Source organism: Rhinopithecus bieti, unplaced genomic scaffold (assembly GCF_001698545.2).
Source record: "Rhinopithecus bieti isolate Rb0 unplaced genomic scaffold, ASM169854v2 scaffold_77291, whole genome shotgun sequence".
NCBI lineage: Eukaryota > Metazoa > Chordata > Mammalia > Primates > Cercopithecidae > Rhinopithecus > Rhinopithecus bieti.
In genome coordinates this window covers 914,228-975,191 of record NW_016829743.1, presented here as the reverse complement: position 1 = coordinate 975,191, position 60,964 = coordinate 914,228, and the positions used below count along the sequence as shown (strand labels likewise).

The 60,964-nt window shown below is 43.6% G+C and overlaps 1 pseudogene; it reads right to left on the bottom strand.

Moving 5' to 3' along the window:
- Nucleotides 1-14,633: 14,633 nt before the first annotated feature.
- On the bottom strand, nt 14,634-24,133 carry LOC108524021 (Fc receptor-like protein 6; annotated as a pseudogene).
- Nucleotides 24,134-60,964: the final 36,831 nt, after the last annotated feature.

Genomic DNA, 60,964 nt, shown 5'->3' with positions numbered 1-60,964 from the left:
AAAAAAAAAAAAAAAAAAAAAAGCAGTTTGGCTGGGCACAGTGGCTCACATTTGTAATCCTAGCACTTTGGGAGGCCAAGGCAGGCAAATCGCCTGAGGTCAGGAGTTTGAGACCAGCCTGGCCAACATGATGAAACCCCGTCTTTACTAAAAATACAAAAATTAGCTGGGCATCGTGGTGTGCGCCTGTATTCCAGCTACTCAGGAGGCTGAGGCAAAAGAATCACTTGAACAGGAGGCAGAGGTTGCAGTGAGCTGAGATTGTGCCACTGCACTCCAGCCTGGGTGACAGAGCAAGACTGTCTCAAAAACAAAAAAAAAAAGGAAAAGAAAAAAACAAGTAGTTTGGACAGAGTTGATCTATGTTGTTTATATTATGAAAAGACTTTAAATTATTTTGTGAGAATACGATGTTGATCAAACCTACATGAAATCAGATTCAGGAAGAGACTGCAGAGGATCAGGTTACTAAACAGCTTCCTGACAGTCAAAGCTGTTCTGAATGCAATGGGTTGCCTTAGAAAGCAGCTTCTGTCCTAGTATTCAAGCTAAGAGGACAATCACTTGCTTGGATTATCTGCAACATCTCTGGCATCTCAGGCTGGATAATCTTTAAGTTTCTTCTAATAATCAATTTTATGAGTCCGTGCTGTGATAAGGAAGTAAGAGTGGTGTCTCAAGACCAAGGGATCAATAGAGGAAGATGTATTCAGTTTTGGTCTTGTGCCAACATTTCACAATTTTAGGTTAGCAAAGTCAGAAATCTGTTAAATGTCTATTGAGTAGCTTCTATGGTCCACACACTGTCTTAAGTGCTGGGAAATTAACAGTGACCAACAATTTTAGATTGTGACTTAGTGGAGCTCATATGCTAACAATTGACATTGGACAAGTAACTACAAGTTTGATGAGTCTTATCAAATGAACAATTGAAGGAGTCTATAACAAGGAGATTTGGCAAAGCTGGAGTCAGGAGGGTTGGGGAAAAGCTATCGAGGAGAGATATTTAAGATGAGACCTCAGTTCTTCAAAGATTGGTAGAATCTGCTTAGTGAAGAAGATAATGAAGTGAGTAGTTCATAAAGTTCAATTTATGAGTATAAAACCTGAGGGATTATAATTTTTTCTTAAAGGTGAACCAGATTTCAGTCTGAGTATAAAACTTTTTATGTAATAAATCTGTTTAACATATAAAATTAGAGCCAGCAATCCCACTATTGGGTTTATATCCAAAGGAAATGAAATCAGTATGTTAATGAGGTATCTGAACTCCACACTTATTGCAGCACTGTTCACTACAGCCAACATATGGAATCAACCTAAGTGTCTATCAATGGATGAATGTGTAAAGAAACTGTAGATATATACACAATGGAATACTATCCATCCTTAAACAAAGAAGGAGGCTGGGCAAGGGGGCTCATGCCTATAATCCTAGTGCTTTGGGAGGCGAGGGCAGGAAGATCCCTTGAGGCCAGGAATTTTAGACCAGCCTAGGCAACACAGAAAGATCCCATGTCTACAAAAATTTTTTTAAACATTATCAGGGCATGGTGATGCATGCCTGCAGTCCTTGCTATTTGTGAGGCTGAGGTGGGAGGATTGTTGAGCCCGGGAGTTTGAGGGTGCAGTGAGTTATGATCATGCCACTGTACTCCAGCAGAGACCACCCAGAATAGAGATGCATCCATTCCCAGCCAGGGATAAGAGAGAGGGAACTAGCGAAACTTGACCAGCAAAACTGCCCTTAACAGAAAATAGTGCATCCTAGCCATCCTCCAGGCCCACAGAATGCAAAGCCACTCAGCTAGGTAAGAGTTTTGGCACCTCCCCATCCTCCTGGAGTGAGGAAACCTGAGTAGGGGGTGGTGAGTTGAGAGGGAGCAAAACAAAACCCAAACAAAAAAACAACAACAAAAAGAAGGAAATGCTACCATTTACAACAACATGGATGAAACTGGAGGACATTATGTTTAGTGAAATAAGCCAGACACAGAAAGACAAATACCACATAAGTTCACTTACATGTGGAATCTATAAAAAAGTTGAACTATAAGTAGAGAGTAGAATGGTGGTTACCATTAGAAGCTGTGGCAGGGGCGGGGATTGGAGAAATGTTGGTCAAAAGATTTCAACAGTCAGTCAGATAGAAGGAGTAAGTTCAAGAGATCTATTATACCATATGGTGACTATAGTTAATAGCAACGTATTGTATTCTTAAAAACTGCTAAGACAGGCCAGGTATGGTGGCTCACACCTGTAATCCCAGCACTTTGGGAGGCCAAGGCAGGCAGATCACGAGGTCAAGAGATTGAGACCATCCTGGCCAACATGGTGAAACCCTGTTCCTACTAAAAATACCAAAATTAGCTGGGTGTGGTGGCACACACCTGTAGTCCCAACTACTGGTGAGGCTGAGGCAGGATAATTGCTTGAACCCGGGAGGCGGAGAGTGCAGTGAGCCGAGATCGCACCACTGCACTCCAGCCTGGTGACAGAGCGAGACTCCGTCTAAAAAAAATTGCTAAGACAGTAGATTTTCAGTGTTCTCACCACAAAAAAAGATAGTGGTGTAAGACAACACTTAACATTAATTAGCTCGATTTAGCCATTTCACAATGCATTCATATTTTAAAACAACATGTTTTACACCATAAATAGGTATAATTTTGTGAATTAAAAAATAGAAATAAAATAAAAGCAAGGAAAGAAAAGAAAACAGGGTCATGAGTATAATGCTCAAAGCTTAAAGGATGAGCATATCAGTTAGATTCTCTGCGAAGCAGAAGCTGGAGTTTGGAGCAAAAGAGGTTTTTGTTTGTTTGTTTTGTTCGTTTGTTTTTTGAGACGGAGTCTCGCTCTGTCGCCCAGGCTGGAGTGCAGTGGCGCAATCTCAGCTCACTGCAAGCTCTGCCTCCCAGGTTCATGCCATTCTCCTGCCTCAGCCTCCCAAGTAGCTGGGACTACAGGTGCCCACCACCACGCCCGGCTAATTATTTGCATTTTTAGTAGAGAGGGGGCTTCACCGTGTTAGCCAGGAGGGTCTCTATCTCCTGACCTCGTGATCCACCCGCCTCAGCCTCCCAAAGTGCTGGAATTATAGGCGTGACCCACCGCGCCCGATGGAGCAAAAGAGTTTTAATGTGGGTAAAGGCCTGGAAAAGATAAATGGAGAAGGAAGCAGCGTGGAGCCAGAAGGGCTTCAGACGTTGATGCATGTCTCACAGTCTCAGCTGACTTAGCAGGGAGCTCTGGCACCGACTGCCCGTTAGAGAAGGCTCGTGGTGGGCAGGCATGTCCAGGCACTGGGACTCTAGCTGTGCAGAATGTCCTGGTGCCAGGACCCTTGCTGTACACAGCCAAGGGGTGGGGCTGCCAGGAAGAGCATAGATCCCAGAGGTGCTGCAGCTAGAGCCTGTCGGTTAACTGCACTTCTTGCAGCCAAAACTGTGTTTACTCTTGAAGGAGGAGCTGAGGCTGCTACAGTGAGTATGCTGATAGCCAGAAGGTAACTGTTCAGATTTATTAAACCTGTCATCATAAGTAGGCATAAACAGTCCATGATGCTTACTGAGGAGAGGAAAATAATTTCCACCCCACTGAGCTCTCCAAGTCCAGTGCGGAGAAAGTCACTTCTGAGAGCATGATTGTCAAGTCTAATTTTCATTTCTTTACTTTTTTTTTTTTAAGTGACAGGGTCCTACTCTGTCACCCAGGCTGGAGTGCAGTGGTGTAATCATGGCTCACTGCAGCCTCAGCCTCCCGGGCTCAAGTGATCTTCCCATCTCAGCCTCCCAGCTAGCTGGAACTAAGGTAACCACCATACCCAGCTACGTTTTTTAATTTTTTTTTTTTTTTTTTTTTTTTTTTGTAGAGATGGGATGTGGCTATGTTGCCTGGGCTGGTCTTAAACTCCTGGCCTCAAGGGATGGATCCTCCCGCCTCAGCTACCCAAAGAGCTGCGATTACAGGTGTGAGCCACAGTGCCTGGCCAAGTGTAATTTTCATTCTTGCTCATGGATTGTGATTCAAATAGAACTTCAATTTTTTTCTCTCATTGCTCTTTTAATCTTATTCAGTGGGGTAGTCTTCTCTGCCTCAGATGAGAACTCTGGCTGAGGTCTCAGTCCAGAAATGAGTACTGGTCTCGGTTCAGAAATGAGTACTTCAGGCCGGGCGCGGTGGCTCAAGCCTGTAATCCCAGCACTTTGGGAGGCCGAGACGGGCGGATCACGAGGTCAAGAGATCGAGACCATCCTGGCTAACATGGTGAAACCCCGTCTCTACTAAAAAATACAAAAAACTAGCCGGGCGAGGTGGCGGGCGCCTGTAGTCCCAGCTACTCGGAGGCTGAGGCAGGAGAATGGCGTAAACCCGGTAGGCGGAGCTTGCAGTGAGCTGAGACCCAGCCACCGCACTCCAGCCCGGGTGACAGAGCGAGACTCCGTCTCAAAAAAAAAAAAAAAAAAAAAAAAAAAAAAAAAAAAAATGAGTACTTCCTGTCCCATGTAATATGCAAAATTCCAAACTTACTTTATTATCAAATAATCTCCCTTATCCTGGCTTAGGTCTTCCAGGCTAGAGGCCGGCAGCTGGGGAGGGAGCAGTCTCTGCTCTCTACTATGCTCAGCTTGCCTCTCCCAGTCTGTTCTCCTCACCAGTGCTCCCCCTCAACTGTCCTCCCCCGACTCAAGTTTCCCCACTCCAAGAGGATGGGGAGGGTGGGGAGGTGTTAAAACTATTCTTACCTCGCTGAGTGGCTTTGCACTCTGTGAGCCTCACAGATGGCTAAGATGAACTATTTTCTGTTAAGGGCAGTTTTGCTGGTTAACTTTTGCTGGTTCCCTCTCTCTTACCCTTGACCAGGGTGAATGCTTCTCTATTCTGGGTGGTCCTTTGCAACTCCTTCCTCAGCCCCTGGACATCTGGCCACACATCTCATCTCCTCCTCCCCAGAAGCCTGTCCAAATGCCCCTATCGTATAGCACCCAGGACAATCAAGCAGGCTGTGTCTCATGGGTGGCCCTCAGCTACCCATCACAAACATTCCTTGGCCCGACAGATCCTAGGATCTACAACATGGCACCATACTCCTGGCTCCCTCGTGGGAGCGCATTACCAGTTTTAACTCTTCCAGACCTGTCATAGGTGCTTGTGGCCTCTGACTCTCACCTGCAGGGCCACATTCCAAAGCTCCCTAAGCCCTCCCCTTGAAGTCTCCTTTACTTGGCTTGTGATCAGAGGTAACATCACTATACCTTGGGGAAGAGGTGTGGACTCACAATAAAGTTCTTTCCAAAGAAGTCTCTTTCTCTATCTCCCTTTCTCAGCCCTCCATCCGTACATGAGGGGGTTCCCAAGGCAGTGACACCAGTTCTCGACTCCCATTGTATATTCTTCAAGGGCAGATCTCCCTCACATTGCCTTTGATCTCCTGATACCCATCACACTGTCAGCATAACTAAGGCAGGAAGAGATCCATTCTAACATCTTGCTTGTAGCAGACACTTAGGGTTCCCTGTAGCACAACCTGTTTACCCACCTGACTTCTACCCTGCTGTGTGGACAGTTTCATGATGGAGTACCCCATGAAGTTTGCATCTGGGCAGTCTGTTTTGCTGCTTCCAGGCTTTCTCTGATTATCTTTTTTTTTTTTTTGATACGGAGTCTCAATCTGTTGCCAAGGCTTCAGTGCAGTGGCACCATCTCTGTTCACTGCAACCTCCACCTCCCAGGTTCAAGCGATTCTTCCGCCTCAGCCTCCTGAGTAGCTGGGATTACAGGCGCATGCGACTACACCTGGCCAATTTTTATATTTGTGTAGAGATGGAGTTTCACCATGTTGGCCAGGCTGGTCTTGAACTCCTGACCTCGTGATCCACTTACCTCAGCCTCCCAAAGTGCTGGGATTACAGACATGAGTCACCGCCCCCGGCTGCTTCCAGGCTTTCCATATGACAGTGGAAGGCCACTCAACCCAGAAACTGGGAAGTATGCAGGTTTGGTGGGTCCAGCTAAGGGAGTGCCATGTTGGTGGGTAAATGTGGATAAATGTTCCAGCCTCCCTGCCCTATTCCATGAGCAATTCTGAGGCGTGTTCTCCCTGGTTCCTCAGAGGGATTGGGTCCCAGTTGTCCACAACAGTAATCAACTATTAACACCCCTTTTTTTTTTTTTTTTTTTTTTGGCTTTCCTCCCTTCCTTGTCGCATTTTCCTCATTCTTTCTTCTTGGATTATCTCCCAGAAAGACTTCCTCCACCCAAGTTTTTATCTAAGGGTGTGCTTTGGAGAGAGACCAAACTATGACATTATTATATATAATAAAGTAGTTGCACCAGCAATGTTTAGACTCTGTCTTCTTCCTGGATCTTTGGGAGCAATTAAGCCCATGAGAAATCAGACACCCACCCCAATTCTGATGTAACAGCCTTGGGAAAGAGGTTGCAGTGAAAAGCTGGTCCTGCTGTGGTGGAGAGAATGGAGAAAAGATAATAAAAGGCCAAACCTTTGCTCAAACTTTCTCCTCAGCTTCTCTTTGGATCTGGAAAGCTGGGGACCCACAGGGCAGAGCCATGGTACTGGAGGAGCCATTAACAAGTAAGTTCCAAATAAATCACCTCCCGCCCGAGGCAACACGTGTTGAGATCTGCATGTGTCTTCTATCCTTCTATTCTGAGGCTGGCCTGTGCACTTGATATATGGTTTCTTTTCCTTTCTTTTCTTTTTCTTTTTTAAGTGTCAGTGTTAAAAAGGTGATTATTCAATTGAACCATGAAGGTGGATGGAGAGAACTGTAAGAGTCTGCAAATTGTTGAAGTGCACCCAAAGGAGCCATTGTGAAACAGAGGAGAAAAGAGCGTTCCTCACAGAGGGAGCAGCCTGTGCAGGATCCTTGGGGTGGGGGAGACAGCTGCGCACACTGAAGCACAGAGAGAAGCCCACACAGGTGGGGCTGAGAAGAGAAGCAGAGAAGAGTGGAGATGAGGCTACAAAGATGGACTGCAGGCAGCTCACTGGGGGAGTATAGACCTGCTGAGTTTATAAGTTATGCACTCAAGAAGTTTACCTTGGCTGAGCGCGGCTCACGCCTATAATCCCAGCACTTTGGGAGGCCGAAAGCGAGGTCAAGAGTTCGAGACCAGCCCAGCCAACATGGTGAAACCCCTGTCTCTACTAAGAATACAAAAATTAGCCAAGCGTGGTGGCGCATGCCTGTAATCCCAGGTACTTGGGAGGCTGAGGCAGGAGAATTGCTTGAACCCAGGAAGTAGAGGTTGCAGTGAGCCAAGATAGCATCACTGTACTCCAGACTGGGTGACAGAGCAAGACTCCATCTCAAAAAAAAAAAAAAATTTACCTTTGACGGCAAGGGGAAATAGAGGATGGGAGGCAAAGGGAAAACATGGGGTAGAGGGATAGTTTTATTGCCAATGATTTCGTTTTAAGCGTGGAGATGAGGCTACAAAGATGGACTGCAGGCAGCTCACCGGGGGTGTATAGACCTGCTGAGTTTATAAGTTATGCACTCAAGAAGTTTACCTTTGGCTGGGCGCGGTGGCTCATGCCTATAATCCCAGCACTTTGGAAGGCCGAGGCAGGCCGTGGAGATTTGAACATATTTAAATGCTGACGAGCAGAACCAGGAGGGGGAGGGGTTGAAGATTTGGGGAAAAGGTGATGATAATGGAGCAAGGCCTCTCCCTGACCCCACACCACCCCACACACACCCAGAAGACAGGAGGGAGCTGAGATTCAGAGCCAAGGGAAAAGAACTGACCTTGGATTACAAGATGGGCCTCGGCTATAATGAGAAGAAAATGGGCAGAGATGCAGATAGGTTTGTATGTGACAAGCAGTTAAGGGAAGGCCTGAACAGTGGTTTTGATTTTCTCTGAAGTGGAGTCAAAGTTATCTGCTAAAACTGAAGGTTTACGTGAAAAGCAGGCATTTCAAGAGAATGAACACAGTTTGAAGCAGGTGAGGTAACTGTGTGTTAAGGTTTCTTAAGAAGGTCGTCATGTAAGCCTGTTATCTTGCCCTAATTATTAATAGTGCCCCCTTTCACTCTCAGAAAGTGCTCTAGTTTGGAGGATAAGTTATGGTTACCCTAGAGCAGAAGCAAAATCTTACTAAAGGAATCATACCGAAACAGCTAAACTTTAAGAGTTCAAGGTTGCCCTTACCTTTTTCAGTCAACAAATTGCACTAAAGATTTAGAAGGAGATGGTGGGTGGGCAGTGTGGAAGAGCATGCCTCTGGAACCAAACTACTTGGGTTCCTTTGTCTGCAGGATGGGACACTCACAATACCCGCTTTATAGGGTGGTTGTGAAAATCAGATGAACTAATGACAGAAAGCATTCGGTGTGGAGTTGGCTCATGGTAAGGGTTCAATGAATGTGAGTCATGGTTATTACTGAAGGTTGGTTAAGCATAAAGACAGTGGGCTTTGGCATTAGGAAGACCTGGGGCCCCTTGGTAATTGGCCAGGGTCTGTGATTATTGAAGAGAATACACAGGAAGTCTTAACATAAGACACGTGAATAGGTTTTATTCAAGAATGTTAGCTGGCAGCACCAATCAGCCCATAGTCTAAAGAGACTGCAAGCATTGCTGTTGGGAGGTACAACGCAGCTCGGTGTTTTCCGTGCCAGCCGCCCTTTCCCCAGATCAGCCTGTTACATATGCAGCGATGGAACACACCGGGCTGATCCCCTTAACCACACTGCAAGGGCAACCCACTCCTTGTCTCTCAGGCTTGACATATCTCAGATTCGTTCATGCACACACATACCCTTCCCTCAACTTACCTCTTAAGTACAATATGTCTGCCCTTCTTTCCTAAAATGGACTAGGCTCATGTTCTTCTCAATTGCATGTCCTGTGACTCCCTGATGCTTATTGCTCTCAAAATGTAGGTTTCATACCACCTGTATCACAATCAAGCTGAGAGCTAGTTAAAACACTTACTCAGGCCAGGCGTGGTGTCTCACACCTGTAATCCCAACACTTTGGGAGGCCAAGGAGGGCAGATCACGAGGTCAGGAGTTCAAGACCAACCTGGCCAACATAGTGAAAACCCGTCTCTACTAAATATACAAAAAATTAGCCGGGCATGGTGGCAAGTGCCCGTAATCCCAGCTACTCGTGAGGCTGAGGCAGGAGAATCACTCGAACCCAGGAGGCAGAGGTTGCAGTGAGCAGAGATCGCACCACTGCACTCCAGCCTGGGTGACAGTGCAAGATTCTGTCTCAAAAAACAAACAAAAATGCTGATTCGGACTCACTGAGTCACGATGGGGGAAAGCAGAGTGTGGCCTGTGAATCCACCTGCTTATCAAGGTCCCCGGGTGATGCTACTCTAAGCTAAAGTTTGGGAATCCCTACACTTCACCTACTCTTCTGTTCTGTTGGAGCAGAGAGGAAGTTCCCCAGCCAGTGATATATTTTGTTTCCAATCACAAAGGGTTTCTTCCCCCTGAGTAAAGCCATGAAACAACACTCTGCTTCATTCTTGGTCTGGCCTTTGGAGAACATGAGAGGGGCTCCGGGAGCTTTTAATCTGTTCTCCTGGGCTTTCTGAGGAGCTGTCTCAAGGATTGCCGCAGGGAAGCAGGTGCAGGCCAGGGAGCTTCAACCACAGACAGGGTGCTTTTATCTTTTCACATAGGGAGTTCTGATGAAGAACTTGTTTGAAAATAGGGTGCTGTTGCTAAAAGAAAAAAGTTTAGAATCTATGGATCTTGTCCAACCCTTTATTTCACAAATTAAAAACTAAAAGCAAACAAACAAACAAACAAAAACCAGAGGTTCGGAGTGGTGGAGAGACTTCCTCAAGGTCACAGTTTAACAGCAAACCTGGGGCCAAAACTCCTGGTGTCTTGTTGGTCTCCTGGTGCCTTGTTGGCAGGATTTTACTTGATTAAACTAATTTGAGAAGTAACAAAACTATGCCTGGCATATAGAAAGCCCTCAGTGTTATTATTATTGCTGATGTCATCAGTGATTTGTATTTGTATTCCTTTGCTGTTATAATTTGTATTTGAGACTGGAGGCACACGAAGAAACCACAAAGGAAACAGAGGGGAGTGGCTTGAGGGAAGCCGTGGGCCACCCAGACAAGTCTGCCCATGATGCCATTTTTCTTAGTTCAGCACTTTTCACAATACAGGCTCAAACTCTAACTCATCAATGTCCCAGAGTTGATCAGAATCTGGAATGCTGCCTCATTTTGTCAGAGATGTCATCAAACTGACATATAAAATTAGCCATTCATCCTACAATTATTTATCAAGCTTCAATTAAATGCCAGGCAGTGTTCTAGGTGTGGGACACAGCAGTGAACAGGAAAACTTGAAGCTTACATTATCGTCAGAGTCAAGGTTGGGGGAGGGTAAGCAACACGCAACAAACAGATTTGTAACATCAGGCGATAAAGTACCGTGAGGAAAAACAAGGCAGGATAAAGGAACACCAAGGGATGGGGACAAGCAGCCTTCTTTGGTCAGAGTGTTCTGATCAAATAGGCCAGTTGCAGCTCCATCACCCTGACATTCCCTCCCAGTACTCAGTCAGTATGGGGAGTTGTCAACAGAAGGCTGCCTAGGGAACATGGTGCTAGAGGAAAGGAGATGAGCTAAGATTCAACACTCTGATGACAGTCTATGGTGTCCATCTCCAGTGAGGCTCCTTCTGTGAGGTTGCCTGGATACTGCGTCTGGCTGACAGAGTCCCTAGACAGAACTTGAATAGGCACTGTCAGGGTGTATACTTCTATGACTCTCCTTTTGCAATGTGTCCACACCACTCATCTCATTTTTCTAATAATGTACACACCTTCATTTGATTATTTGTTTCGTTCAGGATAATTTGCATACCTCATCTTTGATCCACTAAGTATTGTCTTAATATTTTGGAACTCAGAAGGCAATCTCATTTCCTCCTTTTCCAGAGCTATTCACTTTCCTTGCCCCCACATTACAATGTTTCTTTTTAAAAAGATATAAATTATGCTTAATTAACAAATCATAATTATATTACATTTACATAGTACAATGTGATGTTTTGATATATGTCTACAATTCAGTGATTAAATCAAGCTAATTAACATATCCATCACTTCACTTCCTTGATATTTTTGTGGTGATACATTTGAAATTACTCTCTTAGTTATTTTGAAATATACAACATATTGTTATTGATTACAGTCATCCTGCTGTGCAGTAGATCTCAAAACTTATTCCTCTTGTTTAGCTGAAACTTTGTACCCTCGGACCAGTAATTCCCCATTCCTTCACACCTCCTCTGCCCACTGCCTCTGGGAACCATTATTCTTCTAGGAATTCAACTTTTTTTATATTCCACATCTAAATGAGATCATGCAGTATTTATCTTTCTGTGCCTGGCTTATTTCACTTAGCACAGTATCCTCTAGAGTCATTTGTGTTGTCCAAAATGACAGAATTTCATTCTTTTTAAAGGCTGATTAGTATTCCATTGTGTGTATACACCTCATTTTCTTTATCTGTTTATCCATTGATGGACATTTAGATTGAGTCCACATCTTAGCTATTGTACATAATGCTACAATAAACATGGGAGTTCATGTTAAAGGGATACCCTTCAACACAGTCATTTTAATTCCTTTGGATATATTCTCAGAAGTGGGATAGTTGGATCAAGTGGAAGTTACATTTTTAGTTTTTTGAGGAACCTCCATACTGTTTTCCACAACAGCCGTACTAATTTACATTCTTACTAACAGTGTAAAAGTGTTCCCTTTTTTCTGTGTCTTCATCAACACATGTTATCTTTTATCATTGTGATAAAAGCCAGTCTAACAGGTGTGAGGTGATACCTCATTGTGGTTTTAATTTGCATTTCTTAGTGATTAGTGATGCTGAGCATTTTTTAATGAACCTGTTAGCCATTTGTATGTCTTCCTTTGAGAAGTGTCTGTTCAAGTCATTTGCCCTTTTTTTTTTTTTGAGACAGAGTCTCGCTCTGCCCCCAGGCTGGAGTGCAGTGGCCAGATCTCAGCTCACTGCAAGCTCCGCCTCCCGGGTTCACGCCATTCTCCTGCCTCAGCCTCCCGAGTAGCTGGGACTACAGGCGCCCACCACCTCGCCCAGCTAATTTTTTTGTATTTTAGTAGAGACGGGGTTTCACCATGTTAGCCAGGATGGTTTCGATCTCCTGACCTCGTGATTCGCCTGTCTCGGCCTCCCAAAGTGCTGGGATTACAGGCTTGAGCCACCGCGCCCGGCCGTCCATTTTTTAATCAAGTTACTTGTTTTCTTGCTAATGAGTTGTTTGGATTCCTTATATATTTTGGATTTTAACTCCTTATCAGATGTACAGTTTGAAAATATTTTTTCACATTCTGTGGGTCTCTGCACTTTGTTGTTTTTGTTTTGCTATGCATAAACTTTTTAGTTTTATGCAATCCCATTTGTTTATTTTTGCTTTTGTTACCTGAGCTGTCAGAGTCAAATCCAAAAAATTCTTGTCCAGACCAATGTAACGAGGGTTTCCCCTTATGCTTTCTTCTAGTAGTTTTACAGTGCCAAGTCTTGCATTAAAGTCTTTCCCATTTTGAGGTTTTTTTACTATTATTATTAGGTTTGCTGCACCCATCAACTTGTCATTTACATTAGTTATTTCTCCTAATGCTATCCCTCCCTTGAGTTGATTTTTATGCATACTGTAAGATAAAGATCTAATTTCATTCTTCTGCATGTGGATAACCAGTTTTCCCACACCATTTATTGAATAGATTGTCCTTTCCTCATTGTAGGCTTTTGGAACCTTTGTCAAAAATCAATCAACTATAAATGCATTGGTTTATTTCTGTTCCACTGGTTGGTGGATTTGTTTTTATGCCACTACTATGTTGTTTTGATTACAACTGCTTATAATATACTTTACAGTCAGGTCGTGTGATGTCTCCAGCTTTATTATTTTTGCTCAAAATTGTTTTGGCCATTTGTGTTTTTGTTGTTCCCTACGAATTTAAGGATTTTTTTTCTATTTCTGTTTAGAGTGACATTGGAATTTTAATAGAGATTGCATTGAATCTGTAGATTGTTTGGGGTTAATATGGACATTATAACAGTATTAACTTTTCCAATCCATGAACATGGAATATCTTGCCGTTTATGTGTGTTTTCATCCATTTCTTTCACTAGTGTTTTATAGCTTTCAGTATATAAGTCTTTCACCTCCTTAGTTAAATTTACATCTCACTATTTTATTTTATCTTTTGTTGCTATTGTAAATGGGATCATTCTTAATTTTCTTTTTGGATAGCTTGTTATTAGCATACAGAAATGCCACTAATTTGTGCATGTATTTTGTATCCTGCAACTTTATGGAATTTTTTAAATCAGTTCTAAGGGTTTTTGATTTTTAGGGTTTTATATATATATAAGATCATTTCATCAGAAAATGAAGACAATTTCACTTCTTCCTTTCTATTAAGATGGTTTTTATTTCTTTCTCTTGAATAATTGCTCTGGCTAGGACTTCGAGAACTACGTTGAAAAGGAGTAGTGAAAGTGGGCATCCTTGTTGCGTTTCTGATATTTGAAGAAAAACTTTCAACTTTTCTCCATTGAGTATAATATTAGCTGTGGGCTTGTCATATATGGATTTTATTGTGTTGAGGTACATTCTCTCATACTTACTCTTTTGAGAGCTGTTCACACCACCCCATCTCATTTTTGTAATTCTTTAGGGATAATGTGCATGCCTCATCTCTGATGTACCAAGTGTTTACTTAGCACTTCGAGACTCAGAAGGCAATCTCATTTTCTCTTTTCTCATGGTTACTCACTCCTCTCCTTCCCATTAAATATTTTCCATTATCACATGCAAAATCTTCTCTCTTCCCTGTCAAGTTCCCCAAATACCTTGCCACTTACAACGGTTTTGTGGCACCCATGGTACTCTTCTCTCTTGGTCAAATCCTTCTTTGTAGGGGAGAGAGGGACTGCCTGGGATTCTGACCTTGGAACATTGAAGGTGGCTCAGAGTTTCAGTCATTGGATTATGAGGCAGGATTTCCTATGTCTGAGAGGTTTCTTCCTCTGAGAGGAAAGAAGCCTGGTAGCAGCACATCAACAATGGAGACATTTTCTTCTAGTCTATGGAAATGGTTAAGAAGTAGGGAAGGGCTGGGCACGGTGGCTCACGTCTGTAATCTCAATACTTTGGGAGGCCGAGGCAGGTGGATCACCTGAGGTCAGGAGTTTGAGACCAGCCTGGTCAACATGGTGAAACCTCGTTTCTACTAAAAAAACAAAAATCAGCCAGATGTGATGGCAGGCACCTGTACTCGGGAGGCTGAGGCAGGAGAATCGCTTGAACCCAGGAGGTAGAGGTTGCAGTGAGCTGAGATCGCACCACTGGACTCCAGCCTGAGTGACAAAGTGAGACTCCATCTCAAAAAAAAAAAAAAATAGAAAGAAGAAGAAGAGGTAGGGAAGGGCTTGGGGATTCCCCCTCAAACTACTAGAAGAGGAAATGGGAAACAGAAGGAGAAGTGGAGGGTTAAGAAGCAACCACTACAACTGCTCTCTGGATGGAGGGAGAAGAGGTGGAGAGAAGTTTTCTATGATGGACAATTTCTAGCACTAGGGATAGCCAATTTTGCTGACTGTGGATAGCTGCCTGGGGGGATAGAGAAGGGGGTAAGGGGTATAGTCCCTAACTCTTTACTTTCCCAAGCTCACCTGATGAGGTATTACCCAAAGGCTATGCAGCTAAGTCCTTCCTCTAGAACACTGGCGGCTGAACTTAAAAATAAAAAAATCCATGCAACCTTTCCTCAATGGAAATATTACAAGAAACTCAATATGATAAAAAATAAACTATTCTTGTAGAAGCTGGAGGGAGTATCCCATCTCAGCACTTTGCTTAAATCCCAAGGCAATGCCTTGGAGCCTTAAGGGTTCTAGGGAGCACCTCTGCTCGGGGATTGCAGATGGGCAAAACAATGGGGCAGCATTGCCAGGTGTAATTCCTGGACTTTCATCTCCATTTCAACTAGAATAGCTGGATTTTCACCTAGTTACATATTGGGCTTATGAAAATATTTCCTGGACAGGAGAGAGGAATATTTTCCTTAAAAACACGTTTCCACACCCCACTCAAAATCCTTTAAAATAGTGTTTATTAACCGGGCGTGGTGGCTCACGCCTGTAATCCCAGAACTTTGGGAGCCCGAGGCAGGCAGATCACTTGAGCCCAGGAGTTCAAGACTCGCCTGGGTAACATGGCAAAACACCATCTCTACCAAAAACACAAAGTTAGCTGGGCATGGTGGTGCAGTGGTGCACTTCTATAGTCCCAGCTTCTCAGGAGGCTGAGGTGGGAGGACTGCTTGAGCCCATGGGTGAAGGGGGAGTGGAGACTGCAGTAAGCCATGATAGCACCTCTGCACTCCAGTATGGGTGACAGAGAAAGACACTTCTCAATAAATAAATAGATAAATAAATAAATAAATAAAATAGTGTTTATCACCTTTTTGTATAGCCTTAAAACCACAAAAGCATGCCATATGCTCCTATATGTAATCATGGCTCACTCTGGCAGAGGTCCTCAAAGTTGGGCTTTCTGCCTCCATTGAGAATCACTAACCCAGGTTTAGCTGAATTATTAGAAAGATAAAACCTGGCCAGGCACGGTGGCTCACGCCTGTAATCCCAGCACTTTGGGAGGCCGAGGCAGACGGATCACGAGGTCAGGAGATCGAGACCATCCTGGCTAACACAGTGAAACCCCGTGTCTACTAAAATACGAAAATTAGCCAGGCATAGTGGCAGGTGCCTGTAGTCCCAGCTACTCAGGAGGCTGAGGCAGGAGAATGGCGTGAACCTGGGAGGCGGAGCTTGCAGTGAGCCAAGATGCGCCACTGCACTCCAGCCTGGGCGACAGAGCGAGACTCCGTCTCAGAAAAAAAAAAGAAAAGAAAAAAAAAGAAAGATAAAACCCAAGCCATCTCCTATGGGGATGGTGCAGACTTGCTCCCCTGAAATGCTTTGTTACAATCAATGACCATGGCCTGTGTCAAAGAGTGTTATAAAGCAGGAATATTCAGTGGGGCTATGGGAAAGGTAAGGCTAAAGATGCTGTTCATTATCATCGCACAGTGTTTTCTTGAGACAAAATGCCTCCCAGTGGTAGGAACAGCAGGGCCATCTCTCTGAGCAGCCCTGTGATTTTACAGTAGACTTTACTGTCCTCTTGGAGTTGCTGCTGGAAAGCAGAAAGCTGCATTTGTAGCCCTCCCATAGTCATGGATAGAACACTCAAGCATAGTTTGGACACTGTGCTTGTTCCTTGCTGCAACTTATTTTCCTACCCTACTTTCTTCTAACCTCATCTTCCTAACTAGTATTTTATCTTGCGACAGTGTGTACATTTTCTAAGACGTGCATGAGCGTTTAGCCAAGTGTACAGTCAGAAAGAATACAATCTACACAGGACTGCCCTCACTTCTGATACCACCTGAAAGTTCAAGGAGTTCCAAAAACTACCCTCAGTTTTAGTAATTTGCTAGAAATATTCACAGAATACAGTGAAAGCTGTTATATTCATGGTTATGTCTTATTGTAGGGAAAGGACACATATTAAAATCAGCCTAGGAAAGAAGCGCACAGAGTCCAGGGAAGTACTAAGTATGTCCTTTTCCATAGGGTTAGGACAGGGTACTCTTCTGGCATCAGTGTGTAACAATACACACACAATATTTCCAACCAGGAAATCTCGCCCAAGCCTCAGAGTTTTTACTAGGACTAAATCACACGCTGCCCACATGGCTGACTCTCAGTCACTGGCCCTTCCAAAGGGCAAGCTGACACCTTTGGTCTCCAGTCCCTCTGGAGGTAGAAATGATAGTGCTTGGCATAAATCCATCATCATAAATCACACTGTTGAACTGTCTGATGGCCAAGGCCCCTAGACAAACAAAGACACTTTTATCAGGCATGGCATTCCAGGGCCTAGAGATCGGCACCTCATAGTGGAGGGCAAATGCTAGACCTGTCTTTGGGAAAGGCTGATGCTTCACTAGGCAACGAAAATTCATCTTTAGAACAAGGCAACAAGAAGGAAGGAAGGAACAAACCAACCAATCAAACCAAATCAGTCCAGGATGGCCAGACTCCTCAATCCTGCCCTGCACTGACAATGACTGCTGGAGAACAAGATCACTCGGGGAGAAGTCCAGGGTGAAGGATTCCAGCAGGGACCCTCTGTCCTCATAGCCATTGAGCCCCTTTATGAGTTGGTACCCTGGGTTGGAGAAGGGGGTTAAGGGTGCCACCCACCTCTGAGTGAGGTGAGGAGAGATATCACATAGTGTCCTCTGAGACCAAGGAAGGTGCAGAGATGCTGACACACATTGAGGCTGACTTGGACTAATTCTGTCACCTCTATTTATTGGATAAGATTCCCAGGCATAGAAGATTAGGATGTGCAGTAGAAAGTGGGAGTCCTGGCAGCTTTGCAGGACCATTTGGGAAGGACACAGGGTCAGCGTCACAGTTGACACCCAGGTCTTTAGAGTAACTTTCATGAATCTTCAGGCCACACCTGGACAAAACAGCTATTGTTTCTCCCCTGGCACTCTGAGGAGTCCTGGGGAACTCAGAGGCCTGTGATTGCCCTCCTCCCACCGCCACCAAAAAAAAAAAAAAATTGTCTGTAAGGCCACGGAACTCCCTCTGCAGAAGAGCATACAGACCCATGTCAATGGCTCACCCCAGCAGACAACTCTGGGGGGAGGGTGCCTAGAGGGCTTGGAGAGTCATGAGGGCCAAGCTGAGGATTCTGGGCTCCTGCAGGTCTCCCAGGCCCACATGCACACGGGACTCCAGCTCCTTCCACTTCTCTGTTCATGCCCTGTATGTGCCTCTAGGTCTGGCCCCCGCCCCACCCCTCACACACACCCTACACCCTCACCGCAGGAAAGTTGCCTGTGTCTTAAGCCAAGAGCTAGAAGGCTCAGCGTTGTTGAGACCACAGGAAACCAGTTCTCTGGAAGGATCCGCAACTTCTGTGGTTGTGAAAAGGAGACACATCTCACTGCTTGGGCCCTGTTGCCCTTGTTTTCCTAACGCTTGAGATTCCTCTCCCTCCACACATCTGCCTCCTCCAAGCTCCCCTCACTCCATGCCAGGCTGCTGAGGGTGCAGTGATGACTGAACCATTATCCTAGCCCCCAGGGCTCAGAGCCCAGTTAGAAGACAAGATGCATCAACAAGGGAGACCTTTTGGGCTCACTCTTCTCTCTGGAGATGCTGTTCTCAGCCTTGCAGGACGGGATCCCAGCATCCTGCTCTGACTTCACTGGAAACAAGGGGGAAACAGCTCCATGGGGAGCCGAGTGATTCTCAGGAGAGATCCCCAAGATCTCTCCATTGAGGTAGAACAAGTACAGGATTGGAGGGAAGACCCTCTGGGCCTCACAGAGGAGCTGCACCACGTCTCCCACAGCAGGGTCAGCAGACCCGTGGTGCAGAGTGAGCACAGGACGGGACACAGGAGCTGGGACGCACATGGGGTGGGAAGCTCAGCCTGACCACCCAGGACCCTGGCTCCTTCCTCTCCTGGGGACCCTTCCCACAACTCCTCTCCTCCCAGGAGGTCCCACTGCCTGATGCCCAGACCCTTGGGGGCGTCGCCACTCCCTCACACATTTACCCTGCACTCTGACCTCCAGCTGGGGCTCTGCTTCTGGACCTGGCCACCCTCGGGGGCCTTCTCACACCAGTAAAGTCCAGAGTAACCTCTTTGACTCCTGGGATACAGAGTTCTGGGTGAGGGCCCCTGTCCTGCAAGGTATGGCCATCCTTGTGGAAAGAGAAGAGGAGCCTTGAGGCTGACCTCAGGGGATGCAGCTTTGTCTGACATCTCAGAGTCACCAGGCTACCCTCTCAGGGCTCAGGAGAGGGGGTGGCACTCAGCACAGGAGGTGGGAACAGCTCTGGGGAGATGCAGGCCCAGGGCTCAGGAGGGGAGTCCCGGATGATGAAGCCCCAGGAGGCTGAGGCCTGAGCTTCTACTCATCCCGGGCTGCAGCCTGGGGACGCCGATGGGAGGCAGTTTGATCCCCAGGACCTGTCCTCTTGTCCTTACCCACAAGCTCTGAAATGACTCCCACACAGCCAGACCCTTCTGGAATCTTGGAAGTCAGAGGCAGAGGGGCCCTTCGAGGTCCTCTAGTCCACAGAGGGGAAGGGTGAACCTGGACTGGTCCAGTGCCCCCCTCCCAGGAATCTCCCCCCTCCTTCCGCTGGCTCCATATGTGCCCCATGGTGGGGAGATGGGGGTATTGAGACAACATCTTGGGAAACCTCGGGGCCCCACACATTGGCCCAGCATGAGGGGCAGCCAGAGACAGGGGTCCTGTCCAGAGAGCTACTGACCTCTAGACATGGGACCCCTGAGAGGCACCTCCTGCCCCACAAACTCCCAAGCTGGTGACTCCCTTGGACTTGAACCATGGCAGTCTCTGAAGTTAGTGTGAATATCTGTGGAATATACATTACCCGCCCAGTGCAGCTGTACTGGCCACGGCTCTGCACTGTTGCTGCTCCCATGGACAGAGTCTGGTTTTCCTTAGAGAAATGAAGGAATTTTCCATCTCTGTAGAACTTCACCTGAGACAGTGGTGTATTCTTCCATCCCTGACATCACAGAGTCAGGGCATCTCCTTCAAACACAAGGTTTGGCCAGGCTTGGAGGTACAGCCAGGTTGCAAGACAAAGGGACAGGGCGGCCCCCAGTCTAAGGCCTCTGCTGGGGATGGAGGCCCTTGGATGGCACCAGTGCAGTGTCACTGTCTCCAGTCCTTCATGCTGAACAGAGAAGGGCAGGACCTGGACTTCCTTTCCTCCCTCTCCTCCCTTTCCTTCTTCTTTCCTTCCTCTTCTTTTCCCATGTGCCTCTATCCTTTCCCTTTTCTTCTCCCTTTTTCTCTCTCCCTGATCCTACCATATATTGGGTTTTCCTCCCCATCGACATGTTTGGTTCCAGTTGGAATCATCCCAATTATATAGCTATCTTATTCCTCCTGAACAAATTCCAATTTCTTCACACTTCACATGCTGCCTCAGTCCAGGGTGACTCAGTAGTCCCCACCTCCAGTGACAGCTCCAGGTCCGGACCTGTGAGAATCCAGGGATTGAAGGAGCCTGATCTGGCTCGCTCCTACCTTCCTCCTTAAAAGCTCCCAGAGGTCTGGACTCCATTGATGCCCCACACCAATACCAATACCCAGCAGGGGTTTCAGTTTCCACCCCAGCCATGCAGGGCCCTATGCTGTCTGTTCTCATCCTGAACTTAAGCTCTCTGCCCTGACTGGGGAGGACAAGGGTCTCTCCCCAGGTGTGGAATCTCCCACAGGTCAGGTAGCCTCAAGAGCCAAAAGCCATGGCTGGGAATCAGGCCTGAGGATCATGACAAAGGATGCAGAAATGGGATTCATGGAAGAGTTCCCTTCTCATTCCCATTATGAGCAAGAAGAACACAGGTGTAATCAGCCTCTTCCTGGACCATAGGCACCTTCTATCACTTCTGGAACTTATGAGGCTCACAGGGTCCCTGAGCACAGGCCCGGGTGCTCAAAGCTGGTTTCTCTATTACCACCAACCATAGAGCACTTGGGTTTCCAAGTGTGGTCTGAACTCCGTCCCCAAGCAGTAACATAGATAACTCCTTGGGAGTCTCAATACTTAGATGTATGTCAGAGTTCTCATCTCTTTAACAAAGGTACTGATTCAATGGAAGGCAGAGAAGCAGAATTTATTTGTTATTCATTCATTGACTTATTCATTCATCAATCATTTATTGAGCACCTCTACATGCCAGGCCCTCAGGTATATGCTGGTTCACAGTGTAGAAGGTAAGAAAAGAGACAAAGTGTTACAAGTGTGACAGAGGGGGCAGAGAGAGAAACTGCTTAGTTCTACCTAGGGAGGACACCCAAAGAGGTGAGGTCACCTTGACCTCATCTTGAAAGATAAGTATTCAGTATAAGGGAGATGTAGGAAGAAGCTGTTTCAAGATGTAGCCACGTGAGCAAGGACACAGCCAGGAGTAGTCTGGGAACTGGTGGAGTGTGGCATGCCTGGAGAGATAGACTGTGAAGAGGGCATGCTAAGAAGTAAGCCTGGGTAGGCAGTAATCAGATGAACTCAAACTATACCAGAGCAGTTGGAAAGGAAAGGAGGGATTTGAAATTGGGAGTAATTGAATCAAACTTGCATTCGAGATCTGATGGCTGCCAAGTAAAGAATGATCAGAATGGGATGAGAAAAAGACAGTGAGCCTATTGCAATTGCCTGGGCAAGAGAGAGGTGTCACCTGAAACAATGGCAGTGAGGTGGAAAGGAGGGCATAGATCCGAGTGACACTAAGGAGGCAGGATCTATAAGACTTGACGATACAGACTTGAAGATTTGATGGGGGGCGAGGGGCAAAGGAGAGGGAGGAATTCAGGATAATAGGAAATTGAGGACAAGACACTGATCTGTAGGAAAATGTAAGTTAAAATGTGTCCATCTTCAAATGAGATGTTCTTGGCATGGCCAGGTGGAGATATCCCTCAGTTCAGAGCCTATATGTAACTTCAGGGTCCGTTCTGGGCTGGAGATAGAGACTTGGGAGTCATTTACATTTGGTGGTTCTTGAAGTCAGCTGTGTGGATGGAGCACTCCAGAACTCAAGGAAGGAGTATAGACTGTAATGTGTATGTGTGTGTGTGTGTGTGTGTGTGTGTGTGTGTGTGTGTGTGTGTAAAAGTTGTTTTACCCTTTTGCTTTTTATATATAAAGAATATCTATATAATATATATGGCTTAAAATAGCACAAGGGTAAAAACAATTAAGATGTTTATTAATAAGGAATTTGTGAAATAAATTGCGGCCCAGCCATATAATGAAATATAATATAGTCATGAGAAAGAACAAAGTAGATCCATAAATACCTATATGGAATGAGCCCAAGATAAAGTGTTAGTGAAAACACTAAAAGCAATGTGTGAAACCATGTGTACAGTGCACCTCCATTTGTATATAAAAAGAAACACGCATACATATTCACATACATATGTATGCTTGCATATGCATATAAAATGTTTATAATGTAAGGGAAGACTGGGTAACCAACTCATAGGCTGGGGTGAGTTAGAAACAATTTTTACAATGCACTTCTTTGTTCTTTTTTTAAAATTTAATGTTTTACCATATTCACATATATGTTTCAATTAAAACGCTAGATTAAATAAAATATTCCAATCTTCTTTATTTCCCCATATAGCTTTTAATAAACCTCTCTTTCTTGAAGTTACCTGAGAATGGATCCATTCCTTGAAACTGAAGATTCTAAGGAACTGGGTTTCTCAGTATACAGTGGGAATGGTGGGAGGAGGTAAAGAGTAGAAGACAGTATCAAGAATCCAGAGCCCAGCACAGTAGGGCACAGCTGTAGTCCTAACTACTTGGATTCCTTGAGCCCAGGAGTTTGAGTCCAGCCTGGGCAACATATTGAGACCCCATCTCAAAACGACAACAGCAGCAAAAACAAAGGGGTATAGAGTCATGGCTCACAAGCTACTTGGAAGCCAAATGGAGCAGCTGCATATCAGGAGCAGTGGCATGGGTCCTGCTGCTGCCTGGCAACTCATTGTGTTTTATCTGCAGCCCCACTTGCTGGTGTCTTTGTCCTCGCCCAGCCACAGGATTCTCCTAACCCCGAGCCTTGGGAGCCTCTCTCTGTGGCTCTGAGGGTCTGCAAGTTGCTTTCTTGTGGGCATGGCCTCAGATTCCAATAGTAACACCCATGCAAGTTGCCATCCCCCTTGTCTGCAGCCTGGCCTTCATCTCCCCTGAGGGACAGGAGTGGTGTGGGGCTGGAGAGGGGCAGTCCTGTACCTGGATTCCTCACCCCTTACANAGGAAGGGGAGGGGAGGGAAGGGAAGGGAAGGGAAGGGAAGGGAAGGGAAGGGAAAGAGAAAAGAAAGAGAAAGGAGATTGTAGCTAGGTGAAGAGCAGGTGAAAAGGTGAACAATGGGACCGGGAAGATTTCCTAATCTCACCAGAGCCTGGCTCTACCTTAAGGTAGGTAGATGGACAAGTGTAGCCACCTGGGGCACAGATGCTAAGATGACATCCAGACAGGTCAGGAATTAACAAGAAAGGCAGATGAGGAAGGATAAACTATATCTTATAAGACAGATTCCTGGCACTCTTTTCTACGTTTCCTTTTTGCTTTCCCTAGTCCTGCATTTTTGTTGAAGGCAGAAGATTAGAGAGAGAGAGACAAAGAATGGCTGAGCTGATGTCCTTGTTCCCAGTCTGAGTTCCCAGGTAGTACTGGAAGACGTGAGGTTAGCAGATGTAGTCTTTACTTCGGGAGAAAAAGAAGAGTTTTCTGCTAGAAGTTGATTCTTGTCTCTTTTCTACCCTCCTCCCACACCATCTCCCCAGTTATAGAAAAGATTAGTCATGTCCCTGCAGGATTAGCTCCCTATAGAGCCAGTGACAGCATCCTTCAGCTACTGCTGGTAGGGCTAGGACTTCACTGGTAGAGAAGCCTGGTGTAAATGGAAGAAAGTGACCAAAGAAAAGTGGAAGGCATAGATGTTTGCCACCAGGAACTGGGGAGGGAAAGGACCCTGAGGCTTTCTCGCCTAGATCCAGAGTACAGCCCTGTGCAGACAGGCACAGAAACCAGAGCTCAGTAAGATGGAGCCAGCCATCTACACCTCAGCCAGACAGCTGTCCCCTCAGACAGACATGTCCAAACAGCCCGAGTGGTCAGAATGGGGCATGAACACAGGTGTACTCATGGAGACATGCAGGAACATGAGATCAAAGTCTCGCCAAACTTTCCATCACAGGGACCTGCCATGGGGAAAAGGGAGGGGGTGAGATTGGATAATAAGGACCTCCTGACAGAAAGAGTGGTTAGAAGTGGGACTGTTGTGTACAGAAGTATCTGTGGCCTTTCGTCCTCCCTCTTCCTACATAGATTTGAAAACTGCCAGCCCCCACCACTGCCCCACCCCACCAGGTCATAGTTCCTATTAAGTTCCACAGGAACATTTCTGCGCTGCGTCCTGGCCATCCTGGCTTTAGGGTCTCCACAGAGTAAGCCCATGTCATACCCTCCCCACTTCAGGAAGAACAAGACAAAAGGGCCAGGTGAGACCTCAGTGACAACCACCTCTTCCTCCAAGAAGAAGCAGGCAAGACAAGACTTAGGGGTGGGAGAGGGGGGCAGGGGTGGGGAACTTCATAAAGGAGACCTTGACTTTGGTGTTGTTAGGCAAAAGGTGGCTCTTTAGACAGGACTCCAGATCTGATGAGGTGAATCTTAGGCACATAGGAAGATTTCCTAATCTCTCCAGGACCTCGCTCTACCTTAAGGTAGGTAGATGGACAAATGTAGCCACCTGGGTCACAGATGCTAAGATGGCATCCAGACAGGCCAGCAACTAAGAAGGCAGACAGATGAGGATGCATAAATTGTATCTTATAAGACAGATTCCTGGCACTCTTTTCTTATTTAAATTTCCCTTTTGTTCTCCCTAGTCTTTAATAAAAACTTGACTGAAGGTACCAAGGTGTGTGGAAGTGGAAGCAAAATTCTCCAAAGTCCAGCATGGTAGACATCAGTGGTGGACAAGGACAGACCCCAAGGCAAGGTGAACCTCAAAAATTGAACCTCAAGTCTATGCAGTCCAGCTGCCCTCCCCACCAGAAAGTCCTTGTTCCAGCCCAACATCAGTGCCTCTGAGTTTGGCTATTAGAAACGAAGGAAGAATTTCCTTGTAAAAATACAGACAGAGCAGTCCCTGGCTTTCTCCTCTTGCAGGAAGGAGGGATTCTCCCATTCCATACCATCTTTCCCGCACACTGGCCCCAGAAATACTTAATTCGACTATGTGAAAATAAAGATTGTTTTTGGCCTGAGGGCATAGGGATCCATTTATCCTTATTCTTTATGAGGCACTAAATTAGCTTCGTATGTTATTAAATGTGTCTCATCAACGCTGTGGGCATTGTTTCATTTTAACTTCTATTTGGTGATGTTCAGTTTTCTGAATGTGTGGATCACTTAGCATGAGCAGAAAACCTTGCAAAATTGGTGTAGGTAAGGAAAGGTTGTAATAATGGCTACAAAGCAGGAGGAGCATAGGGCTACCTAGGTGGTACGGTTTGAGTTGTTTTGGGAAGGCCCTTCTCAATCACCTCTCTCTAGGACATCACCCCAACACACATGAAATTCTGCTGATGTCTATTTGGTTGCCACTATATTCCCCAAGTTCTTTTAATATGCAAACACTGGTAGGAAAATAAGAAGAAATCACATCATATCTCTGTTTAGAAACTGGTCTAAGATGTTTATAAATGTTCAGAAAAAAAATGTAAATCTCCTTAGGTAAGCAGGCTTAGATGAAACTATGAGCTCATGTTGGCAAATGTGCAAGCTTTAGCATCTAAGCCGAGTGCTTTAAATCAATCTGAGCTTCAAAAGGCAATAGTTAAAAGTCAAACTATGGTAGACAAAAAAATGTTTTCTTGACTGGAAGAGATCTTCATGGGACTCTTTACCATGAATGACCTAGAGAAAATAATGTAAGGCAATCTTTTTTTTTTTACTTTAATTCAACTCAACAAAGATGTATTTGATTCTACTATATGTAAGGCACTGTGGTAAGTAAAACTGAGGCCACAGAGTTGCATAAAATAGTTCTGTCCCCAGACAGTCTAGCCATGCAGGACAAAACATGTATGGAAGCACAAAGCAAAGTGTCAGGTTGTTGTGAGAGTTCAAAGAAGGGAGATGGCCCATCCTGTTGGAGGTCTCACCAATAGCATTGAGAAGGGATTTGGAGGCAGCCATAAATTAATTAACTGTACATGAAGGAACTGGCTCAGAGATTGAAAATCACAGGATGTTTTAGGAAACTTTGGGTGGTCAGGTCTGGATGGAGCACAGAATCGGAGCGGGGGGTTTGAGGAAAATTAGGGTTGGGGGAGGAGATTGGGATGCTCTGAGCAAAACCAAAGCAAAGGAAGTTTAAGGCCAATCAGCAACGTGTGTCTTCCATCCTTTTCCTTTTCTTCTACTGTGGAAGGTTCATCCCTCTCCAGTCAACAGAAAAATGATTCTGAACACACTCCCAGGAGGGCCTTCTGGACTGCAGGCACCGCCCCCACGGTGGACTGTGCCCTCCGACCTGCTCCTGTCGGGGGGACTCGCCTTCTCATCTGGCTCGGTGCCCGTCCTCCTGAGAACCCTCTTCCCAGCCTCTTCCCCTCCACCATATCCCCTGATGCTCTCCACCAGCCGTGTACCTTTCGTTCCTTTACCTCATGGCTGAAAGTGACTGGTGGTAGAAAGGCACCCAACCTCCCTGCCCAAGTGCCCGCCCACTTCCTCCACTGATGGGCAACAGAGATCCCTGAGGAGCAAGGGCTAAAGTGGGTTTAATTTCACCTCATGTCAGAGTTCAGCCCTACTTAATGCTTACTGTTCACTCTACTTTTTGTTTGTTTGTTTTTTATTTTTTGAGATGGAGTTTCAACCTTGTTGCCCAGCCTGGAGTGCAATGGCGCGATCTCAGCTCACTGCAACCTCTGCCTCCCGGGTTCAAGTGATTCTCCTGCCTCAGCCTCCTGAGTAGCTGGGATTACAGGCATGTGCCACCACACCAGGCTAATTTTATATTTTTAGTAGAGATGGGGTTTCTCCACGTTGGTCAGGCTGGTCTCAAACTCCCAACCTCAGATGATCCACCCGCCTCAGCCTCCCAAAGTGCTGGGATCACAGGCGTGAGCCACCATGCCCAACCTTCCTACTGTTCACTCTCTAATGCTTTCCACACTCTCTTCCATCACACTCTGCGTGTTGGTGTCTCTTGGACCCACTGACTTTCTTTGTGTCACACAGTGGAAGCAGAACACAGGAAGGAAAAGCCTGCATACACTAAGGGACCAGTGCTCTCGATGTGTAAGAGAACAGTGGAGGCAGCACATCTCTTACCTTCTGTGATGGGCTGAATCGTGGCCCCCAAAATTCCTATGTTGCAGCCCTGACCCCCATATCTCGGAATGTGATTATATTTAGAGACGGGGTATTTTAAGGGGTAATCAATTTAAAATAAGGCCATTAGGGTGGGCCCGAATCCATTCTGATTGGTGTCCTTTTAAGAAAAGGAAACCAGGACACAGATGCACATAGAGGGAAGACTGTGTGGAGACACAAAGAGAAGACAGCCATCTACAAGCCAAGGAGGGAGGCCTCAGAAGAAACCAATCCTGCTGACCTTTGAGTTTAGACTTCCAGACTCCAGATATATGAGGAAATTAATTTCTGTTGTTTAAGCCACCTGGTCTGTGCCATGTGTTACAGTAGCCTGAGCTGACTCCTGCATCTGCCAAGCCTGTGATGTCCTCAAAAAGAGCGGAGGACAACTTCTGGCCCCAACCAAGAAAGGAGCAAGGGCAGCAACCTCACAAGCCAGAAGGGAAACAGCCTTCCCAGACCAAGGGGTGCTGGCAAACAAGGCTAGGTCCTCTTTCCCATCTGCTTTCCATTCTTCCGTGACTGCCTTAGAGCAGACTGTGCTGCTGCAGGCATCTCTGTGCTGGCAGGGAGTGTGCTCAGGTCTCCCTTAAAGAGAACCTGGTGCAAGAAGCCTCCAGCCTCTTGCTGCTGTATTTTGGATGTGCTGGGTGTTCACACTGCCTCAGGCTGCTCCTGGCCAATGACTGAGCACAGAGAGTGCCAGAAACAAGGCTAGAAACAGGCCACTGGTTTCTCCACGTTGGTCAGGCTGGTCTCAAACTCCCAACCTCAGATGATCCACCCGCCTCAGCGAGTGCCTGATGTGAGGCCTTGCTAAGAGGTGAGCTGTATTCTGGGACACTAGGCCTGGCAGAGACGTCCTGGAGGTGCACCGCAGTTTGAGGATCATCCTCTTCCCTGTCTGCTCTCCTTTCCCAGGTGTCTGACCTGCACTGCAGTCTGAAGTCTCTCCTGACCACTCCTGCTGCCAGCTCATCATCCTTCACAGGTGTGGTGTTTCCCATGACACCTCTGCAGGTCTAATCTTGTCTTGGCCTCTCCTTCTCTTAACAGATCTGGCTGCCCCTAGTTGTCCTTCCTTCAATTCATCCTCCACACTGTTAGAGTCCTCCTCCTTCTAAAGTCCAGATCTGATCTTGTCACACTTTGCTTCCATTCTTTCCAAGATGTCTGTTTACTTACAAGATAAATTAGAAACTTACGTCTGTCCAGACTCAGCCTGTGCTCAACTGTCCACTCTCTTATTCTCTACCCAAGACCCCGTCTTGACAGCCACATGGAACTATCTACACTCTTCTAAATGTCAGTGCCGCTTCACGTCAAGGCCTGTGGCCATATGACTCCTCCTTTTTGGAACATCTTTCTCCATTCCCATCACCCCTTCCTGCCACACATTCACTCACTCACACACACACTTCTTCCAGTGATCTTTGAATTCCTATTTTCCCTTCTCAGTAAAGGTTTCCTGGACACACCCAAGCAGAGGAAATCATGCCTCTCCTTGTGCTATTTTTAGCACTTACTAATATCTCTTATGATATTTATCAAACTGTCCCACAATTCTTTGTCTTTTAGGGAAGCCTGTAGGATAAGCGTAAAGTCATTTTTGTATCTCCAACACCAGCATGTACATCGTGTAATGTTAAGTGTGTCTATATGTGTACATATGCATACACACACATGTGTATGAAACATAACATGGCCGGGCGCGGTGGCTCACACCTGTAATCCCAGCACTCTGGGAAGCCGAGGCGGGCAGATCACAAGGTTAAGAGATGGAGACCATCCTGAACAACATGGTAAAACCACGTCTCTACTGAAAATACAAAAATTAGCAGGGTGTGGTGGCAAGTGCCTGTAACCCCAACTACTTGGGAGGCTGAGGCAAGAGAATCTCTTGAACCCTGGAGGTGGAGGTTGCAGTGAGCTGAGATTACACCACTGCACTCCAGCCTGGTGACAGAGTGAGACTCCGTCTCAAAAAAAAAAATTAAAGAAGAAGAAGAATTGATGTTACCTAGAAGAAGCTTAAATGCATATTACTCAATGAAATAAGCCAACCAGGGAATGATATCTACTGTATGATTCCAACTAAGTGACATGCTGGAAAAGGCAAACCTATAGAGACAATAAAANAAAAAAAAAAAAAAAATACAAAATTAGCAGGGTGTGGTGGCAAGTGCCTGTAACCCCAACTACTTGGGAGGCTGAGGCAAGAGAATCTCTTGAACCCTGGAGGTGGAGGTTGCAGTGAGCTGAGATTACACCACTGCACTCCAGCCTGGTGACAGAGTGAGACTCCGTCTCAAAAAAAAAAAAAAAAAAAAAAAAAAGAAAGAAAAAAAGAAAAGAAAAGAAAAAAGAAACATAATGACATTAGAGTTTCTAGCTTATATCCCAATATCTTGGCCATTCATTAGCACCCTGGTTAGGCTCCTCTCTTATCAACTTACCCTCATGACCAGCTTCTGCCTCCTGTTCCCATCAGAGGAGGTTTAAGGCCAATTAGCAACATGTGTCTTCCATCCTTTTTCTTTTCTTCTACTGTGGAGGGTTCATCACAGTACTTCCATCAGTTCACCAGAATGGAAGTGGCATCCATCTGTGCCTCTTCATCTGTTGGGTGGAATGCAACACATATGATGGGTGGGTATTGAGTGGCCCTGGACTGGAGTCACAATCACTGATTATGTGCTGGAAGTCAGAAGGGGACAGGGAAAATTCCCCTTTCCTAGGAAAAGGGTCCTCAAGTTGCCAAGAAAAGCAAGAGATCAAATTCCCCCACGAAGTGGATTTCTGACCATTCCTTGGATTTTTTTTTTCTTCGCTTGAGTTAATTTAAATTAGTTTCTATTACTTGCAACTAAAAGGCTTTAATGAATTCACTGAAATACCGTTGTTAGGAAGGAAACAACTTGCTTGAGAGGTCAAGCTTAGGTTGAAAGTCAACATGGGCCAAGGCACTTAGAGAGCAATTAATCCTCGTGACAGGATAGGGATGGGGTGGAGGGGATAGATGATCTCTAAGATCCCTTCTAAGAGGATAAGGGTGCTTCCCCTGGTCAATGGTTCTGGCTAGTCTCCTCCCTCCCTTCAAAATGCGAAGCAAAAGGCAGGGAGAAGGTCTCCTTGCAGATCTTCAGCTCTCTCAGGGAAAGAGACCCACGTCACTCCCAGCCGAGTCCTGCATGGCAGCAAAGGGCCAGGGTGGGAGAAGAACAAAAAACTCCCAGAGAAGAAAGGCAGTGCCTCTCCCTGCAGCAGCCAGGGCTGCAGATATGATGGAGCAGGGGAGATGGTCTCTTCTAGAGCAGCAGGAGCCAAGTTACACAGATGATGTAAGGAGGAAGTAGACAAACTGCAGTCTCAGCTCAGAGTTTTCCTTACATGCTTGTAAAAACAGTCACCCTCTGTGCAAGCTGAATAATGGCCCCCCAAGATGTCCACATCCTAAACCCTGGAACCTGTCCATATTTTATTATACGGCAAAAGAGACTTTGTAGATGTGATTAAAGATCTTGAGATTGGGAGATTATCCTGGATTATCAGAGTAGGCTTGATGTAATCACAAGAGTCCTACTAAGGATGCAGCCCCATGATGACAGAAGCAGAGAGTAAAGCAGAGTTGGAGACAGAAGATGCTATGCTTTGGCTTCCTAAGGACAGAAGAAAGGGCCACAAACCAAGGAATACACTTGTATTCTTCAGTAAATAGCAGCTGCCTTGGAGTATTGCTTGTTATTAAATGATCCAATACATGTAATAGTAATTGTTCAATAAATGCTTGCTATTATACCCTTGGATCTCTTAGAGCTGCACTGTCCAATATGGTAGCCACAAGCCACATGTGACCATTCGACACAGGTGTGGCTTTTCCGAATTGAGGTATGCTGTACATATAAAATACACACCAAAATTTCAGATACTGAGTACAAAACAAAGAATGTGAAATAGCTCAGTAATCTTAATATTAATTATTTGTTGAAATAACATTTTTAACACATCCAATTAAATAAAATATATTATTAAAATTAAATTTCACCTTTTTTTTTAGTGTGGCTACTAGAAACTTTAAAATTCTGTATGTGGCTCACATTATATTTCTATCAGACAGTACTCTTTTGAGTCTCTGACCCGTTGCTGAATAGAACAGTCTAGAAGCAAGCCCTACACATTTAGGGAAAGTGGTGTCACACACTGACTTCTTTATAGTCACCCCTGTCACTCCTCTGCTCCCTGGGCTCTGAATTTCTACAATGCTGACTGAGGAACATCCCTGAACACACAGTTAATTCTGGACTGACAGGTACAACTAAACCAAGAGAGTGAATTCAGTTGGCCTCAGAGACAACACAGGCCCCTGTACCAGGACAGAAGGAAGTAATCGCTCCTTTCTCTTTTAAATGTCCAATAAGTTCAGAGCACCACGCCCCCACACAGTGCCTGAGTGGGCACCTGTACACTCCACGTGGTGGCTATTCCTTTAATCCCTACCATCTACTCCGAAATGTTTACCCAACAGTTTGCCATGGTGCTTGAACTTCTACCATTTGGGTGCCTCTTTGGAACAGGAAATTTAACTCTGTCTGGTTACCGTGCACAGGATTTATAGCTGTTGAGCCTCAGGAGCCATCAGGAACTGAGCTTGCTTTCTTTCCTTCCTTCTCTGGCCTGCCCATTCACTCTCTGTCTAAGAATGGCTCTAAACCAGAAGAAACCTCCCAACTCTCTTCTCCTGATAGTCCCTAAAGACCACTCACATGGTCTGCTTCCTTATGAAAGGCTCCACTGTCAATCACTGCAGTGATACTGATGACAAAGGATGGCAACAGTAACAAAGCTAGGCAAGCTTCAAGGGCTCCAGAATCTTACTCAGGTATCTCAGCCACAGGCCCGGGTCTATGGAGACTGAAAGGGACTTTGGCCACTGCCATTATGCTTGAGAGTGGAGCTCACCACCCAGTGCCTGAAAATAAAGGAGATGTGGGCTCAGCCCATTTTTCACTTTGTAGACCTGAAGATGCAGCAGAGGCAGAACAGGTGCTGCCCTCAGGGACAAGTGTGTAATTTCTACCTAAGAGGCCTCTAGGCTGGGTGATGTGCATTTCACAGGCTCTCGGCCTCTACCTCTTGATGTTCTTCACAATGTCCACTAAAAACTGTGTTTCTAACTAAAAATAGAATTACCACATGATCCAGTAATTTCATTATTGAGTATATACCCAGGAGAATAGAAATCAGAGACACAGACAGATATTTGTACACCCATGTTCATAGCAGTATTATTCAAAATAGCCAAAAGGTAGACACAACACAGTGTCCTTTGACAGATGGATAAACAGGATGTGGTACATACATACAATTGAATATTATTCAGCCTTAAAAGGGAAGGAAATTCTGATAAATGGTACAACACGGATGGACCTTCAGGACCTAATGCTAAGTGAAAAAGCCAGACACAAAAGGATAAATATTGCATAATTTCATCCATATGAGGTACCTTGACTAGTCAATTTCACAAAGACAGAAAGTAGGTTAAGGTTGCCAGGAGCTGGGCAAGGGGTCACTGGGAACCAATTTTTTGATGGTTACAGAGTTTAAAGGACAAGCTTAAAAGAGTTCTGGAGATGGACGGTGGTGATGGTTACACAACTATGTGAATGTACTCAACGCCACTGAAATGTACACTTAAAAATGTACATTGTAAATGGTAAATTCTGTTACATGTATTTTATCACTTTTTAAAAAGTACCTCTAATTTTTAAAATATCTGTTCTTATAATATTTCTAACCAGAGCCAGATTGCAATCAAATATGTTTTCAAGTGTACCAATTTGAGAAAACTCATTCCCCACTCCTCACATTCCCTAATGGAAGAACCTCCATCAGGGAAGCCCCCTACCCCCACCAACCTCTCTCAGTTCTAGGCACTCCTCCCAAGGAGCAGGCTTCATTCAGATGTGTCTTTGTCTCTCCTCAGAATCTGCTGGCCACCTGGGAGGTGCATACTTATCTGATCTCAGGGGCCTGGAGGCTTCCACCCAGAACCCACAGGGGAGGCCTGCACTTTGGCAATAAGTTTACATCAGGGGTTGTTAGCAAGGCAAGCACATTTGGCTGCATGCCTGACATCAGACTCCGTTAGTAATAAAGCTGATAGTTTTATTACCATCTTCTTGACTACTGAGAATAAGGAGATGAGATCAGGGTTATCAGGACCTATGAACTTGGAGAAAAGTCTTTAACCACCGAGTTAAGCTCCCCTCTAATTCTCTTTATCAAGAACTTTGATTCAGAACCAAGCAAGCAAGAAAAAAGGTCTTATTCATTGATCCCCTAAAATCCAAGCATGACCAGTGTTAGACCAGAAAGTGAAGTCCAGTGTTTTCCACTGGACCTAAGTTGCAGCAGTCTTGTCTAAGGAAGGTGGTTACTAAATGCTGGTTATTAAGCTATTGCCTCTAGGTTCTAAATCTACCCTTTTGCACTTGTTTTGTGATGCTGGATCCAGGACTCTGGTAAACATATTTCTCCGTTGCCAGCTTGCTCACTGTCGGATTCTGCTGAGAGTGATGTTGGAGAGAGACTGGAAGGCAAGAGAAGGAAGAACTGCCCTTCCTATCAGCTGGCTACTCCTAGCAATAGACCCAAGAATGGCCCTTCATCCCAGCAGCAGGTTGTCCCAGTCACCAGCTTCTTTTAGTGCCCTCAGAACAAGCCTCATGATACCACATCAGAAGGACTGTGCGAGCCAGGCAGCACCCACTCTACAGAGATCTGAGCTCTGTAGGGCCCCTCTATGATAAACAGAATCAGTCAGAGGGGACTTAACTCAGTGGCTAAGGGCTTTTCTCCAAGTTTGGAGGTCCTGATAACCCTGACTCATTAACCCCTTATTGCCTTAGCCAGTGGGGTGGGAGGGAGAGATTGTTTCCTGCCCTTTTTCCTTTGTTATATCACTATTGTCTTGTTCTGCTTTTTTTGTCCACCAGTAATTATTTAATTTCCTATATTAAACATTTCCTGTTAAAATAGCTATTGTGGTTGCTGTTTTTCTGACTGGGCCCTGAGTACTATCGGGGGTTGAGGTTCGTGGCAGACAGCCCTTAGTGTCACCCTCGTGACTCGTGTCTCTGGTGTCCATGGCCTACATAATCTCTTCCTTTTGAGTGGAGGTAAGACGTGTTGACGTGGGTCTAGCCCATAGAATGTGGCAAAGGTGAAAGGACTTTGCAGATGGAGTTAAGGTCCCAAAGCAGTTGACTTTGAGTTAATAAAAAGCGAGGTGATCTGGAACAAGCCTGACTTAATCAGGTGAAAGACCTTGAAAGAGGAACCTGGCCCTCCCTGAGATTAGAGAGATTCTCCTTGCTGAAGTAGCAGCCATTCTGAGGAAACCTCCATGGCAAAGAACGAGAATGGCCCCTAAGACCCAAGGAAGCCTCCAGCTGACAGCAAGCAAAACCCCAGGCTCTCAGCCATACCACCACAATAAAATAAATTTGGCCAACAACCTGAATGAGATAGGAAGCAGATTTTCCCCCAGCAGAGCCTCCAGATGAAAACTTTGAAGTTTCAGCCCAGCTGAAGCCTCGACTGCAGTCTCGTGAGACCCTGAGAAGAGGACTCAGGTAGACCACACCTAGACTCCTGACCCACAGAAGCCACGTGAGAAATGTGTGCATTGTTGGGAGCTGCTCAATGTGTTGGTGATCTGTTATGCAGCAATAGAAACTAATACAACATCTAAAGACTTCATATGAGGCAAACTAAACACAGCGTTCAGAGTACCCATGAAAATCTGAGAAGCGCTGACACCCACAGCCCAACACAGCCAGGTTTTTTCTTCCAGACTGGGACTTACAGTACCAGTCAAAGAAGGTGGCTTTCATTCAGGGACCATGTGATTCAAAACTACAAGTGTTTTTACACATTAGAATCACACTCAGCATACCAAGATATCACACAAGATAACTGAGATTTAGGGAAAGCAGATTTGCCTCTCCTTCTCATTCACAATGTGAATGTATACTCACATTCTGTGGTATATATTCATTGAATGGAACAGCAGGTGGAGATTCTCTTACTATTTAAAGTGTTCTCTTACTCACTGGGCACAGTGGAACATGCCTGTAATCCCAGCACTTTGGGAGGCCAAGGTGGGCCTCCAACTTGAGGTCAGGAGTTCAAGACCAGCCTGGCCAACATGGTGAAACCCCATCTCTACTAAAAACACAAAAATTAGCCAGATGTGGTAGCACATGCCTGTAATCCCATCTACTCGGGAGGTTGAGGCAGGAAAGTCGCTTGAACCTGGGAGGCAGAGGTTTCCTGTGAGCCAACATTGCGCCACTGTACTCCAGCCTGGGCAATAGAAACTCCATCTCAAAAAAAAAAAAAGATAAATAATAATAATAGCAAAGTGTTCCCTTGGTCAATATATAGTTGGGTTTACTTAAGTTAAACAAGCATATAATGTAATTCCTTATTTGAGATTTTGTGTTCGCATTTTTAAATTAAAAAGACATTTGTGATAAATTTTGGAGAAGCTTCTTTTATACTTCAAGACATCTAGTTTAGCCAAGACTATATTGAACCTGCCCATAGTCCATTGATAAAAGAAATGAAAATGCTCTTTCAGGAGGCAGCTGCAAAATAATATGAATATTTCTTCGGGCCCTCTGTGTAAAACATGGCAACTAAAGAACTCAAGCCAGATCTTCTATCTCCATCCACCCCGGAAAGAATAATTCATAATGAGTGAAAAACAGCAAAATTGTGTCACTAAAATGACATGAGACTTGGAATTAGGCAAAAGAAAATTCTGAGTATTCTTTCAGTGCAGTATGGGGCTTGATTTCCACGGACTAGGTTATTTTACAATACTGTAGGAACACACCAGGCACAGTGGTTCATGCCTGTAATCCCAGAAATTTGAGCCTGAGGCAGGAGGATCCCTTGATCCCAGGAAGGACCAACCTGGGCAACACAGTGAGACTCTGAGAGACAAGCGCTGGACGCAGGGGCAGGCCACATGGGATGGTCTGGACAGGCTCTGTAGTACAGCAGCCTTCATGAGAAATAGGCAGAAGGGCCTGGGCACGAGAAGCTACTGCAAACAAACGCAGCAGCAGCCATAAAGGGACTTGTTCCCAAGCAACATGAATCATCTCTGAACCAGTCTGGTCCAATCCCTATAGTCTAACTAGCAAATATATATTTTTAACTATTAGCAAACACACATACTAAAAACAGATTTTCATCTTTGCCAACTGTGTGTTTTTTTCCTACACCAATCTATTATCCAATTCTCCTACACCAACTGAGTATCCTATAACTCAGTTCAACTCTGAGACTCAGTGGCAGGCAGACTCCACAGGCTTAAGGGCACAGTCCCATAGGATTGCCCTCACTTCAGATGCCAGTCACAAGCATCAGATCCCCAGGCTACCCACATTTGCATCTGACTTGGCTACAAAGTCAGGCTCCCCACACCCCACCCCTTGCCAGCATTTAATAATTTGCTAGAATGACTGATAGAACTCAGGGGCCACTTTACTTACATTTACTGATTTATTAAAAAGGATACAAATGAAGAGCCAAAGGAACAGGCCCAGAGGGTGAGGTCCGAGAGGGTCCTGACCACAGGGCTTCTGTCCCCATGGAGTTGGGATGCACCATCCTCCCAGTACATTAATGTGTTCGCCAACTCAGAACCTCATTGTTTAAGGGTTTTTATGGAGCTTTTATTACACAGGGATGATTGATGGAATCATTGCCCATTGGTGACTAAATTCAATCTCCAGACCCTCTCCCCTCCCCAGAGGAGAAGGGGGTGGAGCTGAAACTTCTGAGCTTTATCAGAATTTGATCAGAACCAGCTCCCATCTTAAAGCGATCTAGGGGACCCTGTGAAGAGTTACCTCATTAGTACAAACACAGATTGCTGAAAGGGGTGCATAATGAATAACAAAAGATGTTCCTACTGCTCAGGAAATTTCAAAGGTTTCAGGAGCTTTGCACCAAGGAAAAATAACAAATATTTTTTTCATATTATATATTCCAATGAATCCAGACAAGTTCATCAGAAAGTCAAACATAATGGTTGTCACAGTGTATCTAAATATGTTATATTTTTCTATGAAATGACAAAGATCCTCATATTTGATCTAACCATATACTGTCCACAAGAGGCACATCTAAAAAAAGTGACTCAGTAGGTTTAAAATAAAAGATAGAAAAGATATAGTATACAAAAGAATTAAAGTCCTAAACTATTAAAATAAAGGATAAGTAATAAAAATCAAGATATGCAATGAAGATAAGTTTGTCATAAACCTTTAGTTTCTGAATAAGAGGAAAATAACCAAAACACAATTGCTATGCTGATTTTGTCAGTTCTTTTTTTTTTTTTTTNTTTTTGGTAATTATTGAGGTTTTTTTAAAAACATTTTATTTTTTTATTTATTTTTTTTTTTGAGACGGAGTCTCGCTGTGTCGCCCAGGCTGGAGTGCAGTGGCGCGATCTCGGCTCACTGCAAGCTCCGCCTCCCGGGTTCCCGCCATTCTCCCGCCTCAGCCTCCGAGTAGCTGGGACTACAGGCGCCCGCCACCGCGCCCGGCTAGTTTTTTGTATTTTTAGTAGAGACGGGGTTTCACCGTGTTAGCCAGGAGGGTCTCGATCTCCTGACCTCGTGATCCACCCGCCTCGGCCTCCCAAAGTGCTGGGATTACAGGCTTGAGCCACCGCGCCCGGCCTATTTTGTCAGTTCTTAACAGATCAAGTAAACAAACAAAAGATGTAGAATGTCAGAAAAAGTCATTGCTGGGATCCACTTTGTAAATATTGAAAACAACAACAACAAAAAAATCTTTTCAGTATCTATGGAACAGTTTTTAAAAATTGATTACATATTAAACCACTAAAAACCTTAAATAAATTTCAAGCCCAGAAATTTCATGACTACATTGCATACCACAATACAGTAAAACTAGAAATTGAAAAAAATGTGTAAACAAAAATCATCAAACTACTTGGTTTGAAAACACTCTTCAAAATAATCCATGGATTATTTTGCAATTTACAGAACTCTTGTAAACTGCAATTTACAGAACTTCTGGACAATAATGATAAAGAAAATACCACATATCAACATCAAGAGAAGACATCCACATCTGTAATCAGAAGTGTAAAATCAAGTTCAGCCTAAAGCTGCAGACTTACTTGTTTTAAGTTTGGCCTAAAGGTTTCTCAGTACATTATGAATTGTAACTTAACTGGATGTGTAAACAGACTGCAGTCTACTTTTGTGCCAATCATCAAGTTTGGGCCAATCACAGGCTGTCAACCATTCAAACTGCGCTCAAATAAGCCAAATGCCTGAGCTGTAACCAATCCAGCTGTTTCTGTGCCTCACTTCTGTTTCCTGTAGCTCACTTTTCCTTTTCTGTTCATAAATATTCTTCCACCACACAGCAGCACCATAGTCACTCCGATCCTATTCTAGTTTGGGAGGCTGACTCACAAGTCATTATTTGCCCAGTTAAGCTCTGCTAATGTTAATTTGTCTAAAGTTTATCTTTTAACAGACGTGACTTCAAAGGATTTGATCAAAACAGTAATGAACATTTGTTGAGAAATTACTGTGTGCCAGATACTGTGCTAAGCACTTTTACAAGTGGTTTCTCAATGATTCCCCATAACTAACCTGAATTGCTTTAATTATCAAATAATAAAGAATGAAAATATATGAAGTAAGCATATAACTCAAGATGTCAAAAAAGAGGGACGTCAAATTAAGCTTTAGAAACAGAAGGAACAAAGTAATAAAGTTAAGAGATTAACCTCATGAGAAACCTGTGAAGGAGCAGAATTGATCAATCAGCCCCAGCAGGTGTACGTAGCAGAAGCTGTCACGCTCCTCCCATATGCTCAGAACCACATCACTTCAGTGTCTTCCAAAAGAATTCCAGTGTCAGTGTCTGCATTCCTTTGCCTACTAGCCTTTTCTGAGGCTGTAAGAAGCCTTTCTGTGTGTCTGAGACAGGCTATGAGTGCCAGGGAATTAATACCCTGACACCACCCACCACCACACACAGTAACCTTCAACTGGTGATTGTCAGGAGTTGTATATAAATAACTCCCCTCTGCCACCTCAGGAGGGGAACCCCTCTGAGGCATGCTTTTACTCCCCAGATATTCCCTCCATGTCCCAGTGCCTACAGAGGCAGCTAGCTGGATAATTCCTCCTCTACAGGTCACCTTTCTACCTCTGTGTCACCTCCCTGCTCCCCACCAGGATTTTCCTGCACCAACCAAAAACAACTTGAACTCAAATCCTTTTCTCAGAGGAAAACTCAAACCATACTTTGAATAAACGTTAAAAAAAAAAAAAATCAGCAGGGCGCGGCGGCTCATGCCTATAATACCAGCACTTTGGGAGGCCGAGGCAGGCGGATCACCTGAGCTCGAGAGTTTGAGACCAGCCTGACCAACATGAAGAAACCCTGTTTCTACTAAAAATACAAAATTAGCTGGGCGTGGTGGTGCATGCTTTTAATCCCAGCTAGTTGGGAGGCTGAGGCAGGAGAATCACTTTAACCCGGGAGGCGGAGGTTGCAGTGAGCCGAGATCACACCACTGCACTCCAGCCTGGGCAATAAGAGCGAAACCCCGTCAAAAAAGAAAGGAAGGAAAGAAGGAAGGAAGGAAGAAAGGAAGGAAGGAAGGAGGGAGGGAGGGAGGGAGGAGAAAGAAAGAAAATATCCTACACCTATAGAGAGGGAAGAAAGCAAACAAATGGGCCATATTAGGAATGACACATTACAGCCTCAGATTAAAACTAAAGATTATAAGTATGCCTACAGATTAAAATTCTATTTAAAACTCTATACTAACTTATTTGAAAATCTTAATAAAATGATACATTTATGGAAAATATATAAGTAATCAAAACTAACTCAAGAGAATGTAGATCTGAAAAGACTAACAAACATGGAATAAATTGGAAAACATTGGCAAAGAATTGCGTCCTCCAAAGATAGAGCTAGGTAAATAGGTCTAGGTAGATAGCTCCTTAATACGACGAAAAATATATATTTCATATCAACAGCCAGTTGTTAATGCTATCCAAAAAAAGTAGACTCTACAATATTAATAGTAGATGAAATACATTTCAAGTCAGAAATATGACTAAAATAGCACCAAAAAGAGAATATTACAGGCCAACCTGACTTACGAATATAGATGCAAAAATCCTGAATAAAATATTATCCAATTAAATGCAGCAGTGTGATAAAAGAATAATGCACTGTGATCAAGTAGGTTTATTTTTATAAGAATGCAAGTACCAAAATTAGAATATCTATTAATATAATATTACCCACAAGAAGAAAAAGATTAACTCAATAGACACTAAAAAGATACTTTTTTGATATTAAAAAAGAAAACTAAATAGAGATGAAAATATACTTACTTAATGGGAGAAGAAATATTCATCTCAAACCAATAAGCAATATTATATTTAAAAGAAAAACCGTAGAGACATTGTCAATAAAGAGTACAGTAAAGATGGTTGCCATTGTCACTATTACATAATGTTGTTGTGGTTGCTTCAGCTCTCTGCAATGAAACAGAAATGTACATCTATCAAAAATAGAAATTTACAGCTATCATGATATAATATGCAGCTATCATAATATAATAGAAATATAAATGTACAGCTATTAGAATTAGAAATGTAACAAATGTACAGCTATCAGAAAAGAGGAAGGTCTTGGCCAGGTGCAGTGGCTCATGCCTGTAATACCAGCACTTTGAGAGGCTGAGATGGGAAAACTGCTTGAGACCCAGAGTTTGATAGCAGCCTGGGCAACAAAATGAGACCTTGTCTTTACAAAAAAAATTTTAAATTAGCTGGGCATGGTGGTGCATACCTATAGTCCCAGTTACTTAGGAGTCTGAGGCAGGAGGATCACTTGAGCCCCGGAGACTGAGGTTGCAGTGAGCCATAATTGTGCCACTGCACTCCAGCCTGGGTGACAAAATGAGACCCCCATTTGAAATAAAAGAAAGAAAGGAGGAAAGTCTTAGTTGCAGTCGACATAATTGCCTATCTTTAAAACCCAAGAATATTGTAGAAATAAACAAAGGCCACTCAGAGAAAAGAAGCAGAGGATATTTATTCTGAGCTTGCTATTTTTAGTGGGTGGTCAACCACCATAACTTGCATTGAGCAGTCAGAGGCAGGCAAGGAGTAGGAAAACATTAGAGCAGGGGAAAAAGGAAGGGAAGATTTCAGATATGCTCTGTGCAATGTACTGAATGTTTGGCCCCCTGCCACACACACACACACACACACACACACACACACACACAAAATCATATATTGAAACCCACCCCTAATCCTAATGTGATGGCATTTGGAGGTGGAGCCTTTGAGAAGTGTATTAGAGTTCTCTAGGGGGGAGAGAACTAATAGGATATACATCCCTTTATACTCCTATATATAGGAGTTTTTATATATATATGGAGTATATATATATGGAGTTTATATATATGTGGGGTTTATATAGAGTTTATATATATATATGGAGTTTATTAAATAGTATTAACTCACATAATCACAGGGTCCCACAATAGGCTGTCTGCAAGCTGAGGAACAAGAAAGCCAGTCCCAAAGCTGAAGAACTTGGAGTCCAATGTTCAAGGGCAAGAAGCATCCAGCACAGGAGAAAGATGTAGACCCAGAGGCTAAGCCAGTCTCTTTGCTAAAGCATAACAAAACAAGAGTCACCTTTGCTCCAGTTCCCGACAAGTTCATTATCTCCGTCTAAAACCACCTCAGCCTAGATTTCATTGTCTGTATCATTATCAGCATTTTGGCCAAAGCCATTCGGCAAGTCTCCAGGGAATTCCAAATTTTCCCACATTTTCCCATCTTCTGAGCCTCCAAACTGTTCCAACCTCTTCCTGTTACCCAGTTCCAAAGTTGCTTCCACATTTTCAGGTATCTTTTCAGTAGTGCTCCACTCTACTGGTACCAATTTACTGTATTAGTCCATTTTCATGCTGCTGAGAAAGACATACCTGAGACTGGCCAATTTACAAAAACAAAGGTTTATTGCCCTTACAATTCCACATGACTGGGGAGGCCTCAGAATCACGGCAAAAGGTGAAAGGCACATCTCACATGGCAGCAGCCAAGAGAAGAGAGCTTGTGCAGAGAAATTTCCCTTTTTAAAAACCATCAGATCTTGTGACACTTATTCACTATCACAAGAACAGCATGGGAAGGACTTGCCCCCATGATTCAATAACCTCCTACCTGGTCCCTCCCACAACATGTGGGAATTCAAGATGAGATTTGTGTGGTGACACAGCCAAACCATATCAAGAAGTAATTAGGTCGTGATGATGGAACCCTCATGAACAGGATTGGTTCCCTTATAAGAGGCCAGAGACCTCTCTCACCCTCTTTCTGCCAAGTGAGGATACAACAAGATATCAGCAGTCTGCAATCCAAAAGAGGGTCCTCACCAGAACTCAATCATGCTGGCACCCTAATCTTGGATTTCCTGCCTCCAAAACTGTGAAAAATAAATTTCTGTTGTTTATAACCCATGCAGTACAGTACTTTGTTAAAGCAGCCAGAACTAAGAGACTCTGATAGATTTTTGGCATGGGAAAGCAGGAGGTAAGCTAACTAGAAGAATCCTATGTGATCAATTGGAGAGCATATTTGACTTTCTTTGGTTGGTCTTGAATTGGAAGCAGAGGCAAAAATTGGGGAAGAAGGCCATCATTGACTAAGTCCTGACATCTGGGTCGACGGCTGCAGAGGTCCTGCTCTGACTTCCTGGGCTGGTTGCTGCAAAAGTTGTGAGTCAGATCTCTGCTGTGATATGTGGTCTGAACATGATCTATTTGTATATTCATTCTCAATAGCAATAAAAAAATAAAACTAGTAACAACATAATGTAATGAAGTATAGTTGTAACTTAGATTTCTGCCTCCAGAGTATCTTCAAGTCATTCAGCCTTCTTGACTTGCCTTTCTTTTTAATTCAGACAGAATGGCTTGTTCCTCCATCCCACGTAGAAAACCTGGTATTTTTCCAATTGAGCAGTATTATCAGGAGATTTTATACTTCTCCTGGTTACCTCTTGCTGTAACTTCTAAATTTCACTGGATTCTTGGTCTTTGCTCTTCACTTGTCTCTCATTACAGTTTTATTCTTCCTGCATCTCTTAGCCCCATGCTGAACACTGCCCCATTCCTTCATTCACCAGAGCATCATTAATCCAAGCGCTTTACATACAGTAGGCTTCTCCCCAAAGCAACTGGGAAAATAAAGAGTGTATTTATTGCACAGTAGCAGAGGCAACAACACTGAATATAAGTCATCTCTGTCAAGAAATGCGTTTTCCATTGCTCAATACAGGTTCTTTTTCACTAGCTATGTCCCTCCTTAGGTGCCAGTCTAAACTAGCATCTCCAGCACTTTCTCTCTAGTTCTTCTTCTACTCACTCTCTACATGTTCCTCACACTCTTCTCACCTTCCTGTTCTTGGTCCGTCACCCACGCTCCCAGCCTGCCTGCAACCACTTAAAATACTTTATGATACAGTCATTTGGGTCTCTTTGCCCTTGCCAGACCAAATACCAGGCTGTGACTTTCTCAACCAAAAAGGCCCATTGAGGCATTTGCTTAAGACATAGGAGGACTATGGATTCCAGAGATAAGTTATGACACTGCCTTAGGAGGCAGAAGTAGCTGAATTTTTCTTAATCTACTTTTCTCTGCCCTCTTAACAATATGAATTTGCAAAAATCAACTCTATCTTAGAGTAATCATTTATGTGAATAAATTCAATTTGCAATATAAACAATAAAATACATCCAATATTAAGTATAAAATCATATAAAACTTATATAAAAGAAAATATAAATCTATTTGAGGAATATAAAAAAGGTTTGAGAGAGAAATATCATATTTCTGGATAGTAAAGGCTCAACATTATAAAGATTTCAATGCTTTTATATTAATTCATAAGTGTAATGCAATTTCAATCAAAATCCAAAAGGGATTTTTTTGTTTACAAATTAACATAATTATCATAAGGTCTACAAGAAAAATAACAGATGAGAATAGCCAAGAAAATACTGAAAAAGAAGAAAGAGAAGTACCTGTATTGTATCATATTAAGATGTGTTACACAGGCAACCTACAGAATGGGAGAAAATTTTTACAGTCTACCCATCTGACAAAGGGCTAATATCCAAACTCTACAAAGAACTTAAATAAATTTACAAGAAAAAATCAAACAACCCCATCAAAAAATGGGCAAAGGATATGAACATACACTTCTCAAAAGAAGACATTTATGCAGCCAACAGACACATGAAAAAATGCTCATCATCACTGGCCATCAGAGAAATGCAAATCAAAACCACAATGAGATACCATCTCACACCAGTTAGAATGGCGATCATTAAAAAGTCAGGAAACAACAGGTGCTGGAGAGGATGGGGAGAAATAGGAGCTCTTTTACATTGTTGGTGGGACTGTAAACTAGTTCGACCATTGTGGAAGACAGTGTGGCGCATTTCCGTGCAAGCGATCTAGAATAGAAATACCATTGACCCCCAGCGATCCATTACTCGAGGCATATACCTCAAAGATTATTAAATCATGCTGCTATAAGATGCAGCACATGCCATCACGTATGTTTATTGCAGCTCTATTGGCACAATAGCAAAGACGTTGGAACCAACCCAATGTCTCAACAATGATGACTGACTTAAGAAGAAATGTGGCACATATACAAGCCATGGGAGAACTATGCCAGCCATAAAAAAGGATGAGTTCGATGTCCTTTTGTACGGGACCATGGATGAATCTAGATACCATCATTCTGAGCAAACTATCACAAGGACAGGAAAACTAAACACACACATCGTGCTCACTCATCAGGTGGGAGCTGAACAAGCTGAGAACACTTGGACATAGGAAGGGGAACATCACACACTGGGGCCTGTTGTGGGGTTGGGGGGTGGGGAGGGATAGCATTAGGAGATAAACCTAATGGAAATGATGAGTTAATGGGTGCAGCACACCAATATGGTACATGTATACATATGTAACAAACCTGCACATTGTGCACATGTACCCTAGAACTTAAAGTATAATAATAAAAAAAAAAAGAGTACAAAATAAGATGTGTTACAATGTTAAAGTCAAATTGCATCACCATGTTACATTAATATGCAGATAGACCAGTGAAACCTAATACGAAGTCCCATCACTTAGGATTAGGTTCACCTGCAATGATCACTAAAAAAATCAACATAAAAAGGACTCAAATCAGATAGAAGTTGTAGGGGAAGAAAAAATAATTTTCTCTCTACTCTTCACAGTTCTTAACTGGGACCCCCCATAACAAAAGACAGATTAACAAGAGAAAAATAGAAGTTTATTAACATGTATGCCTCATATATACATGAAAGAAAACCCATAGAAATGAGTAAATCTCTAGAGTAGGTAAAAGAAAAAACAAGCATATAAACTTCAGGCATAAATGCCATTTTTCTCTGAAACAAAGAAAGAAGAGTGTAAGTAAAAGTCAGGTTAAGAGCAAATGGCCAGGAAAAGCGCCACAAAACGAGGATGAGGTTTGCTATGTGGATTTAAGTTTATGCCTTGTCCGTTGATAAGAGTCTCTAGTGATTCAGTCTTCCTTCTCTTCTTGGTTCAGAGAGGAAAACACCCTTACAAACTGAGGTTTCCTTTATTGATGTAAATTTCTCCTACAAAAGGGCAACTTTTCAGAGCTACTCCTATGTCTGCAGTTTCTCAAAAATAACCAACTTAAAATGACCAATATAGCAAAGAGGCATATTTTGGGATGGCATATTTTGGTCTCCTACAGTGATATTTTGGAGTGGTGTGTCCTGAACCCCATCAAAGTTTATTTTTCTCTCATTTATTATAAGTCTAAAGATAAGCAATCTACAGGTGACAGAAAGTCATCGAGAGCTCTTGGGAGACCAAGACTACTTCTATTTTGCAATAACATTCAACAAGCAACTTCTACGTCATGGTCCAAGGTGGCTGCCAGAGTTCTTTTTATTTATATCACAGTTGTCAGAAAGGATGAAAAGGGGTGAAAAGGAGCATGACCCCTCTCATTCAGGACCATCCTGAAAGTTACATACAACATTCCTGCTTCCATCTCAATGGCCATAGCTAGCAGCAAAAGAAATTGGGAGACATAGTAATGATTTAGAAGAATCACATGTCCAGATGATTTTGAAAGTTTATTACTAAAGCTAAAAGAGAGAGGGAACATTGGAATGTCTCTTCCAGAGAAGCACAGACCAAAGTATACTTGAGCATTTCATATAATTTAACATAATGTCGAGGTGGCATTTAAAATCATTTAAAAGATGGTGAGATCATTGGCTAACCTTTAGGAGAAAAATTAAGCTGGTGTTCCACCTCATTCTTTATATCAAAATAAATTCTGAATGGATTAAAGAGTTGGCTGTAAAAACATAATGAAATCATAGAAGAACATTTTCATGCTTCCTTTCAACCAAAGCAACACTAACCCCAGGGTGCTGTTAGTAGGGAACAATCAAATGAAGAGTTGAGTCAAGTTGTATTATCCCAGCACAGAGCAGAAAACCATCTAATATTTAACATCAGACATTCCTTGCCACAAGGAATTCCTCCTTGGCTGCAGTCTTCTGGAGGCTCTACCGATGTCCACATGGCCAAAGCTTCTCCCCAGCTCCTCTTCTGTCCTCATCCTCTCACCTTCTTTCGACTTCCTGGCCTGTCATCTTCCCCAGTATCTTGAGCTGCCAACAAATAACTCAGTTCCCTCCTGTTTTGCTGTTTTGTGGGGAGTGATTCACTGCTCTGTTAGTCCCACCTCCTCTTTCCATACCCTGGAAAAGAGGGAGAGGTATCCACCATTCATGCTTTATCAGGACCATTAAGAATGTTTATAATTTTTAAAAATCTTTCTTGAGATGAATTCTACCATCCTCTTAAAGGCAGGAGCAGCTACAATCCTGTGAGTACATGTGTATAAATACAGGTCTCATTTTCTTCACACTTCATGTTTACATGTGCATACAATTAGAAAAGGACTGAAAAGCATACTCTGAAAATATTAACAACACTTCACTCTGATGATTGGGACTACAAGAGCATTTTCTTTTCTTTTGGGCTACTTTTTTTCAAAGCATCCACAATGAGTATACATCAATTTTATATTATAAAATTATGTTTTAAGTAATCAGATATAATAACAAAAAATCATTCTTTCGTTTTGTACTTTTCAAATGCAAATACTTTTCACTTCATCTTAGATGCTTTCTTTGCCCTCAGTTCTCACCAATCAACTTAGAAGAAAAGACAAATTTATAAATAGGTATAATTGAAGCCTAAAATGTATATTTTAAAGACATCAACAGGCAAAGAGAAAATAAAAAACAACTATTAATTAATTCACAACACTAACACTTAGGTTCAAAACACGGATGAAGCCTGTCCTGGATTTATACCACGTATTTCCTGGATTTATACCATGGTTGGCCTTTCAGGAGTATTCAATCAAACTCATAGACATTTGACCAGATTCATGGCTCATGAATTTTAACCACAGACAAAATCTGATAAAATCTATCAACCTTGATGTTTAGTTTTCCAAAAATATTTATGTTAGTCATTCGTCTACATAAAATATGTAAGGGACAATAGACTTCTAGGTTGAGATCAAATATGTAAGTGATGTACATCACTGGTTAGAGAGTGTAGTAAGTTGAATAGCATGCCCCCCAAAATTCATGTCAACGTGGAACCTCAAAATGTGTCTTTCTTTGGAAATAGAGTCTTTGCAAATGTAATTAGCTAAGTCATCAATTTATTGTGAATTTAGAAGAGAATCAGTCTGAAATAAACTAGAAAGTCTGATTAATCAACGGAAGATACTGCACTAAGAATTCACAGATGCCACGAGGTTCTCATTGGGGTGCTCCTCCTCTTTGAACAGGGTGCAGGGGGAAGGAACATTTAGCATAATATTCCCTTAAGGAGGAGAGCCATAGAATATAACTACACATCCTTGGCAGCCCTGCCCAACTGGAGGAATCAGGATTGATGGATGACTGAGAAGAAGAAAGTCCAAGAACAGAAAATAATGTGGAGGACATGTCAGTGATAGGAGAACTGTGCAGATATTTGAATGGTCTAAGCACTGACCTCATCAGTGTTAGGGTCCACCTAGAGCATCAGCACAGTGTGTGCCAACCTGGATACTAATCCAAGGGCTCATGAATCTAGCTCACCACTGACCTTGCCTGTCTCTAAAGAAAGAGTGCAAATAACTCAGAGCCAGAAGCTGCTTTATATGCGATACATTCTGCATGGAAAGTATTCAATTCATGAATGACAATCATGTGAAACCTTCCTACCTTCAAAGGAGGCAGAAACTAGTGGCCAGAGGACTAGGCAGATACAGTGTCTAACTTTGTTGATAAAGCTGTCAGCCCTGGAAGAGGTTTATGCCAGGTTTACTAATTCAGTGAAGTTACCTGACTCAAGATGATTCCAATCAATTCTCAATTAATCCAAATGATAATGCAGATTATTCCTTTTGTGGATTATTAATAGTTTTTTTTTCCATTCTAGGCAGACTTTTCTTTGTCATCTAGGCAGAACATTTGTGAAATGATGGCTGTGTTCAAGGAACCTAAATTAATTTCATTAATAGCTAAAGAAAAACACAATCCAAGAGATTACAGTCTGTTAGAAAAAATATATATCCGCTAAACAGAAAAATATGAAAATAAAATGTAATAGTTAATGATAACAACATCACTTTGTTTTTATTATAGATATTGGTAGCATAACTGTGGTTTCTAAGTATGCTCATATCATGGTTTTTCTGTTCATCAGGCCTCTAGGACAGAGATGAGGTGGGGCATATGCTCTATTCCTTCTTTCCTGGCCTTGAATGTGGAGTCATTTCATTTATGTGAAAAACACTGACGTTGCAGACAGTGCCATCTTCCCAATGTTCCCCTAGTCTTTCTGGGGAACTTCTATTTGCTAGGGAGAGGTGCATGCCTGCCTATCTGGGACACTGGCCATGGATTTTCCTGGCTCTGGGACTCTCTGGGCCAAGGTCCAAATAAGGATAAGGTGAGGGATTAAGAGAGTGCTACAGTTTACTCTCTCTTCTTGAGTTGGGACATCTATCGGCTGCTGCCTTCGGATGCTGGAGCTCCTGGTCCTCAGGCCTTTAGGCTCTAGGACTTGACACCAGCAGTTCCCCACCCCACCCCCAACCCCAAACCCCAGTTCTCAGACCTTTGGCCTTGGACGGTTACACCATCCTGGTTCTCATGCCTCTGGATTTGAACTGAATGACACCACTGGCTTACCTGGTTCTCCAGCTTGCAAACAGCATATCATGGAATTTTTTGACCTCTATAGTCACATGAGCCAATTCCCATAATAAATCTCCTGAATAATACAACCAGCCACCCCATGGCAACTCTTGCCTATATACACCCGATTCTCATTGTCACCAGAGGGAACTTCAACATGCAATCACGCAAATTTGATCACATTATTCATTGACAACATTTCCATAGCTTCCCAATGCTCTTGCGATATGGACCAAACCTCTTACTGTGGCCTACAAGACCCTGAAGGATCTGCCCTCTTCCCAGCTATCCAGAATCATCTCACGCCAAGCTCCCTTATTCTTTCCCTTCTGGCTATATTGGCCTTCTTTCAGATCCCCCAGAACACCATGTTTCTTCCTGACACAGGACCTTTGCACAGGCTGTTTTCTCCACCTGACACAGCCTCCCTTCTTCCCCCTCACCCTGACTTCCTCCATGTGCCCTTGGCCCTTCTTCAGATCTCAGCATTATTGCTCCTCTCTCAAAGGAGGGTTTCCTGACCTCCTAGATTAAGCCCGAGTACTGCAATTGCTAATTTTATGTGTCAACTTGAAGGGTGTTTTATTTATTTATTTATTTATTTTTTAATATTTTTTTTAAACAGGGTCTCACTCTTTCCTGGCTGGTATGCAGTGGTGTGATCTTGACTCACTGCAGCCTTGACCTGCTGGGCTTAAATGATCCTCCCACCTCAGCCTCCCAAGTAGCTTGGACTACAGGCGTATACAGGCATATACCACTACTCTTGGCTATTTTTTTTTTTTTCTATTTTTTGTAGAGATGGGGTTTCGCCATGTTGGCCAGGCTGGTCTTGAACTTCTGAGCTCAAGCAATCTACCCACCTCAGCCCCCCAAAATGCTGGGATTACAGGCATGAGCCACTGCACCCAAGCTTGAAGGGTGTTTTTGGATGAGATTAGCATTTAAATCAATACACTTTGGACAGGGCAGGGTGACCTCCATAATGTGGGTGCATCTCATCCAATCAGTTGAAGGCCTCAATAGAATAAAAAGGCCAGCTATCCTGAGCAAGAGGGAATTCTCCAAAAGACTGCCTTCATACTGGAGCTGGAATCTTGGCTTTCCTGGGTCTCCAGGCTGCTGGCTTTCAGACTAGAACTACATTGTAGATTTGAACTTGTCAGGCTTCACAATCATGAGAGCCAATTCCTTATCATAAATTTATCTCCCTATATCCACATAATGTGTATACATACACATACACATGCTCTTTGTTCCGTTTCTCTGGAGAACCCTGCCTAATGTGGGTACCTACTAGGAGCTCTTATAACATTGTGTTCCTCCTCATTATAGCATGAGTCTTTGCTTATAGGCTCTAAATGTCATGGTTGCGTGATTAGTGCCTGTTTTTCCCCCTCACTCTTATCTCCCAAATGCCTAGCTCTGTTCCTGGTTTACCAAGCAGGCTGTTGGTAAATATGCATTTAATACATAATACATCAGGATAAACCTTGCACTCATGGAGCTCAGCGTAGTGGGAAAAGATGGCAAGTTAGTGGGCCATTTTAGTGCACGATGACAGAGGCCTTTACTGCAAGCACGGTAACCACATGCCACAACAATGGGGCTCCTGACCCAAGGTATGGGGCAGGAATAGGTCACAAAAGTCTCTCAGAAGGAGGTAACACTTGAGCTGCACCTTAAAGAACAAGTGGGAGTTGACCACAAGACATAGAGAAGGGAATTGTGCTGGGAAGGGAAGGAGGAGCAACCTGTGCAGAGGCGAAAGGCTGCACCCTGGTCAAATCGCCTCAACCAGAACCCAGCAGGGGCACCTTCCTAGAATAAGATGTGGCCGAGCTCTCTCATTTCCTTGGGGCTGGAGGAGCAAGAGGAGGAAGAGTTGGGAGGCCCCTCCCATCCTTGAGCCCCACCACCCACTCACCACCATGCACCTGGGAGCCGCAAGCCTGTAATCCGCACTGACTGCTGGTGATCTTAGGTTCTTATCATTTCCTACTCATAATTGCCTTCTAACAGGCCTCCTTGCTTCCAGTTCTCATCTCCCCACTCTCCCAGCCTCGGTCTTTGTATAATTCAAGTCTGATCTTGTCTCTCCCCTGAGGAAATCTTGCAGTTCCTCCCCAGTCCTCTAATGCGGGGAAGCCTGGCTCTTGTTCATAACCCGAAGCCCTGCCTCTCTCCATTCTTCTTTCTGTCCATTTCCCATCCTATCCCCTAAGCTCTCGCCTTTTCAAGGGCCGGCAGTCCTGAGTGCCTCTGGGTTTTGATGGCACCAGGGCTTTATGTGTTCCTCCCTGACTTCCCACTTGGCTGACTCCTGTGTTCCCTTGGAGTCCCACCTTCCCTGTCTCAAGGCCCACCCTGCTCCAGCACACACCTCTCCCAGTAGCTGTCCCCTTCCTGGGCAGGCCTTGGCCCAGCATTTGTCACTGTGTACCAGTAGTCTTTTTTTCTTTTTTTTCTCTCCCAACAGACTTTGAGCTCCTTGAAGGCAGAGCCCATATATTACTTATCTTTGTGTCCCCCAGCATGACTCCATAAGGGCTAAAAGATGAAGCCATAAATGAACATAGGAATGATATAATAACATCTCCCCTGCTGCCCCCCAGAGTCAGCCAGTAAAGGGACCCACCCACCAGCCAGAGAGCAAGATCAGCATGGTGTCCTCAGGGCACAAGGCACCCCAGGAGTTAAATAACCAAAGCCACCACCTAAGCCTAAGAGACTAACATGATGGATGCAGCCTGTTCTCCAGGAGGCAGGTAGGAGTGGTGTTGGCCCCAGAAAAGCCAGATCGTATCTTCATGCATGCATCCCCATTATTCCCTCCATTGAGAGGCACACCTGCCACCTCCATTCACCCTCCACAGCCAAGGTCTCCCCAGGCTCACTGTTGTCCCCAGCTGTCAGGAGTGACTGTTAGACTTCTGCCCCTGATCCTCTGCTGCCCCTCTCCCTGGAGCCAGATGGGTGCGTGGCACCAAAGCTCTTGAGGGCAGAGCCTCCCCAACCCTGCCCCCCCATCCCACCCCATGAGTCTCACAGGTGTTTCACTGGATGGCAGGGGATGCTGGTCGACTGCCCGATGCCACCGGACGGTCGTGTTCTAGCCTGATTCACTTGCTTCTCCCTTCCTGGAGGGCAGTCTTCAAAGACCCCAGGCCAAGGATCCAGGCACCACCCCCAAGCAACCAGGCAATAATGTCTGGGAGTGTCAGAACACACTGTCACTGGAAAGAGAAGCCACAGACTGGAAACCTAGCTTCCTTGTCTTGCCTGTCAGAAGAGTGTCCTCTGAGTTACCAGCAAGCCTGCTCTTTTCCCAGAGGGTGCTCTCTTTTATCCCCTCATGTTCAGGCAGAGATACCTGCTTGGAAGTCTCAGAGTTTCTCCAATGGTAACTTTCCAAGGAGGAAAAAGTTGACCCGCACTACTACTTAGCCTGAAACTTAGCTCTCCCTAGGCCTGGATGGGGAGGAATCATGCAGCCTGCCCACCTTGTGTTTTCCAATCCAGACCTATGACATTTTATAGGCAGCAAGACATTTTACAGACTGCAAGCGAGGCGAGTAAAACAACCTGCTTTTGAAGATTTGGGAAGCAGGTAAAAGTCTAGGAGCTTTGCAGCTATGAGGTCAGAAAGGTCTTTGTACAACCAGTGTTGTAACTTAAAATAATTCCTACACTCCCAGGTCACCTCCCTTATAGTCAGTTAGAGCCCAGGTGAGCTAAACCTTCACCCTACTTCATCGTGTGTCCTGGGCCAGGGCCGAGTTTACCTTCAGCAACTCCCTCTTCCTCCAGCTTTCTCCCTCTTCCCCCTCTCCCCTTACAGTAAACTTAGGACTCCACATTTTTTGGAAGTGTAGCTCAGGATCACATTATAATTTTCATGGGGCTTAGCTACTTTGGGCTTAGAGAGCTTCACCTCCATAATTTCTTTTCTTTTCTTTTCTTTTTTTTTTTTTTTTTTTTTTTTTTTTTTTTTTTGAGACAGGATCTTGCTCTGTCACCCAGACTGGAGTGCATTGGTGCGATCATAGCTCACTGCAGCCTCGAACTCGTGGGCTCCAGCAATTCTCCTGCCTCAGCCTCCCATGTATCTGGGATTACAGGGGCCTGCCACCACACCTGGCTAATTTTTTTTAATTTTAATTTTATTTTGTAGAGATGGGGTCTGGCTGTTTCCCAGGCAAAATGTAATGTAAGCTGGACTCCTTATTATATTCATTATTCTTATATTTATTTTTTCTTTTTATTTCAAAAGAGCTTAAAATTAAAACATTTTCATGGGTCCCAGTAAGTATGGTGACCCCAGATGGTGTGCCTCCTGAATGGGTAGTTGGCTCAGATATAACTCACAGCACGCCACCTGCTCAGGAGAGGCACAAACCTGCCTGCGCCCTCTGCTGGCAGCAGCGGTAGAGGCACCCACGGAAGCCCAAGACTAGTGGCCTGTGGTTCTAGTGGCCTCTCTGCTTTGCCCTGACTACCATAGACAACCCTCAAAATAGCCGGAATACCCTGGTCTAATCAAACCAGTCCTTGAATTGTTGGTTCCTGGATCCAGAGGTTTCTCCAACCCTGGACATTACAGCATATGGAGTTGCAACGGGATTCTATTGTCATAAAATTGCATTTCCTTAAAAACAACTATCTGGAAACCTTAGGAATTTGGGGAAACAGAAATTAAATTGTAGGGTACAGGTGGATGTCAATAGAAAGGTAAAATTAAACTTACATTATAAATGAGGATAGACCCACAACGCTAACAATTTATCAGAGCAACTGACATCATAAGGCCAAGTATTCATGAATTCCCATTCCATTAAAGCCTTCACTTGGCAGCCTATACATGTATTTGGTGAATATGAATGTTCTCAATGAAAATATTTGCCTAATAAATGAATCAACTAAATCAAAACATTAAAACTCTGTGGATGAAAGTTATGAAAACATCCATATTTAATTACTAAATTATATTTTAACTACATCAATCAAATCATTACTTAAACACATCATATGCTGAAATTTTACACACTTATTCTAGAATACTTTTGTAAACAGAAAAAATAAAGATAAAAGTTTCAAATAAACTGGATTATTTAGCCTGTTAAATTACAAAGTGAAGGGTTGCTTTGTATTTCATCAGTTTGATAAATTTGAATAGGGACATATCACATTTCCCCAAGTCAGGAGGGACACACCTGTAAAAGATTTAGAACAGGCATGTCTTGTTTCACATAAATACTTGTATTATGAAATTGTAAAACATAATCAGAGAACCAAATCACTTGGCCTCTTAAGTCCCATTTTTAAAATGAAAACTTTGACTAGTCAGTACTTTCCAAACATTTTTAGTTATAAAATGCCTTCATAAAATAAAGTGAAATGGTCATAGTTAATAATGACGGTTAATCTTTGTGTTTTCACATATTGTCTCATTTCATCCTTACAACACCATATGATCAGTGTCATTATGTTACAGCTGAGGAAAGCGGGGCTAGGAGAGGTTAAATAACATACTCAAGATCACACAGCTAATGAATGAACCAGGACTCAGACCCAGTTCTGTCAAATTTCATGCCCTTCAGTCCCTCAGACTCCTCTCTGTGAAGTGGAAGGGGAGGTTTTGCCAGTTGAATAGAAGTTAGGGGCTCCCCTAGCCCCACTAACTCCACTTCTCATCCAGGGAGCTCAACTTGAAAAACATCCCTTTTTTCCTATTAAAAAAGGTTTCAAGTAACAGTTTTGCCTTTATAGCAGGTCGAATAATTCTTGATTTGATAAAACTTTTATCAAGCTTAAAACGCAATTTTTAAAATTCTCATAGTTCTTTTGCGTCTCCCAAAGAGATCCAGTGATTCCCAGAAGTCTGCAGACCCCACCCCAATTAAGAAATTCAAGCAAAATTCAGGCAGGCGGCCACATGCACAAATAATATGGCATATAGTGACATCTATTGGTCAATTGTGATATTGCATCCAACTTCCTTTCACAGGAAATATAATTGGAGTTGGTTGATGTGGAATTATACTAGTCTCAGGTGTAAATCAAAATAAGAAAAATTCCTTTCATACAGAGAAAGCAGAAGGGAGATCTTGGAATCTCCAAGTTCAGTTAAAGGCCTGAGTCCTAGTCCTGATTTTACCATAAATAACTTGGTATAGACTTGGTTAAGTCACTTTGTCTTGGGAGTCTCATCTTCAATCAAACAGGGCAGGCCCTCTCAGAGGCCCTCAAAGCGCTAAAGGACACCCTCAGGGCCCTCTAGGAAAGGCAGAGTCAAGTGAGTGTGGCTACTCTCTTCACTTCCACATCTAGGCACGTCTATTTTTATTTTTTCATACATGAATCTTCTTCTTAAAGTTTCAAAAATATTGTTTCTACTATTTGGACCTGGTCAGCCCATGTCAACATTTACTGTATCCAGCACATTTTAGGGTCCTGTACTAAATTTATTCTTGTTTAGTTTAGTTTTGTTTTGTTTTAGAGACAAGGTCTTGCTCTGTCCCCCAGGCTGGAGTGCAATGGCGTGATCACAGCTCACTGCAGCCTCAAACTCCTGGGCTCAAGCAATCTTCCCACTTTGACCTCCCAAGGAGCTGGGATTACAGGCGTGAGCCACCACGCCAGTCCGATGTACTGAATCTTTGTAATCTACAAAAATAGGAATCTAGCTCCCTTCCCTTTCAGACCTTACAACTTAGTTGTGGAATAAAACAAACACATCATCTACTCATTCCTTAACTAAGCATTTTTGTCAAATCAACTGGGAGATTTTCTTCCATGAGATCATATCTTTGATTTTATAAAACAAGTCAATGAGAGAGAGAATTCTTTTTATAGTCAATCTTGCTAGAAGGCATCTTTGCTATAAAATAAATGTTTCAGGAGTCTCTTGGGAAGAATTCATGATGAAGTTGAGATCCACTGTCATCACTATGTAACAGTGTTCCTTCTCATGGGAGTTGGATGAGATTAAGAGACTTTGTGAATATTCTCTATTGTGCATAACCAAAGTTTATAAGGCTCTCGGTGTCCCACCAAGAAAATAGGTTTTGTATAGGCAAGAAGGGGAGGCATAAGATACCTGTAAATTTCCCACTAAAAGCTCATCTTCACTTAGAAACCAAATTGTTTGATTATTAAGCATTTCTACTCAAGAATAGGGAGAAATTTACTCCTCAATGATCCAGATAAGGTAATAATAATGTCACAAATAATTATTGATTAAGCACTTACTCTAGCCCTGAAACTCTCCTAACAGCTTTACCTCATTTAATTTTCATATCTCTAAAAAGTACATTCTATTTTTATCATTTTAGAGAAGAGGAAACTGAGGCACAGAATTATAAAATAACTGAGGAAGTTATGACTAGCTAACTCCATTGATCCAGATTGCCTGCCCCTGGGAAAGTTGTAAAAGGAGGTCAGAATAGTCCCCCTCCCCCACAGGCTACCGGTTACCCCCAAGGACTGCTGTAGGCACAGCCTGCACCCAGCTCTGGGCTCAGGGACTTTCTGGACAATTGCACAGGGTCAGGAGTAGCATGGGCAATGCCTGAATATTGCCCAGCCTTTTATGTAAGAAGAAAAAGGAAATAAAAAGAGAGTGACGTTCTTTTGGCCTGTCTCTCTCGTAGCACTCTGTATAATCTGTCTTATTGTGATCAAAATGCAACATGTACACTACTTTAGAAGCTTATCAAATCAGAGATGTTCTCCTTCTCAGGTTGGACCCAACTGAATGATATCAGGGCTAAATGATATTCAAGACTCCAACAGACATAAAAGAATAAAAGAGTTATTTTATTGTCCCATTTTTCCTCTACCCTAGAAAGTCCAAGAAACACTTGATTGTAATGTGTACAGTTTCCAGATTTTGACTGAAGATAAAGTTATTTTCAAATATCTGAGAAATCTAAGACCACGTTCCCTACCCTATCTTCCCCCTGTCCTCAAGTTAAAGACCCATAGACCACAGCCAAGCCCCTGGCTTGGATAACTCTCCAAGGGGAAGTATTCTGATCTTTCGATTCTATTCCCAATAATGAGGAGGATAAGCTTGAGTCCTCCAATCATAACTCACTGCCATCTTAGACCTGCTGAATGGACAGGTCTGCTCTGACAGATACATTATGCGGCACGCAAAGAACAAAGAGCCTTTCTCTGAGGAATTTCATAATCACTGTGTCTTTTCTTCTCCTTCTTGTAATATGTATAATTTATCTTCTCTTGGAAAGGTGCATATAAATTTTAATGCAATTTGCTTCAGAACAATTAACAAAGTCACAATTTGAGAATCCTATTTGTTTCCCAGGAGAAAGGGAAACATCTGAACTGCATGCTGAGTACTAAGGAGACTTCAGGCCCTTAAAGAGGAATTTAACTAGAAGGTATCCCTGATTTGTCAGGCCCTTAAGACAATAAAACATATCTGTGTGATCATAAGACAGCCCCATCCTTCAACACTGACTAAAAAGCCTTAGGTGACATTGAACAAGCAGGCACATATCTCAGGACTTCAAGATTAGAGAGATGGAGCCCTTCATCTCTAGTCAAAGAAAACACTAGTCACAGAATTTCTGTAAAGGAAGAATACTAAGGACATTGTCCAATCTCCAGTTCTATGTACTTTCCCCTTCCACGATGTGTTTGGCAAATGGTCAGACTCCCTTTCTATTGTCCAGAGGCTAGGAGGAAAAGATTATCTTATTCCACATTAGAAACAAAGGCTTATCCCCCAGGTGTCTATAAATCCCAGGTGGCATTCAGGTAGTTTCCCTTGTAACCTGCTGATGCAGCTGAAATTTTCTCAAGTATGGATTGGAAAAAGAAGTTGCCTATCCATCTCTACCCTCCTCGCTATGCTCTGGAAGACATCCTGAATGCACAAAAGGCCCACTTTTCAACTTGAGAGTAAATACAGGTGGAATAGCCAGTGTTTCCAATTCAGCATGACAATCTGAGCCAATGAATTTAACACTCTCCCTTCCTAATTTGCAGCTGAAATGACCTACGCAAAAGAAGAGGACAAATAATCCACTCCTTGGTGTGACGGGACCAGAGATGAGTGATGATCATAAGACTGTCATTTCGTTGAGGACAGTGCCAAATTCAAACTCCACCACCACCTTGAGAAGGAAACAGGTACTGGAGCTCTCAAGGAGGGCCGGGTGGTCCCAGGCATGCTCAAGGCTTGTTCATAGCACAGAAGGCATGGAGAATGGAGCAGAGGTACTGATGAGGTTTGTTCTTGGGGAGGGCTGCCATGCTGGCTGGAGGGGTACTGCTGCCTGCCCCGGTGGGCTTCAGCTGCTGCCCTTCAGGCAGAGATGAGGCTGCCTACCTATGGTCACGTCTCTTCTGATTTTTATTGTTGTTGTTGTTTTTTTTCCGAGACGGAGTCTCGCTCTGTCACCCAGGCTGGAGTGCAGTGGCTGCAAGCTCCGCCTGCCGGGTGCACACCATTCTCCTGCCTCAGCCTACCGAGTACCTGGGACTACAGGTGCCCGCCACCACGTCTGGCTAAGTTTTTGTATTAGTAAAGATGGGGTTTCACCGTGTTAGCCAGGATGGTCTCGATCTCCTGACCTCATGATCCACCCGCCTCGGCCTCCCAAAGTGCTGAGATTAGAGGCCTGAGCCACCGCGTCGGGCCGGCCACGTCTCTTCTCACTCCTCATACACCATGACACTTTTAAGGTGGTTAAGGTCAAGAAAATATAAACGTATTTCCTGTGCCAAGACTGAAAGGCTTTCACAGGGACATCTCTGAGAGAACACTTACCCATTCCCATGCTGGAGAGGCATAAGCCTTCCATTGTAAGGATGAGAAAATGGAGAAAAATGACCTCATATAGAAATAATGGGGCCAATATGAGGAGTGCCAGACAAACTTAATAAAATGTATCTGGATTTATTCTAGCAAACATTGACTATCAAAGATAAAGAAAAAAGGCCTATAACCATCCAGGCTGAAAACAAAACAGAACAGGCCATTTACACTGAGAAACAGCAGATTTCTCCTTAGCAACCTTAAATGCAAAAATGTCACTCAAAGGCAGAAGAGATAATAAATGTGTGTAATGGAATATATACAGCAGTGTAAATAAGTGCGCCTCAGCTGCATACATCAGCATGGATGGCTCACATACACATCATATTGGGCAAAAAGGGTATCATAAAAATACATATGCCATATGATTCTATATAGATGGTCCCTCACTCACAATTTTTTGATTTTACCATGGTGCAAAAGCAATATGCATTCAGTACACTCCTGATAAACCCATCTGATTTTTAACTTACATTAGGTTTGGGTTTATCAGGATGTAATCCCATCATAAATCAAGGAGTAGCTGCATATGTGAAGACCAAAAACAGCCAAACTAAACAACATATTGTTAAAGGATACATTAAGAGGCGAAACTATCAGTAAAAAGCAAGGATATTTTAACTCGAAACTCAGGATAATGGTTATGTGTGAGGAAGAAGAAAAATGCAATTGGAAAACAATTTCTAGGCATTGATGATGTTCTATGTCTTAAGCTAAGTGATGACTATATGGGTGTTTATTTTATTATCATCCTTTAAACTGTACAAATGCATGTTTTACTCTATTTTGTATATATAATATGCTTCACATCAAAATTGTAAAAAAAAAAAGAAAAGAAAAGAAAAGAAAAATTAGAAAAGAAAATAATATGTATTAATCAGGGATCTCCAGAGACACAGAACCAAAAAGGTATATATAGAGAGAGATATACAGAAAGAGATTTATTATGAGGGATTGGCTCATGGGATTACGAAGGCTGCAAAGTCCCACAATCTGACCCCTGCAAGCTGGAGGCTCAGAAGGGCCAGTGGTATAGTTCCAGTCCGGGCCCAAACTCCAGAGAATCAGGAGAGCTGATGTCTGAGGGCAGAAGTTGGATGTCCCAGCTCAAGGAGAGAGAACATCAGTGTGCAGCTGGGTGGGAAAAAAATTTTAAGATAAAAAATAAATTAAGAAAAAAGAAGAGAGAACAAATTCACCCTTCTTCCACCTTCTTGTTCCATTCAGACCCTCAACAGATTGGATGACACCTGCTCACACTGGTGGAGTGGTCTTCTTGACTCAGTCTACTGATTCAAATGCTACTCTCTTCTGAAAATAACCTCACAGACACATCCAGAAATGTTTTACCAGCTATCTGGGCATCCCTTAGCCAAGTCAGGTTGATGCATTTATGCATTAATTTTAATTAACCATCACAATATGTAAATGAAAAATTAACTTTTTAGAGAATTTTTTAAAGTACCAGTAAATGCAATTAAAGAATTAAGTATGGTCAACAGTAGAGATATTAAATGAAGTATATTTTAAGAAAAAAAAATTTTTATAAGGG